Here is a 72089-nt window from a genome sequence, read left to right as displayed (position 1 = left end):
ATTAATGTCCTTTATAAATTTCATAATATTGAGATATATATACTTTTTTAAGAAATTTCATAAAATTATGAAAAAAATGTATTTATAGTTTGAAACTAATTTTTGAAAAGTAAATTTTTATATATTAAAAATTTATTTTATTACTATAAAATTTTTTATGTATTTCACAGGTATTTTAGCTCAATGGACTAGAACTAATTTTGTACGCACTATATTGATCCACTAAAGGGTAAAACGCATCTAATGTATATCTTTTTCATTCATAAAAATCAAACACTCAACTTTACTTAAAAAATAAAAGTGTTGAATTACTTATATCAAACACCGTTTAGGCTAAAAATTTATTAATATAACTGTGGTATATATAACAAATAAATTTTAATAGTTAATCATGATAAATTCACATAAAACCCACTATAAAAAATATTGATCCATATGTTGCATTCTAAAATTCCCTATCATTCTTTTCTTCTTTGTCCGGACAGGCCCCATCTTATCTTACCTTATCTTTAGAAATTTGGAACATTGACCAATTAATGTTACTTCCTTTTCATAAATTTAAAACGTTGTTTACTTTTATTATTTCATGAAAAGTATATATATATATTATTCGCTTTTATACTTTTATATTTTATTATTTATTTTTATATTTATAATAACATATAAAATATTTATATTTTTTTATTCACTTTAATTATCTATGTGCTTTTTATAATCACTACAATATTTTTATCACAGAGATATATATGTCAAAAATAAAAAATAGTGTTGTTTATATTTACATAAATATAAATCTTTTCATAACATGAATAAAAGAACATACGATCCTCTCTTCTGAATTTTTTTTATTCAAACTCAATTTATTTTAAATTTAAAATAATATAATTTAATTATAAATATATAAATCTACATGTTTTGTATTTTAAATTTATGGCATTGAGTAAAAATTTTCCCTCTCCTAGTGAATTGTATAATTTACCGCCAAAAATTTGTCGTTTCCGAACATCAACGTCCAAGATTTATTAGTATTGTATTCAACGGATATCATCTAGTGGAGGCAATGCCTTTGAGTTTAGGGAACTGTAAAGGGAGAAGGCACCTATATTTAAATTTAGGCATCTGCTTGCCCATTGCCTCTTGGCTACAAACACCACTGGCCGACACTTGCAAACCCCGATGGCTTTTCCTTCCGTCGATATGTGGTCACTTCTTCTTGTGCTCTTCCCATTATTCTTTATCTTGAAGAGAAAATTTCAGGATAAGAGACAGAGCAAGCACCTTCCACCAGGCCCTCCAGGGCTTCCAATCATAGGCAACTTGCATCAACTTAGGGCATTACCTCATCAGTCTCTATGCCAACTCTCCAAGAAACATGGCCCTGTGATGTTTATAAAACTTGGTTTTGTACCTTCAGTTGTCGTCTCCTCTGCAGAGGCAGCTAAGGAGGTCTTGAAAACCCATGATCTTTGCACTTGCAGTAGACCTGTCTCGGATGGTACTAGAATACTATCCTACAACTATATTGATGTAGGTTTCTCCCCGTATGGAGATTACTGGAGGAAGATGCGAAAGATTTGCGTTCTTGAGCTCTTCAGTGCCAAGAGAGTGCAGTCATTTAAATATGTTAGAGAAGAAGAGGTTACTGCACTCGTTGACTTTGTCTCCAAATCTGCTTCCTCTGCCACTCCTGTTGATCTAAGTGAGAAGTTTATGGCCTTGACTGCAAACATAATTTGCAGAGCAGCTTTTGGGAGGAGTTTTAAAGAGAGAGGATTCAGGCATGAAAGATTCCAAGAAGTGATCCATGATTGCGTAGACAGGCTTGGGACCTTCTCTGCAGCTGACTTCTTTCCTTACGTTGGCTGGATTATTGATAGACTCGCAGGTCTCCATGGAAGGCTTGAAAGAAACTTTGAAGAATTTGATGCTTTCTATGAAAAGGTTATAGATGATCATATTAAAAAGGGAAAGGAAGAGGCCGGACCTGAAGATTTTATTGATGTTTTACTGCTAGAGGTTGAGAGATCTCAAACCGAAGCTGATGATTTTCAATTCACCAAGGATCACATTAAAGCAATTCTCATGGTAAGCTTTGAAAATTTTGATAATTTTATTATGATTAGCGGAATATATATTCTGTGATTTTTATATAACCTTTCCGACAAAACATTATAAAGGAGAGATTAATAAATGTACTCTTGCACATGCATCATTTTTTACATTAATGTGAGACACACTCTTCATATTATAAGGAGGGAGAAACATATATAATTATCTAGTCACTAATATATAATCTTTAAAAAGGAAAAAAAAATAAGTAGACAATGCTTAATGCTCATTTCATGAGGATCTTTAATTTAACCCATTTAAATTAGTTTAAAATTTTTAATTTAAACTCAATTTAGCCTAAAAATCGAGAAAAATCAAAGAATTGAACTTCTTGATTTTAGGGCTAAATCAAGAAATTTAGCAAAAACGAAAGTAATGGAACTTTTTGATTTTTCATCTAAATTAAGAAATAAAGAAATTTGGTTGAAAAATTTTAACTTTTTAGCTAAATTGAATTTAAATTGAAAATTTTTAGTTAATTTGAATAAAAGAGTTGAAAATGAGTTAGATTGAATATCCCAACAAGTGCATAATGAAATTAAGTATTTAAACAATATTCATTTCATTTTTGCAAATAAATTTCTTTAACCTTGATTTAGCTGATCCTGTATATAATTTTTTTTTTTTTTTGTAATATTAGAACATATTTATAGGAGGAGTTGACACTGGAACAACAACTATGATTTGGGTCATGACAGAGCTGGCTAGACACCCTAGAGTTATGAGAAAAGTGCAAGAAGAAATCAGAACTTGTATTGGAGAGAAAGGAAAAGTCTCTGAAAGTGACATTGAGAAGCTTCAATACCTAAGAATGGTATTGAAAGAAACTTATAGACTGCATCCAACAGGACTATTAATAAGAGAAGCTATGTCCGAAATCAACATCAATGGTTATGTGATTCCTCCCAAAACCCTCATCCAAATCAACGTGTTTGCAATTGGAAGAGATCCTACGATTTGGAAAAACCCAGAAGAGTTTTATCCTGAAAGGTTTATGGACAGTCACATTGACTTCACTGGGCAGAATTTCGAGTTGTTACCATTTGGTGCTGGCAGGAGAGGTTGTCCTGGCATGGCTATGGGACTGGCTACGGTGGATCTTGCACTTGCAAACCTTTTGTTTCATTTTGATTGGAAGTTGCCTTATAACATGAAGGAGGAAGATATTAGCATGGAAGAGGCACCTGGTCTTGTAACTTGCAAGAAAACACCTTTACTGCTTTTACCAGTTAAATATCCACTCGTATAATAGAAAAATACCATGTCTGTATGCACCTTAATAAAAACTATTTACCATAATAATGAGCTTTAGCTCAGAAGTGTAAGAGACTGCGAGGTGTAGAATTTGAGTATTGTAGCCATTTGTATCAAAAGAAATAAGGCTATGTTTGGTATAACGTAATCAAATTTTTAATGTAATTGTGATTACATTACATATTTGATTATATTATTTGATTATAAAATAAATTGATGTAATGAAATGATAATTATATAATGTAATCAATTATGTTTAAAGTAATATAATAATCATTACATATAAAAATAGATATTGTTTTGATTTTTTTTCATTTATTGTTAACATTGCAACTATCACTACTATCCAGTCATCATTGTCACTACCGCTACTATCACCACCACTTGATCACTACTATCTCCGCTTTGTCATTATCACTTCTACCATCATTTAGTCACTACCACCACCAATAGCTTACTTTATCACTACCACTACCATTACCTCACATTGGTAATGCGATCGCCACCACCTAATGGTATGTACTTCCACAAGTGCACGGGTCACAGTAGTATAGTTTTAAAAATAATATCATTCCCACAGGGAATTGTGCTTAAATTGGAAATAAAAGGATAAGCTAATTAGAATGGCAAAATTTAAAGATATTAAAAATAAAATTTAAAATTAAAATTGGTATTTGAGGAATTTAAACTAAATCAAACAATTAACTAAATTAATTGTTCTAGATTACCAAAATTTAAATTGAAATTGCTAATTATGAAATTGGGAGGAATTAAATCTAAATTCAATAAAAATTAAAGTGATTCTAGAGATAGAATTTTCAATATTATTTGCATGTGGTTTATCTCCAATTTAGCCAAACATATGAGAATTTCAATTTTGAGGGAAATCAATTCTTAGTTCTTTGAAACCTCTTTCAAGCATTTCAAAATTGGTATTCATTAAATCAAACTCTGTTTTCACGGTATTTCAAACCTAACAAAAACCCAGTTAAAGCTCTAATTGATTTTGGAAAGTCCCCTTAATCCTCTTAGCTTATCTCTAACACCAAGAAAACTAAGTTTATTGCAAGATTATCTATCCCAAACATTCACTTTTCAGTCCATCTATCAAGGATTAAAACTTAACTTAATGAGGGCCCATTCATCAAGCAAGGCAACAAGCTCACAAGCAATAAATCAAAATACAACAAATCTCATTTAAATGACTAAATCAGTTCAAAACCACAATACAAAACAATATTTACAAACCCATCTCTAGAATCTCAAATATCTACTCACAAATCATGGTTTCAAGACAAACCCAAGTATAGAAATGAAGAAATAATGAAAATCTAAGCTAAGGAATAGAAAAACCCAGTAGAATGATGAAGTATCAGCTGCTGGAGAGTTGCAGAAATGTCCTCTGCTGCTGCTGCAAAATGATTCCCGTGCTCCTCTTCCTCTCCTTCTTTCTTGCCAAAAATCTCTCTCTCTTTCTCCTTATGGAAAGAAATAGATAAAGGAGCTTTTATATGGTTCAAAGATCTACCCTAGAATGGGTAAAAAGGTAGAAGATTTCAGAGAAAGTGAGGTATTAAATCAGAGGAACGAAAATGCCACGTCAGCCATTTTCAGTAAAAACGACACAAGCTGAATCGGTTGTGTCGCGGGTTGTGTCGCAGGTTGTGAAACTCACGCCTGAAAAATCTGCATATTCGACAATCGACACAACCTGTGATACAAGCTGTGTTGTAGGTTGTGTCACTTTCGGCCTCTTTAATCTCAACTTCAAAATTTTTGCAATTCAACTCTAATTTCTTCCAAATGGCTGCTCTGATCAAAATACATCAAATTTCTCCAAATTTAACCTACAAAACAAATAAATTTCAAAAATTAAACTAAGAAGTGTAAAATTATAAAATTGACTAAATATATGCTAATATCTATAGTAATAGCTATGAACAAGGGTAAATTATGTGCAAAAATTATACCTAAATGATGATATAAAATGCATGCATCACCTAACCATTGCCGTTACTACCACCACCATCACCATTTAGCCACCAGTACAACTTGACTACTAATCACTATTACTTATTATTAACACTATAAATAAATTAAATATTAAAATCAAAATTATCATTACATTATATTATTTATATTTTTATTTTGCAACCAAACATAAGAATATAATGACAATTACATTATATTACATTATAACTTTGATTGCAGTATATAATTAATTACATTGTATTACATTACGCCCCAACAAATATAACCTAAAACCTTTTAGCATTGGTTTTAATATCTTTTTTGTATTGTTTAGAGGCTTAGAAAAGAACAAGGAAAAAAAAGTATTTATGTGAAATTTTTATTTAAATTTAATTTATTATGAATTTAAAATATGAATATGTGAAATTAATATATTTAATATATGAATCTTACATCTTATTTATATTAAATTATTAAATTAGGTCAAAGTGGATTTAGACTTAATAGATTGAGTGCCAGATAAAGGTGGCAATTGGCAAATGGATTAGATTAAGTGGATTTGAGTATAATTATTTGAATTTTTTTTAATGGATTCAAATTGCATTATTTTAAATTACAGATTGATTGATTAGAGTTACTAAAATCAATTTAGAAATTGTGATATTTTGGATTCAAATTTTAAATTTAATGAAAATTCTAACTTTCATATAAAATTCACGTCGGTCAAATAATTCAAGCGATTAAATGCTCTTAATTAAATGTTTAATTTTTAAATCATTTAAATTAAAAAAAAATTATAAGTCATTTTAAAATCACCAATTTAAGTGAACTATCATTGCTGATTTAGCCACATGGCTACATAAAGAAGCCACGTTGTCCTCCAATGGGCAAGCATAAAATATAAAATATTAATTCTAGATTTAATTTTCTTTTTATAAGCAAAATCAATTTTATTAAAATTTTTTAAAAATAACAAAAATTTAGTATGAGCATATTTGACTAAATTCAAGTCGGTATACCTTCTCCATATTTGACTAAACTAAGATATGGCGTACTAAGTGATGAAAACTCCTAATAAGAAAGACAAGTGAACGGTCAAGATTCCTACACAAAATAACAAAAATAAAATTCAGAACAACAATGTCCCAGTAATCAATCAACAAAATCAGCAAATTACATGATACGAAAGAAGATGACCAATCACATATGCAGACCACAGGCAATGATCAGAGAAAAGCAACGAACTCATCTTGTCTTTGATCATTTGGATTAAGTGGATTCGAGTTCGATTGTTTGGAATTTTTATTTTATGGGTTTAAATTGAGTCATTTTAGATTATATATTGATTAACAGAAAATTATTGACATGGTTTAATTATTTGAGTTTATAATTACTTTTACCAAAATGACTAAAATCAAATTAATTTGATTCTTTCTTGTTATATATATTTTTTTATTTTTTAATGTAAAACTCCAATAATTTGAGTTATCCATTAGATTGTTATATAGATAGGGATAGGATTTCAAATGAAATTTAATTCAATTTATAAATTATGATAATTTTAAATTAAAATATTAATTTTTATGAAAAATTTAATTTCAGATACTCTATTCATTAAACTATCTCACTCTTATTAAATAATAGATTCTTGAATATGAATCAATAAATTATTATATTTTTTAGGAATTTCATTTTTTTACTTATAATATATAATGTTAATTAGAAAAGTTTTATCTAAAAATATAATTATCATTTTTTCTAAAATAAAATACAATATCTTTTTTACTTTATTTAAGTTATTTAAATACAAAAATATCATAGTTGTTAATTTATATTGAATACAATTTTATAGATATTAATTTTGTGTTTGTTATTTAATTAATTATAATAAAATAAAATATAATTTTAGACATATATTGAATATGTTGAATAAAAAACTTTTATATAAATTCGTTTCATTATAAATTAAAAATATAAATTCTATAATCCATTGCTAAAGATATTACCAATGAATTAATGACAAATAAAATTCATCAGCAAAATTATTGTCACTAATTTTTTAAAATAAAAAATGAATTTATCGCTAAATCCATCCTTAATCTACTGCTATTTCTAATCCATTAATCATTTTCATTGTTTTTCTCAAATCCCATTATTAGTTTATCACAAATCCGTCACTAATTCTGATTAATTTATTTTTAATCTGTTATTAATCAATTTTTAATAATCAGACACAAAGTCTATCCATCAATTTCTAAGAGATTGATCTGAAACCAATGATGGGACCGTAGAAGTCAATCAATATATCTTCAAATTCAAGTGTTTGAATATATATCTTCTCTTAGATTTTTTTTGAAATATTTATATTGAATAGAGTCATTCATATTAGACTGGCAATTAGATAATATATTGACTGAATTTCAATTTGACTTCAATTATATTTTAAAGCCTTAAATTTTATCTTCATTGACTTAAAATAAAGATGTGTTTGAAAATATTGGCCCATAGCATCATCCACGGTGCAATAAGAAGCAACTGCTTACTAGCCACTACGTCAACAGACACCTCCCACTGTTTTTCAAACATTAAATGCAGCTACGTGGATTGCAAGAATTTCTTGCAGACTATTGCTGCTCTTCAACAAATCTCATTCAACTAGAGTGCCTGCGCCACACCGGTAACATTGCAAGTCCAATTTTGATTTTTTTTTTTTTAAATTATTATTTAGACTCTATTTACTTCTTAAAAAATAATTTATATATGATATTTTTATAAAAATTATTTTTTAAATAAATATTTTTTATGAAAATATTTTTTACTATTTGGTTTACAATGTTAAATTATTTGTGCGCATTTATATTATGTATGCGTAAATGTTTTCACGTTTTTAATAAGACTATTAAAATTAAAAAAATAATTTTATTTTATTTTCTTAAAAAATGACTCAATTTTTTTTAATTAAAAAATATTTTTTATTTATCAATTTTCTTAAATATTTCAAATATTAAAAAATATAAAGGAAAATATTTTTCACAAAATAAAAGGAGTCTTAATTTAAAATTTAAATTTTTAATTTGATTGGATTTGATTTTATTTAAATATCAATTTTAATAAAAAATTAAATTATAATAATAAAATAAATTTAATTAAATTTAATTTCTATAGTATTTAATTTAATTCTTGAGTTCAGTTTGAAAGTCAGACACGTGCATAGCCTAGTTGTTATCATTTAAACATTGACTGCCACAAAATTCAAGTGGTTTAATGTCCTGAATATGATTGTGGACTAGTTTAATTGAACAATTTCTTTATCCACTTAAACATATAATTTTATTTTATTAGCATATATATATATATATATATATATATATATATATATATATATATATATATATATATATAAAATAATTAATGGTAAACAAAATTATTATTTAATCTCTTTAATTTAATAAAATTAATTTTTTTCTCTATTTAAAAAAATACATTATTTAGTATTTGTTGTAAAATAAGAAATAAATTACTTTTTTATGACCTTATTGATACCCTAAAAAGTATAAATTAATTACTATATGTACATTTATTGTACTAATCTCATCCTTTTTCAAAAAGGTGTTTTAAATTTTTTTTTTTAAATAATTATGGATATAATTAAAGATATATTAATAGATTTTCAATCCCAATTAAGTCTTTAGTTCTTTTGATTATTTCTCTCTTTTAAATATATTTAGTAATAGAAAACTTGAACTAAATCAAATGGAGGAACTAAAAAATAAATGAAATAAAAATATAGAAATTTGTTAATGTATTTTTCAAAATAAGTGAACTTAATAAAAAATTTCGATAAAATAGAGAATTTTCATTATATTTTAAATATATTATAAAATTTCAATATGATTAATTGCATATACATTGGTATTTATATTTAACGAAAATGATAATGTGTATATAGATAATTACAATTATAATTATAATTATGTATTCATTCCTTTAACTTTTCTTAACAATTTTAATCATAAATGTATTAAATTTTCTTATAATCCTTAAATATAAATGTATCAATGCACTAGTACTCATTATATAATCTTTGATTATATATGTACTTTCTTATTAAAAATTACATAATTAATAAAGACAAGCTAAGAGTACATTATATAATATATTTATAATTAAAGATTATATATGTGTTTTTGCAATTGATTTTATTATAGCTTAATATATGTAACAAATTATTATGGTTTTAGGAGTGTATAAACTTTAATGAATTAAATAATAAAATTATAAATAATTTTTAAAATTAATAAATTATATGTGCCATATAATTAATAAAATAAATTCAAGTTAATCAACTAAAATGAATCTAGAGATTTTTTGAGAAATTTTAAGTTATACATACATGTAACATGTCATTTACTTCATTATAATTAATTAGTCTTAGGCATGTATGGATTATAAATAGTTAAATACTATATTTATAAGTATTTTTTAAGATTAATAAATTATATGTGTTATATATTTAATAAAATAAATTAAAATGATTAATTAAAAAGAAGTCAGAGCCCTCTTGAAATTTTAATATTATCCTTAATTATTGATGCTAGAGGATTTGATTTATCTTATATTTTGGATATGGGAATATTATATCTCATTATGGATTGTTTATCTTTAGTTTAATTTTTATTGGTATTTTCAAGTTATAAATATTATAATTTTGAAAGTAAAAATTGAAATCGAAATAAAACTGGAACTATAATTAAAGTAAATCAAATTAATCATGCTCAGTCCTAATAACAACTACTTGATTACCCATTTAAATGAATGTCATTGATTTTTATTTAGAATAAATGTTAAATTCATTCTTAGCTTATAAGCAAAAATAATTTAGTTTTAAATTAAAGTTTTTGGTTCAAATCATTTGAATTCTTCTTTTATAAATGATTTAATTTATATTGAATAGAGTCATTTACATTAGACAGGTAATTAGATAATATATTGACTGAATTTCAATTTGACTTCGATTATATTTTAAACCCTTAAATTTTATCTTCATTGACTTAAAATAAAGACGTGTTTGAAAATATTGGTCTATAGCATCATTCATGGTGCAATGAGAAGAAACACCGGTTTTTCAAACATTAAATGCAGCTACGTGGACTGCAAGAATCTCTCAGACTATTGCTGCTCTTCAACAAATCTCATCCAACTAGAGTGCCTGCGCCACGCCGGCAACATTGCAGTCTACTTTTAATTTTTTTTAATTGCAAGTATAGCATTGCAAGTAAAGATTACAACCAACTATAAATAAAATAAAAAATAAAAAAAATCCTCTTAGAAATAGAAGGTGGCAAGAAAATATTTTTTAAGTAGACGATTATAGGGAAATTATTAAATACATTTGTTATATATATAATTGATTTTCTTTTCTAAGATAATTTTAATTTTCAGTGTTCTCGTAATGTATGTAATAATTAACTATGACAAGAGATGAATACAGACACTGATACTATGATGATGGGTGTGTGACCAAACTTTATTTTGAAAATCATGGATTGGATTTCAACCTGGCAAGGATGCATTTACACTGCATATCAACATTTAATTTGTTGAGTTTATATATAATCAAGTTATATATGATCATGACAATGCTGTAAAATAATTAAAGTAATATTATATCAAGCATCAATTAACAGGATTTCCATATAATCAATTCCACTCACTTGCTTCGTAATCTAAAATTTTTTAACTAGCAAAAATATATATATCTTTCTTTTTAATAAACAAGATATGCAATTTTTCCTAGACTGATCATATTTACTTGCGGATCCTAAGAATACAGTCTAATCTTAACATATTTAATTCAATTAATCTGCCTTTTATATTTAATTTGCATAATTTTTCTTCCATTTACAAAATACTTTGAAAACCAGCCTATATAAAACATCATAGAAAATTAATTGGAGTTATCAAATCCATAAATAGACTTTACCATTACATCCAAAACAACGAAAATCTTTAAGAGGGATTTTTTTAGTCTGGGCAGGTAAAAAATTTTTTAGTATTTTGCCAATTTTAAATTTATTAATATTAATAGTAAAAATTTTATAGTAACATTAATTTTGTTATTTATATAAAATTAATATGCAATAACAACACCAACAATAAATCAAAAAGTAATCTCTTTCCTCCTCTCCTCTTCTCACCTCTCTCTTTCATATCTCTTTTTTTTTTTTTTTTGGTCACAGTGAGTTTCTCACCGGTACTGTGACTACCTTTAGATTGCTTCTCTTTTTTCTTTTATTCTTTTATGTTAGTATTTTCTAATAAACTCTCGTATCTGTATCTGTTTAGAACAAATATAAGGTTTTCTCTCAAGTATTGGAGTTCTATTTCTCTTTGCCAACAATATATCCAACTTGCATTTTAATAATAATCTTTGCTTATTATATATATATGTGTGTGTGTGAGACAAGAGTAATTACTTTTTTTTTGAATTTTTCATAAATTTCTTTAAAATAATTTTTTTAATACAATTCCAAATATGAGGTAAGTTTTCGTACATTATTATTTGAAATTAAATAAATTCTTTATTTTTGTCTTTCGTTCTTCTTACGAAATAATTAAAATGAATGAATTTTTTTTATCATAATATAAACACTTCTCTTTTTAATTATTAATTAAGTTATATATATATATATATATATATATATATATATATATATATATATCCAACTTGCATATATGCCTTATTCATGCCATCGCATCCTTGATTATGAGACTTCATTGCTCGTCCATAAAAATTCTTTTCCATTGCGTCATAGAATACTTTCATGTGTGGTGGGTAAATGCAAGCCAAGAATCTCCCGCTACCTGTTTAAAATATTTTATTACTAAAACATATAATTTTACAAATTAAAAGCTCTTGCAAAGAATTATTTCCCAAATAATTTTAAGTCGTCTAAAATCAATTTCATTTTATTTTTATATATTCTCTCATAATAATTAGATAATTATTAAATTATTTTTCTCAAAATAATCATAAATCTTGAACACTTTCAAATCGTGAAAAAAAATTAAAAGCTTTTAAAAATTTTAGAAATTTAGGGTATTACATAATTTATGTAACTCAATCGTCTTAATATTTAAATAAATTATAAATTAATCTTTAAAATATGTCAAAAATAATAGGTCAATCTATTAATAAGTAGTTAAATCAGTAACGCGAAATTGATATTCAAGTGAATTTTACTTGCAAATTTAGCGTTCGAATCATGAAGTTGTTAGGAGGACTTTATCTGAATATTACTTCCAACCCAGGAGGACTTTATCTGAATATTACTTTCGACCCAAACATGAAAAATCAACGAGCTATGTGTATTAAAAGGGGTAATTGGCCCCTTACTTTTGTGAAAATAACATTTTAATACTAAAAAAAAAAATTAAAACGTAAGTTTATCCTCCTTAAAATTTGATATTTTCCTTCCCAAATTTGGACTAAATAGCAAATGAATAATATCAATATCAGCTGATTTTACAAAATGGCATAATACATAATTAGCCTCTAAATTATTTGGAAAAAGTTTAGTACACTCATGATTTTTTTTGTTGACCTATTATAATTCATTTTTTTTTATTTTGACATATTTTACCTTTATTTTTTTAATTTTATAATATATTAAGCACTTTTCCTCATCTCAATAATTAATAATTGAATAAATAATCAAATTTAGTCCATCATAAAATAAAAAAATATATGTCAAATGATATATTAATCATTTTTTTATTGATAAACTTAAAAAATTATGTTTATTGATTATAAAAATAAAAATTAAAGGGTATAATAAATCAAAATTTTTTTAAAAAAATTATGGATACAATGAATAAAAAAAAATATTCATGAGTGCACTGACATTTTCCCAAATAATTCAAGGGATAATTTGTTTGGCTCACAAAACCTTGCGGAATCACCATGGGAAATATCCTGCTTAGCGCAGGGAAGACTTGACATATCTACTCAGTCACTGAAAGAATTAGTCTATCATACTAAATGATGGATGCAGAAATGTACTTCCTCTTTAATCTATGAAAAAAATTATTATGACGTCCTTGAAATTTGACATTATTTATAAGTGAATTCTTATATTTTTTAAAAATAAATTATTTAATCTCTTGCTTTCGTCAACTATTTTAATTTTTTAAATTTAATTAAGATTTAAATAATCACAAACCTCCTCATGAGGCACATAGTAATTTAGCTTAATCACTTAATTCTATATCAAATCGCATTCTAAAATGCATTATCTTAAACAGGTGATGTGATATTTGCTAGTAGAACTAGTTAATGACATATTTGAAAAAATTATTAGTCAAAATTGGACTAATACTCCAACATACCTGTTTCTCAATATATTAAATAAAGTTTAAATTTTAGCAGGTTTGATCTCTTTTAAAAATTTCAGCAATATTTTAAAAAACATATATATGTGCCAATCATCTCACAAGTTACCATTTACTTGAACAAGATTTCTTCAAAGTTACCTTAACAAAAAAAAAAACTTCCAAAGCTGTTGTCACACATTGGTAAAGTACTTAAGCTAAATATAAAGTTTGAATAAACCTACTCTCCTTGATTTAGTTTTTGGGTGGCTTTGTTTAGAGTTAAATTCAATATATTTTCTTTACATTACATTAGAGTTTATACCGTTTCCATATTAAACCACCTATAGATATATTCACATGTGTAAATTTTACGCTCTAAATATTTATATCTGAACATGAGGAGATATGTTATTTCACGTTGATTTAGGATGAAATATTTAAGTTAAATATAAAACTTGAGTAAATTTATTACTCTGGAGCTAGTTGTTGGGTAGAGCCAAGTCCATTTTCTCTAGAAAGTAGAGCCATACACTTCAAGTTTTTGGGATCATAATTCTCTCTATACCTAGGATCAGCTGCCAAAAGAGAGGGAAAAAAAAAAAAAAATAATAAAGCAGTTTGAGGCAAATACTTATAATATACTAATAATTTTAGGCTTCATATTTATTAAAAGATAGTTGTATATCCCTTCATCATTACCCGTGCAAGGTTATAAACTAGATCTACTATGCTTACGCCAAACATCTAAAGGCTAAAGTCTATCATGCCTCCCAACATGCCTACTGTAGGTCTTGGAGTTGTCCTAATCTTCAAAATCTCAGGACGAGAAATTACAGACCGAGATGCCCCTTGGCCTCTACAAACTCTCACTTTGGACCATCTTCTAGATATCTAATTCCCACTTTGCAAGGTTTCCTCCATAGTTTTGAAATCTGACTTCAAACATAAAACGAAAGAAAGATAAATTGCTAAATGTCGGTGATTAAAACTTTAATTCCGACCATACCCAGTGACTGGATCAAGAACTTGAACATTTGAAGCATGAAATGGGGTTTCAACTGTAAAGATCCCAAATTCATGACCTTCACCTGCCTTGATTTGTTTTTTAACCTGCAACAGGAAAGGAGAAAGTGATGGAAGATATCTACTATAACATTTAGTTCAATGAATAAAATCCTGCACTTGCTGTAACAACCCAAAATTTTTAAATTATAAATAAAATGAAAAAGAAATATTATATTATTAATATTATAGGATTTATTTAAATTGATTTTTAAATAAAGAAAGATAATAATTATAATAAATTAATTAATAATAAATAATTTAATTAAAGTTAATTTATTAAATGAGAATAAAATAATTAAATTTTCCTAGATTATATTTATTTTATCATTACTAAAGTTTTATTAAACTTTAACATAATAAAATAATGTTGGACCTAATTGTAAACCTCTAAGAAGTTGAGGGACTAGCTATGTAAATAAAAGATAAAAAAAAATTAAAAAATTAAAAACACAGCAGCAGCAGCCCCCTCTATCCTCTCCCGCGTCACCCCCTCCCCCTCACTTTCTCCCTCTCCCTTTCCGGTCACCACCAAAGACCAAGCACGAGGCACGGTGGGACTCCCACCTCAGACAACGTCGAGCAAGGCAGCCACGGCAAAGAAAGCAGGAGGAAGAGAGAGAGAGAGAGAAGAAAGGGAAGGAAAAAGAAGAGAGAGAGAGAGAGAGAGAGAGAGAGAGAGAGAGAAAGTCGGGCCGTTTTCTGGTCGATTTCGGCCACCAACGCCGGTGATCCAAGCTGCCAACAACTCCCCACGAACCCAGCTCCATTTTTCAACCAGCCATGCCTGGAATGGTGGAGTTTCCGGCAAGAAATGAAGAGAGAAAAAGAGGAGAGAGAAAAATTGGGCAGTGGCTTTCCAGCCATTTTCCCGGCGATTCGATCGTCGGATCAAAAATCCGAGACCACCGATGGACTCAGGACGGAGAAATCTTCGAGATAGGACCGGTCCTGCTCCGATCGGACATCGTTTGAAAAAGGTGATAAGCAGACGGTCCAGATCGCTTGGTGAGATTTTCTCACTTTTTCGATTCCCAAAATTTAAAAATAATTTTATGATAATTATTAACACAATTTGGACTTAATTTAGGTACAATCAGATCGAGAATAGCTCACTAGCATCAGGATCGCATTTTCAGCCAGATCTGGCTGCCCAGTAGCCCGTCTCAGAACATGATCAATATTATAGTCAATCCTAGCATTTTCAGACGTTCTAGACGCGTTCCAGGTGTCAGAATTGGCATAGGTAAATTTGAACTCCAAGTTGCTTATTTCCGGCTCATACCGATTTATAATAAAATTCATAAAATATTCGTGGATGATCAGAAAATTATATTTCCTTTTGCAATGGCCTTATAATATTATTACGGGCCGCGGGGTAAAATTTTAGAATTTATAGAGCTTGTCTGTGTGAATTTTTATGAAATGTCAATTATAGGGACTAAAACGTAATTTTTCAAGTTTATGACTATTGACTGTGTTGGAGGGCCCAGGAGGGGGTATATGATGTTGATGAGATGTGATTGTGGAAATTGAGATTTACAAGTATTCTTTGAATCTTTTTATAGGTTGGGTAGGTCTTAGGTGCAGAGGAAACTCTGCCGAATTTTTAGCATAAATTAGGATATGTTTGCCTATTTAAATTTATTTTTATTTGAATTAGCACTAATAAATCTATAATAAAATTATGTAGGTGATCAGGGTCAACCATCTTCCTTCACCCAACCTCTACAGTCGTCTCTGGTGTACTGTGAGTAAAATATTAATTTTAATTATAATTTCAATATTATTATATGTTCAGGCATGCCCATGCATCACTTATAAATATGTATCTATGTAGTTAAACACTAGGCACATTTTATATTGCATTCTTAATTGATGAATTACCATTGATGTTGTTTGTGGTAATTTGGAGCAGTGTGCGTGTGTTGGCATGCGTGTGGTATGGTATTGGATATGGATAGGATGGGTAGACACGGCTTGAGAGACAATCGCTTGGACCTGATCCTTTATAGATAAGTCGGGATAGACACGGCTTGAGAGACACTCGCTGGGACCCTGCATTTGGTTTATTAAGCGAAAGTCCGGCTTGAGAGACACTTGCTGGCAGAGGTTGGATTAAGAGAGTTGTATAGGGAATCAGCTCCCATATATGTACTGTTTGAACAGTGTTGGGTGTGTGAGTGCCCCAAATTGCCTTTTTATTGTTATGCTGTGATGTGTATGAAAATTTTTATAGTGTTGCATTCCACACTTTAGGATGCATTAGTTTTAGGTAGCTATAGAAATTATACTTAAAATTAGTGTTTTACTCTCTGAGTCGAACGCTCACTCCTGTTCACCCTATTTTTTCAGGCTACAGGAGGAGACCTTTTTCAGAATAACCTGCTTCTTTTCTCGCAGGTTATCAATAATTATTTAATTGTATTATTATTCTCTAAATTTGAAATTTAAAACTCCGCATGTACTAGTAGTAGCATTAATCCTGTCAGGGACTGCATGAATTTAAGTTTTTGTATTAACAAATGATGTAACAGGGTCGAGCTGGGCTCCCCTAATTTAGATTCGGATAATTATTAGGTTAAGTTGGCCCGAAATAAAATTATAATAGTTTAATTTAAATTATTTTATATGCATATTGAGCCTAAATTATGGGCTTGGTCATGAGTTTGGGAACAGTAAGGCTTGCGATGGGCCTCGGAGGCTTTAGGCTGACTCAGGTCCTAGTGCCTGTCCGGCCCATAGGTTGGGTCGTGACAAGAGTGGTATCAGAGCTTAGGCTTTAGGTTCATGGGAAAGTTTGTACCTAGAGTTGTCACATGCGGCGTATAGGATTTTGTTTTTTCTTTTTCTGTAATTCTTTATTTCTAGATTTTGCGTTATAACTTGAGAAATATAAGAGTGCCCCAGTTAGTGTCTTGATTTTCGTGGAGTACATAGAAATGTGAAATAGAGTTAGCAGACATGTTGAGGTCTGCCATGAGGATACGTACTCCAAGAAATGTTATGTTTCTGTCAGTATGAGTTTAAGTATCATGCCTACGTGGTGCAAGACACGAGGACATAAAGGTAAGTTTTAATAGTATAATTACACTAGATAAGGGTGAGGATACCACTGCTGGCAATCGTCAGTGGATGACCCAGTCAGAGTAAGTTTATGATAATAGTAGATTCATGAGAGATAAGAGATTAGGAGACCTAGTCTGTCAGGATGTATCGTAGTAACTATACGATGTTCTCGATGTCTGCTCTGTAAGCTGCAGATTACAGTATCGACATGAGATTCTTGTGTAGAGCTGCGTGCATCCCCGTGGTGCTTCATAATGAGGGTGTTTGCAGATGGCCTCTATTTTGGTACAGTTATGCCAGAACAGAGTTCTATATTTGCAGAAAAGTTGGGAACTCCTGGTTAAGGGTCCAGAGTTAGAATATTGAAAGGTCATAGTTGGGTGATAACTAGAGTCAGTGACTCGGTTACCCTAGCATGAGCTAGAGTTACATCAAGAGTTGCCATCAGACTAGAGGTTGCGGATTAGTTGCAAAGTAAAGGTGACATCTATAGAGTGAGACTATCTAGTCTTCAGTATGGAATTTTGGATGGTTTTTGCAGTACGACAGACGTTTTGCTTAGAGCTTAGTGAGAATAGTATACCTTGTGTGTATCAACAAGGTGTAAAATACAACCTTACTACCTAGAGAAGGTCGGAACTATGAATTGATGATTTACAGAGCTATGATATGATAAGAGAGTCATTAATTTGACATAGTTTTGGCAAGGTGGTAAATGTAGTACCTTTGTTGCAGTAAGTTAGGGTATAGTCCTATCTTTTCAGAAGAGATAGAAGGTTATTACAGATAATGATGACTTATGAAATAGTGTCCCAGATGAGACTGTTGCGTGAGATAGAGAGTTGTTAGCTTATGTGTTCTGAAGAGGGTACAAGTTCTCTGTAGGAATCATAAGATGTAAGATTAAGATGTATGTAAGCCTTTAAATTGAATGATGGGTTTGGATACCTAGTATTTTAAGTTTCAGCTAATTAAATGGATATGAAAAATTAGAGTTGCTCCAGATCCCCTCCCTAAGGTAGTAGGGGGGTAGTATGTAATCCAAAGGGTAAGAACAGAGATCACGTAGGAGAAGTATGACTACTATTCCCTAAGTTCATCCTTAGCTTCTTAATACTTAAGACAAAAGTACACTCCAAATAAAGTAAAAGAAAAAGGACAAAAGTTAGCATTGATAAATCATAAAATATGTATATATATATATATGGAGTGCAGTTCAAATGCAGTAGGAGAGATAGTCTGAATGCCAGTAGAAGTTTTGCTAGGGTAGTTAGAGGATCAATTCTGAGTAACATTGAGGTATAGATGACGTGGTAGGGATAATGTAAAGGTATAAGTTTCTGACATGACAATCAGGTTCAAAAAGAAAATAGAGCTAAAGAATAGAAGAGTGAAAGTTCATATTTTGGTAAGATAAAAAGAGTTGGCTAAAGAATAAATTGGAAAAACATATTAGGATAAGATTAGGAAGAATAGAGCCAAGATACTGAGGAGGTGAATATGGTTCTAGGAAGGGTAAACAAGAAAAAAAAAGGATAAAGAGAGTAGAAAAGGATGGCATTAGGAAGAACATTATCAGGTTATGGAACCCAGAAGTACAGGACTTAGAGCATGTCATAATTGATTTAATGTTAGGAGCCTGAACCTAGAGCTTAGAGTTACAAGATCTGGATTAGACTTTATGTGTTTTCTACCCCCAAGGTAGGATAATGGGGCAATGACATAAGAACTCTTTTATTGTTGACAGTATAATGGAAATTAGGTGAGGTGTGCGACCAAAGTAGGTGATAGCTGTTGAGCGTGCTGTGGTAACTTGAATTGTATTGTCAGATAAAGAAGCAAGATCAGTAGGAGTAAGTTGGATAAAAGTCAACATAAGGGATTTAAATATGCAAGATGAGGGATAATATCCTAGAGGCTTGATGTTAAAATTTAGAATGGTGAGACCTAGAGTCTAAAATTGGAGTTAGACAGATATTTTCAGTATGATCGATAGGATAATTATGTAAAAAAAAAAAAAGAAGAATAATAATAAATAAATAAATAACAGTATGATAATATGTAGCAGAACGATAGTAAAGGTCAGAATAGGACAAGATAGGTATAAGTGTAATTATAAGATATTGAGAAGTACATGGATTAGAGAAGTGATTGTTAGTAAGATTGGAGTAGATCTGAAAGAATCTGTGAGTGCTTTTATCTTCTAGAATATAACCAAGTATAAGGAGCATTGGACAAATAATTATAAGTATGGAAGATAAATGGACAGTAAAATAGTAAATTCTAAAATGATATGTCAGGCAGGACAACAGTATAACAAATGGTAGATACAACTAATATCTTGTAATAAAGCATAACAATTACAAAGAAATGATGAAACTAAAAAGGGAGACTAAGGGGTATGAGCTAAATCTTGCTTATCAAATGATGCATACATTTTGCATAATCATTTAGGTCTAATTTCATAATCATTTTATTTGATTATTAGTCATTTTTAGCTAATTTCATTAGTTAATTAGTTAGTTTTTCATAGTTGTCAATTTTGCACTAATTTGTAATTTTTACTTTGTTTTGTAGGAAAAATGGTGTTTTTGAAGGACTAAAGAGAATTTTGCCATTGAGGAGTGTCTTCTACAGCAAAAAGATGCCAAAAACAAGTTTTCAAGCTGAAATATGCATTGACCAAACTGTGCATAACTTGCCGCATAAGCTATGCGATTCGCATAAGGAGGAAGATCACTGTTCGAACCATTAAATGTGCATAAGGAGACTGCATAGCTTATGCACATTTTCACCTCCCTTATGCAGATTCACGAAATTGTGCATAACCTATGCACCAAGTCATGCAGCTTCGCATAAGTGACCCAGAACCAGTAATCGCATAAGGGATGCATAACTTATGCACTCCACTTATCAAATCCATAAAGAGTTCATTAATGAGTCAAGATTCAAGATTCCTTAATGTATTCCTCCTAGAACATACTATTTTAGGGCTCCATGTCAGAAAAATGCTATATATAGTCCCACTTTCTCATTTTAGAAAGGAGGCAAGGAGCAAAGGAAGAAAGGAGGAGGCTAAGCAGAATTTGAGGAGTCATTTCACCTTCCACACCATTTTCAACTAAGATTTGCAGATTTCTTCCTTCCTTTACATTTTTCTACATTTCTAGTGTTTAATTTCTTACTTCTTAGCTTAGATTAAAGCTTTATTTCCATTTAAACTCATCATATCTTGTAAGCATTATGGATAGTGAGTAGTTTACTTTTGATTCTGGAGTAAGGGTTGTAATATTTGAGATATTTTGTGGATTTTGATTGGGTAATCCATATTTTGTGGTCTTAATGAGTTTTATTCATTTCTTGTATGCTTAATGACATGCTTAATGTAGGATCCCATTGAGTAATGTTCTTAATCCATGGTTGAAGCACCGAAAGGAGAAGGCCTTGTGATAGATAATCAGGAAATTGGACTTAATTAACTTAGACCTAGAAATAGGCTAAGGATTAAGAGGATTCATAGATTAATTAAAGAACTTAATGGGTCTTAATTAATTCTAACTCCACGAAAGTAGGATTAGTTTGATTAAGGCACTCTTTGTCTCACTCGAAAGGGAATTCAAAGGATTTAAGAATTAATCTCCTTAAAACCCATTAGTTTCACAAGATTGGATAACCAATTTAAAATCCCAAAATAGCTCGAATATGAAATCCCGAACTCCGGAATCGCCTTTTTACCATTGTTAATTTCTAATCGAATTTAATCATTTGCCAATTTAAATATTGCCATATTTGAACTTGCTTATTTCTATTTGATGCAATTTTAGTTTAATTAATACATTGTTGAATAGAATATTAATTTTGCACAATTAGATTTCACACTCCATTACCCATTAATTCATCATTTTAATCTCATAAATACTTCAATTTAGTCAACTTTTATATCGAAAATTCAATCATTAACACAACTCCTCGTGGGATCGATATTTTTCTATACTACTTGTACGACCCGTGCACTTGCGGTTGGGACGCATCAAGTTTTTGGCGCCGTTGCCGGGGAGTTGTTTGTTTAAGATTGAATTCTTGATTATTTTAGTTGTTTTTAGTTTTATCTTTGTTATCTTTTCATTTTGTGTTTGTTTGTTCTTTTTCAGGTACTTTAATCTTTTATGAGAAGAGCTAGAAGCTCAAGTGACACAACCTTACTGTTTAATCCTGAAATTGAGAAATTTTGTAAGGCCAACAAGAAAGAAACCAGAAGAAGGAAGGAAGCTTCGAGAGAAACTGAACTAGAAGCAAACATGGCTGATGAAAGAATTAGAATTGGTGTTGGTAATGCTGAAAATGGTCAAAACAATGAAAATGAAGCCCAAGGGGAAGAAGTTGTTAATGCAAACGTGCCTAGGGGAAGTATGATGGATCATGCTTTTCCTCGTTTTGATGACTTGAGAGAGAGCATAGCAAGACCAAGGATTGATGCGAACAGCTACAAGATGGATTTTGGAGTTCTTCAAATGATCCAAAACTCTCAATTTGGAGGACATCCTTCTGAAAATCCACACACACACTTGAAGAAATTTGCTATGATTTGCGACATGCAAAAACAACCTGGAGTGTCTGATGATGCAGCAAGATTGAAGCTATTTCCATTCTCTTTGAAAGATAGAGCATTGGATTGGCTTGATTCTTTACCTCACAACTCCATTACAAATTGGGAGCAATTAACTGATGCATTTCTTGCACAATATTTTCCACCTGGAAAAACTCAAGAGCTGAGGAATCAAATGACATCTTTCAGACCAAGAGAAGATGAAACTCTCTATGAATCATGGATGAGATGGAAGGAATTGGAAAGATTATGCCCACATCATGCCATTCCAAAATGGATGATAAATCAGAATTTCTACACAAATGTCACTCCTGCAATCAGAGGAATTATTGATGCTCAAACAGGAGGAGAATTTATTATAAAGCATGAAGATGAAGCTTATGAGTTATTAGAGAAAATTGCAAAGAATACTCATCTTTGGAGTAGTCCAAGAGGACCAGCTCCAACTCAGAAAAAGCAAGCTGCTGGAATGTATGATCTTGATCCATTCAACATGATTAATGCAAAGTTTGATGCACTTACAAATGTCCTTGCTAAGAAGATGGAAGATTTGAGTATGTTGGTTAGTTCAACATCATCAGCTGGAAGTTCACAACAAGTGGCTTATGCAGAGGAAACTACCAGCTGTGGAGTAGATTATGGAGAACAAGCGGCATATGTTGGTAATTATGGAAACAAGCAAATGGGGAATCCTTATTCTCAAACTTACAATCCAAATTGGAGGAATCATCCCAACTTTTCATGGGGCAATCAGCAAGGTCAAGTTCAAAATCGAATTTTCAACCACAACAAGAAAGTCAAGTTCCATATCGCAAAATAGGCAACCATTGCCTAATTTTCAGTGAGAAAAATATGAACCCTCCACCAAAACAAAGAAGAACGAAATTCCACCATCAAGCTTTATTGCAATGATTCTTGCCAACCAAAATAAGCATGATGAGGAGATGAGAGAGGTGAAAGCAAGGCTGGAACAAATGCAAACACACAATGAATCTTGGAAAACCAGATTGCACAACAAGCATCTTCCTCAAGTGCCAAATCTTTTGGAAAGCTTCCAAGTCAACCAGAAAATCCGAGAGCATTGTCAAGCTATTACTTTAAGAAGTGGTAAAGTTATAAATGATGAGAAGAGGAAAACAGTGAGAAGAGAGAAAATGAGAAAGGAACCATGAGAGTGAAAAACAAGAGAGTAAGGAGAAATTTGAAGAAAAGAAGAGAAGTATATACCTCCCGAGCCCTACAAGCCACAACTTCCCTTTCCACAAAGATTTCACAAAGCCAAGCTTGATAGGCAATTTGGGAAGTTCTTAGAGGTTTTGAAGAAACTTTACATAAATGTGCCTTTGTTGATGCTCTTTCACAAATGCCCTCTTATGCAAAATTCTTGAAAGAAATTCTCTCAAATAAGAGAAAACTTGAAGATGATGAAACTGTAGCTTTGTGAGAAGAATGTAGTGCTATCCTCCGGAGGAAACTTCCTCCAAAGCTTAAGGATCCAGGAGTTTTTCAATTCCATGCCACATTGGAGAGTCTTGTTCTACAAAAGCTCTATGTGATTTAGGGGCAGCGTTAGCCTTATGCCCCTTTCTATCTATGAAAAGCTCAACATGGGAGATCTAAAGCCAACCCACATTTCTCTTGATTGACGTAACAATCAAGTATCTGAAGGGATTTTGGAGAATGTGCCCCTGAAGGTTGGAAAGTTCTATATACTGTTGACTTTGTCATTTTGGACATGGAGGAAGATTCTAATATTCCAATTATCTTGGGAGACCCTTTCTAGCTACAAAGGAGCATTGATTGATGTGAAAGGAGAAAAGCTTACTCTTAGAGTTGGTGAAGAGCGATTAATTTTCAATATCAATAACACTATGAAAAAGCATCATTCAAGTCGATACTTGCTTGAGAGTTGATATTATTGATGAGTGGTTGAAGAACACTTCAGAAAAAATATCCGTAAGATCCACTTGAAAATTGTTTGGTTCATGGAGGAGGCATAGACTATGACAACCCTCATGTAGCCGCATATACTCAACACTTAGAGGGAAGTCCACCATTCATTTACGCTCAGCTTTTTCAACTCACACAAAAGGAAAAAGCTGAATTTAAGCAATCATCATTCAAGGAAGAAGATGCACCTAAGGTAGAACTTAAGCAACTTCCTTCTCACTGTGTATGAATTTCTTGGCACTAATAACACTTATCCAGAATTGTGAATGCAAACTTGAGTACTTTAGAGGTGATAAGTGTTAAGAGTGTTGAGAAAATTTAGGAAAGTTTTGGGAGACACCATAGATGACATTAAGGAATAAGCCCACACTTTTGCATGCATAGAATCGTTTGGAAGAAAATTGTAAACCATCTATTGAACATCAAAGGAGGTTGAACCCAAATATGAAAGAAGTTGTTAAAAAGGAAATTTTGAAGTTGCTTGATGCAGGATCATATATCCCATCTCGCATAAGATTTGGGTGAGCCAGTACATGTTGTCCCAAAAAGGGTGGAATGACGGTGGTCAAAAATGAAAATAATGAATTAATTCCCTACAGAACAGTGACTAGTTGTCTTATGTGCATAGATTAGATATTATTAAATGTTGCCACTAGAAAATATCATTTTCCACTTCCCTTCATTGATCAAATGTTGGAAAGACTAGCTAGGCATTCTTACTTTTGCTATTTAGATGGATATTCAGGTTTTTTTCAAATCCCTATCCATCCAAATGATCAAGAGAAAACCACTTTTACTTGTCCATATGGAACCTTTGCTTATAGAAGGATGCCATTTGGGTTGTGTAATGCACCAGCCACTTTTCAGAGGTGCATGATGGCAATCTTCTCAGATTTCATTGAAGACATAATGGAGGTTTTTATGGACGATTTTTCTGTTTATGGATCTTCTTTTGATATATGCTTGGCTAACCTTTCTAAAATTTTGCAGCGATGTGCAGATACTGACCTTGTGTTAAACTGGGAAAAGTGTCATTTCATGGTTCAGGAAGGGATAGTGCTTGGACATTTGGTGTCTAACAGAGGAATAGAGGTTGATAAAGCCAAAGTTGAAGTGATAGAGAAGATGGCTCCTCCTACCAATGTCAAGGGAATTCGAAGTTTCCTAGGACATGCCGGGTTCTACAGACGCTTTATTAAGGATTTTTCTAAAATAGCTAAACCTTTGTCTAATTTGTTAAGTAATGACACACCATTTGAATTTGACCAAGAGTGTTTGGATGCCTTTTGCAGGTTAAAGCAAGCTCTCATCACTGCACCAATCATGCAACCACCTGATTGGAGCCTACCTTTTGAAATTATGTGTGATGCTAGCAACTATGCAATTGGGGCTGTTCTTGGTCAAAGAAAGGACAAAAAGGCTTATGCTATTTATTATGCTAGTAGAACACTGGATGAGGCTCAAACAAATTATGCAACAACTGAAAAGGAATTTTTGGCAATTGTCTTTGCATTGGAAAAGTTCAGACCTTACATTATTGACTCAAAGGTGGTTATATTTTCAGATCATGCAGCCATCAGGTATTTGCTCCGAAAGAAGGAGGCCAAACCAAGGCTCATTAGGTGGATTCTGATGCTACAAGAGTTTGATTTGGAGATTAGAGATAAGAAGGAGCCAAAATGTAGTTCTTGATAATCATAGTAGGATTAAATTGGATGGTGAAAAAATGGATGAAATCAATATAGATGAGATTTTCTTGCATGAACAACTTTTCTCTCTTGTTGCTAAACTACCTTGGTATGGAGAATTTGTGAATAATCTATCATGTAGAGTATTACCTCTAGGTATGACATGGCAACAAAAGAAAAAGTTCTTGCATGAAGTGAAGTTTTATAGATGGGATGATCCTTTACTCTTTAGGAGATGTTGTGATTGTATAATTAGAAGATGTATTCCTGAAGAGTAAATCCAGAGTATTTTGCATCATTGCAATGCTTATGATTATGGATGACATTTTTGCATCTCTAAGACAGATAGTAAAATTTTGCAAGCTGGTTTCTTTTGGCCAAATCTTTTTAAGGATGTGAGGAAATTTGTGTTGGATTGTGATAAATGTCAAAGGAGTGGAAATTTGTCAAAAGAGATCAAATGCCCCTAAATAATATTCTTGAAGTGGAATTATTTGATGTTTGGGAATAGATTTTATGGGGCCATTCCTCCTTCATATGGTAATAGATACATCTTAGTTGGGGTTGACTATGTGTCAAAGTGGGTGGAAGCTATTGCAACTCCAACTAATGATGCTAGAGTGGTAGTAAAATTTTTGAAAAATTTGTCTTGAGCAGATTTGGAGCTCCTAGGGCTATAATTAGTGATGGGGTTCCCATTTTTGTAATAAGCAATTTGAGAGCTTAATGAGGAAGTATGGTGTAGTGCACAAGATAGCTACCCCATACCATCCTCAAACTTCGTGACAAGTTGAAATTTCTAACAGAGAGCTCAAGCATATTTTGGAGAAAACGCGAGAACAATTCTAGGAAAGATTGGTCTATCAAACTAGATGATGCTTTATGGGCATATAGGATCGCCTACAAAACCCCTATAGGAACTACTCCCTTTAGGTTGGTGTATGGTAAGTCTTGTCATTTACCTGTGGAGCTAGAACATAGAGCATATTGGGCCATTCAGACCTTGAATTTTGATCTTAAGCAAGCTGGTGAGAAAAGGTTGTTACAACTTAATGAGCTTGAGGAATTGAGGATGGATGCTTATGAAAGTGCCCGTATTCACAAAGAAAGAACTAAAGTTTGGCATGATAAGCATCTGAGGAAAAAGGAATTCAAAGAAGGTGATTCAGTTTTGTTGTTCAACTCAAGATTGAAATTGTTCCCTGGAAAACTCAAGTCAAGGTGGACTGGTCCATATAGAGTTTCTAAGGTTTTCCCTTATGGAGCAATAGACATTTGGAGTGAAAAACTGGGAATTTTAAGGTCAATGGGCATAGATTGAAGCATTACATAACCGAGACCCAATACTAGGAGCAAGCTGTTACAAGCTCTCCAATCCCTCACCTCTTTTCGATGAAATTCATGAAAAGTCCACTAAGGACTATAAATTACCCCTCTTGGGAGGCATCCCAAGTCCTTTTATTTTGCTTTTGTTGATTTACTTTCATTTTCATTAATTTTGTTTTTATCTTAAATCTCCCCAAATTCAATTTTTGACATTGTTAAATTTTGTCTCTTGTAGATGTAATTCAATGAAGAAGGGCTGGTGAACTATTGGGGAAGTAATTCTTAACTTGACAAATTTAGTCCTTCAAAAGAATCGATAAGCTTTTTGTCGCATAATGCGTGAGCCGCAATCTAGTTCATGCAGAGAAAAATAAAATCTGCAGCAAAAAGGGTGTCTGCAGCAAATGGCTTGTATTTTTGATGAGGTTGGATGTATATCAATGGAGAAAGGTTGGTGAACTGCTGAAATTGCCATCTGGTTTATGCAGAGCAGAAAAATAGAATCTGCAGCAGATTACTTGTGTTTTTGGTGAGGTTGGGTCGGTAATTTTCTAATATTTGTGCTTATAATGATATTATGGTAGTAAGTGAGTCATTTTTGCAGTTTTGAGCTTCTTTGGGTTGTAGGATTCAAAGTAGAAATGTTGCATTTTCTTGGCAAATCTTGGAGATTTCATTTCTCATTTGTGGTTTGATGCAACTTTATGCAGATTTTTATGGAGTTTTATGTGCTAAATAATTGACTTGCAGAATTTGAATCAAAATGGCATAGTTCTCAAAGGTCTTTTATGTAGGATCCATTTTTACATGCTTATGTGATGCACTTTTGATGAACTTTGAATATATTGATGTGTTTTTGGTGAAAATTTCTCATGGTTTGTGCTTCATAGAATTATATTTCATCATTCCAGGGTATCTTTCACACTTGCAATCCATGTTCTATTGCATTCTTGATCTTGTTGAATTTGTGCATAAGCAACTGCATAACTTATGCAATCCTGCATAACCACAATTCTTGCCATTTTTCACCTTTATTGCAAGTGCATAAGGAGAGTGCATAGCTTATGCAACCCTGCATAACCTCATTTTGTCAAAATTCATATCTGTCAAAACTTGCATAAGGTGAGTGCATGACCTATGCACAATTGCATAACTTCAAAACCTTCATTTTCTCTCTCTGCCGAAGTTTGCATAAGGAAGGTGCATAAGTTATGCACCTCTGCATAACCAAGATCTCCAAAAATCAATTCTGCCGAAGGTTGCATAAGCAGAGTGCATAACCTATGCACTTCTGCATGACCAAAAACCCAGAAAAATCATTCTTGCCGAGGGGTGCATAAGGAAGGTGCATAAGTTATGCACCTCTGCATAACCAAGATCTCCAAAAATCAATTCAGCCGAAGAGTGCATAAGCAGAGTGCATAACCTATGCACTCCTGCATAACCAGAAAACAGAAAATCCCAAAAGTTGCCGAGACCTGCATAAGCAATGTGCATAGCCTATGCACTTCTGCATAACCAAAATTCTGAATTTCAAAACCTACCGCAGAGTGCATAAGCAGAGTGCATAGCTTATGCACTTCTGCATGACCACCAACCAAAATTCAAAAAAAATTGCCGCAGAGTGCATAAGCAGAGTGCATAGCTTATGCACATCTGCATGACCCAAGTTTCTGAAAAACACTTTTGCCGAGAGATGCATAAGGGGAGTGCATAACCTATGCACTCCCGCATGACTTTGCTCCTCACCATTTCAGGGTCACCGAAACATGCATAAGGACAGTGCATAACCTATGCACTTGTGCATAAGCACTTCTCTGAAAATTAAATCCTTTTGAAACATGTACAAAAGAGTGCACAGGTTATGCATAAATCATTTTCCCCTTATGCAGTCTCCTCAAACCCGATTCACATTCATTTGCGGAAAAAAATTCCCACCACCTCCACTTCCCGACTCTTCACCCCCACGACCGCCCTTCATCCTCCATTTCTTCGGGCTTTCTCGCCGTCTCGCTCCCATCTTCTCCACCAGCGCTCTAATCACAAAAACCCTAAATCCCCCTACATTTCCATTTCCCCCTATCTCTTCTCCAATCGACCATGGATTCCCCTCCACATTCCCGCCCCGCCTCTCCTCTTGAAGTCTCTCCATTGTCTTCGATACATCCCCCTTCCAATCCTCCACCACAAACGACACCACCACCACCTCCATCAACCACATACAAACGCAAAATCCGATCCAAACTGCGCGACCCATGCCCTCTGCTCCTCCTCCGTCCAAACGCAAAGACCCACCCACCCCATTTTCTAACCACCTCCTAAAAGCCAAAAGCTCCAGCCTCTACACCTTCTTCCAACAAAAGGACAGCCAAAGAACCCCATTTGTATCAAAGCTACCCAGCCTCTCCTCGATACAATTCAAAAGTCGCTTTCAAAAGACTCAAAGATAGAAGGGTACAACCTACTAGGTATATATCTGTGATGCTCTACAATCTCTGGGTTTATTTGATAATGTAGTTGCATTTCTTGTGGTATGGGTTGGATGAATTTGTGCATAAGCAAGAGGTAGTTTATCCAATTCTAGTTTTGGAGTTTATTTCTTCATTCTCTGCTACCCTCAACTTGCATGATGTAGACCATAAGCCAATTATGACATTTAGATGCTTGGGGCAAAATAGAGAGATGTCATTGGATCAATTTCATAGCATTTTTGGTTTTGCAATTGATGGGTTCTTTAGAGTACCACATCTTGGAGTAGAGGTAGCCAATAAGGGCATCCGAATCTGCCCAATTTTGGAGAATCATAACAAACCAACCCCAAACCTTCTCTGTGGTAGGTCCAAAACATCCCAAATCCTTGACCTCGCACTTAGGTTTATTCATAGGTTGATGGCTAGCACCATATTGGGCGAGGGACTAGTTCTTTGTCAGGCAAATCTGAACTTTTATGTTATGGTGTGCATTTCACAAAGTTAAGGTGTCTCTGTGTTACTTCTTTGCGAACATGTGTGCATATTGCCACCAAATCCATTGGTGACATTGTTTTGGGTGGACTCATCACCGCATAGCCAAACATTTTGGCTTTAATCCTGCAGAGCACTCAATCCCAGCACTTGAGGACACTTCCTATTTTGATACTGCACACTTAACCAAAACAGGGTTCCATTTATCATATTTTGATGACACTGGCCACCCTGCAGCCGAAACTGAGCCTATTGCACAACCAGAAACCCAACCTTTCACACGGTCCCACGGACCCTACTACCCCTACCCCACCCTCACCCTACTCAGACACTCCAGCTACCTCTTTCGGCCCATTCCTCCTACAAATTTGAACCTACCTCATCCACAGACCTCCTCCATTCAACACTAAAGCCTTATTCACCTACCTCGACAGGCTTAGTGATGATATCTACTTTGTGGATAGGAAGCTTGACAGTGGTCTTGATACACTAAAGGATCGTCATGAGCAACTGTTTGACCTTGTCATGGAAACCAGGGACAAACAGAAAGAACTGAAGGAAATGGTGAAGCAACTCATGATTTTCCTGGGCATGCCACCCCCACCTCCATCACCTCCTCCTGCACCATCATTTCGACAATGCAGCTACCACTTCTTAGCAACATCCTTTGAAAAAGGAAAAACAATAGACATAGATTAATGTTTAGTTTACTTTTGTTCAATCTTGTAGGACCTTTTCTTTGTACATATGTTCAAACATTTATAGTTTGTTTTGGATTTTGTTGATTTGCTCTGAATTAGTTTCTTTTAAATTCTGTTTCCTTTGAAGTTCTATTGAATAGCTATTACATTCGTCTTCTTTGATTTTTATTGCACTTATTGCCTTTTTGTACATATTTGCCCATACTCTGTCTATATTTCCATACTTTTACTGCTGGTTGTACATTTCCCCTTGCCAATTCCCATGCAGCAGTTTTTGTATCCACTGCACAGCTATGAATTTCCTCATGCATAACCTTTGCATAGCCTGTGCAACTCTTTCTGCTACTTCTGCAGAACTGCACAGGTTGTATTTCCCTTATGCAACTGTCCTGCATAGCCTATGCAACATCTATTGCCTCTTATGCAGCATCGCATGGCTTATGCACCTTACCTATGCACATGTTCTGGACAGCACTTAACTCTGCATAACCTGTGCAGCTTCTTATGCATCCCTTTAACTTGAATTCTCATACCAGGTAACCCTTTCTTTTTGTTCTTAATTTTTACAATTCCTGGTCAATATTACTTGCTTTGAGCTTTGGATATCTACCGTTTGAGACATTGAGGACAATGTCTAATTTTGAGTTTGGGGGTGCACATTTTGATTTTTAACTTTATTTTTCACATTTTGAGTATAAGAGCATCTCATCCCATTTCATTTACATATATTGTAAATATTTTACATATACATCCATACATACATATACATAACACATTTACACACACATTATACATCACTTAGAAATTGTACAAATTGCATACAAATAGGCTTCCTCCATTTAGTTCATGCATTACTCATTTTAGGAATCATACACCATGCATTAAACTCTTTTGCCAAATCCCTTGAGTATTGAAAATGTGCCTATGAGAGTGATTTGACTCACCTTTTAGTTGGGTTTGTGGATTGAAAGTTTCCTAAAAGGTGCAAGGTTTTGAAGTGTCTATCCCTTGCCTATATCTTCTTAGCCAAAAAGCCACCCAACTAGTCATTTGGAGATGGAAGTGTTTAGAGGGAATTATTGGATATAAGGTAGTCAAATGATGTCTCACTAATCCTAGAACAAATTTTCTAAACCTTTCAAGGCGAAATACCAGCTTGTACTTGAAAAGAGAGATGATTAGGCATTCTTTGATTTAAACCTTCTCATTTTAAACCTTTGGCCCTTTTCCTAATTAAAATTGACCCTTGCAAACCCCTTTGAGCCTTTTTGTCCCTAATTTTTCTTGAAACCCTCATTACTACCTAGCCAATGAACCAAACACCCCAACCCTTTTCATGAGAATAATTATTCATAATATTAGGTACATAAAAAAAAAAAAAAAAATACAATAAAAGGGAGAAGAAATACTTGTCACCTTGTAAAAGTGCTAGTATATGTGCTTTTCACTATTGCCATTCAAAATGAAAGAAATCCACCCAAAGTATTAAAAGAAATGAGTTTGGGGGTGGCATTTTTAGGGACAATCATCAAAAGAAAATGCAAAATACAAGTCTAAAGTATCAAAATGTCCCTCCATTTTTATGTGTTTTGTAAACTATGCTAGCACTTGACAATTCTCATTGTGTACTTCTCTCCTCCATATATATAAAAAAAAAAAAAAAAAAAAGAAGAAAAAGAAAAAATTATAATAAAATAAGAAGTGTACCTTATGTTTAAAAATTGAAAATATTCTCATGCTTTGAATACTTTTTACCCATCTTTCTTCTTAGCCTCATTTTAAACCCCATGGCCTCATTACATCCCTAAAAAGACCTTTGATCTCTTGATAGTACTAGCTACATTAGTGGAGATAGGAGTAGGGAATTTGCCTATGGGATTGGAAAATTATTCATTCATTCATTCAATTCCATCATTCCATATGGAGACACTTTGACTATTGATTGTTCTAGAATTCCTTTTGAGCATGACTCTCTCTTTTGATTAGTTGGTTTGGGGATTTGAATGATAATTGACTTGATGGCTAAGCGGTGAAAGCTTGGATAAGCATTAAATTCTTTGCATTTTGAAGGATGGGTATATGGATTGTTGGTATGGCTAAAGGTGTGTTAAGTTACCTTAATGAGTGATTTTCATAACTCTTTGGATAAGGCACCCTTAAAAACTTTGCACCACATTTTAAAGTTTGCTTGAGGACAAGCAAAAGCTTGAGTTTGGGGGTATTTGATGCATACATTTTGCATAATCATTTAGGTCTAATTTCACAATCATTTTATTTGATTATTAGTCATTTTTAGCTAATTTCATTAGTTAATTAGTTAGTTTTTCATAGTTGTCAATTTTGCACTAATTTGTAATTTTTACTTTGTTTTGTAGGAAAAATGGTGTTTTTGAAGGACTAAAGAGAATTTTGCCATTGAGGAGTGTCTTCTACAGAAAAGATGCCAAAAACAAGTTTTCAAACTGAAATATGCATTGACCAAACAGTGCATAACTTGCCGCATAAGCTATGCGCTGCATAAGGAGGAAGATCACTGCTTCGAACCAGAAATGTGCATAAGGAGATCGCATAGCTTATGCACATTCTCACCTCCCTTATGCAGATTCACGAAATTGTGCATAACCTATGCACCAAGTCATGCGACGCATAAGTGACCCGTAACCAGCTGCGCATAAGGGACTGCATAACTTATGCGATCCACTTATGCAGTCCATAAAGAGTTCATTAATGAGCTGGCAGAAGATTCCCTTAATGTATTCCTCCTAGAACATACTATTTTAGGGCTCCATGTCAGAAAAATGCTATATATAGTCCCACTTTCTCATTTTAGAAAGGAGGCAAGGAGCAAAGGAAGAAAGGAGGAGGCTAAGCAGAATTTGAGGAGTCATTTCACCTTCCACACCATTTTCAACTAAGATTTGCAGATTTCTCCCTTCCTTTACATTTTTCTACATTTCTAGTGTTTAATTTCTTACTTCTTAGCTTAGATTAAAGCTTTATTTCCATTTAAACTCATCATATCTTGTAAGCATTATGGATAGTGAGTAGTTTACTTTTGATTCTGGAGTAAGGGTTGTAATATTTGAGATATTTTGTGGATTTTGATTGGGTAATCCATATTTTGTGGTCTTAATGAGTTTTATTCATTTCTTGTATGCTTAATGACATGCTTAATGTAGGATCCCATTGAGTAATGTTCTTAATCCATGGTTGAAGCACCGAAAGGAGAAGGCCTTGTGATAGATAATCAGGAAATTGGACTTAATTAACTTAGACCTAGAAATAGGCTAAGGATTAAGAGGATTCATAGATTAATTAAAGAACTTAACGGGTCTTAATTAATTCTAACTCCACGAAAGTAGGATTAGTTTGATTAAGGCACTCTTTGTCTCACTCGAAAGGGAATTCAAAGGATTTAAGAATTAATCTCCTTAAAACCCATTAGTTTCACAAGATTGGATAACCAATTTAAAATCCCAAAATAGCTCGAATATGAAATCCCGAACTCCGGAATCGCCTTTTTACCATTGTTAATTTCTAATCGAATTTAAACATTTGCCAATTTAAATATTGCCATATTTGAACTTGCTTATTTCTATTTGATGCAATTTTAGTTTAATTAATACATTGTTGAATAGAATATTAATTTTGCACAATTAGATTTCACACTCCATTACCCATTAATTCATCATTTTAATCTCATAAATACTTCAATTTAGTCAACTTTTATATCGAAAATTCAATCATTAACACAACTCCTCGTGGGATCGATATTTTTCTATACTACTTGTACGACCCGTGCACTTGCGGTTGGGACGCATCATCAAACAATGGTATACCATAAATGGTGGGAGAACATTTCTCCTTCTTTCCAAATTAGCTCGTGTTTCGATTCTAGTAGATTATGTTAAGAAGAAAGGTCGTGTCAAAGTGACCCAATTAATTGAAAATTTGATGGGCGTTAGTACATATCCAATCTTTTAAGGCGAAAATGATGATAATGGTGTACCTAATGTTAAGTATGGAAGAATGATTAGAGAGGTGACAAGAGTTAAATCGAGCTAGTTACCAGGGCTTACAACCCTTTTAAACTATAAGCTGGAGGAAGTGCTATTTGCTAATGAGTTATAGTGAATGAAATGGTTGCTAATAGGAAAAGTTGAGGCTGAAGTTTGAAAAGCTATGGGCAGTATATGTGATTATATTAAGGAGAATGAATACGTGAAGTATCTTGTTTGGAATTAAGGCATGGCACATATTTCCTACAATCGTGTTAGTTCATATGGAACTTATAATTTATGGGGCTCCTATCCATCCAGGATGAGCAATTTCCTACTAAGGCTGATAGGGAATGATAATGTTCTGATAGTTAAGTTGGAAAAGGGGATACAAAAAGAATTTTCTATGGTTAATTATAAGTGTTACATAAGGTGAAGAATGTGCTGGTAGGAGTAAATAAAATGTGCTCAAAGTAATAGAACTAGTAATCAAGATAAGACTAAGAAATAAAATGAAAGTTAAAGTTGATGATGGGATGGACATCCTTGAAGGAAAAATGTGTAAGAGTGAGATAGGACTAAGATTAAGGAATAAGTATAGCAAGTTGAAAAGATATCAACAATAGCAAAAATAGGAAAAGGAAGTGGATAAGATCCAAAGGACATGAAGAAAGCTCGGTAGAGCTAGTTATAATGATGAGGATAAGAAGGAATAGGTATGCTAGGAACACACTAAGAGATGTTTAAAATAAGTTATTATGAGATGATAGATTAAAGGAGTAGTGGAGCCTCGATCTAAGTGCCAATGTGTCAGAAGTAGGCCACATACTAAGAAGCTTTAGGAAGAAGTCTAGATATTTCCATTCCAGAGAAGGAGTGGGAAACGATAAGTCGCATGGACTGAGTTGTCAGGGAATATAAACACTTTTGTCATATAAGAGAAGAGACCCAGTTTGCTTTCCAATGTTGATAAATGGTACACTTAGCCCTTGGAGGGAACTCTACCTAACTAGTTATATAAGATGGATAGAGGTTGGTCTAAGTACCGTAGTAATGACACAAATAGATTGGAAATTTAAAGTATTATGAAAGTCAGAAGATGCACAGATGCCAACCATTGAGGTCAAAGGACAAGTAAAGATTTAGAATAAGATGCCTATGATAGGTGCTACAGAAAACATCTTATAGAACATTATAGGATAAAGAACATAAGTCATGTCCTTGGAAAGCAGAAGGTTGAGGGGTAAGCGCCAAGGTTGATTGAAGTTATGAGACATCAAGTCAAGTACAGAGAGGTATAGTGAATACTTGAGATGTCAGAAAAATGGTCAATGAATAGCTAAGAGATAAGAGCATCTCTAGGAAGAGATGATGACAGTTAGGACACTATAGTAGAATCAGAGAGCAGTAGAATGTCATCTATAATATATGAAGAGTTTGAAGAATAAATGTTTTACCAATCTCTGCATAGTTGGAGGAGTAATGATTGCACTTGTTCTAATAATCTTCTTTTCCTTATCTCTTGTTTATTTGAAAATTCGAGAACGAATTTTTCTTAAGGGGGGAAGAATTAACAACCCAAAATTTTTAAATTATAAATAAAATGAAAAGGAAATATTATATTATTAATATTATAGGATTTATTTGAATTGATTTTTAAATAAAGGAAGATAATAATAATAAAAAATAAATTAATAATAAATAATTTAATTAAAGTTAATTTTTTAAATGAGAATAAAATAATTAAATTTTCCTAGATTATATTTATTTTATCATTACTAGAGTTTTATTAAACTTTAACATAATAAAATAATGTTGGACCTAATTGTAAACCTCTAGGAAGTTGAGGGACTAGCTATGTAATTAAAAGATTAAAAAAAAATCAAAAAATTAAAAACACAGCAGCAGTCCCTTCTCCCCTCTCCCGCGTCACCCCCTCCCCCTCACTTTAATTAAAAAGAAAATTAAATCAAACAATTATCATGAGCATAGTACTTTACATTTGATACATAACAAAGGAAAAATTCAAGCATAAATAATTTTTCATATCCATACCATAACCCGTGAACTCGATCTGTATTCAAATAGGAAAAAGTAAACATTACAACCAACTATAAATAAAAAAAAAATCCTCTCAGAAATAGAAGGTGGCAAGAAAATATTTTTTAAGTAGACGATTATAGGGAAAATAATTGAATTTTTTTTTTTACTTCAGGTAACCTTATTTTTTAGTGTTCTCGTGATGTATGCAATAATTAACTATGACGAGATGAATATAGACGGTGATACCATGATGACGGGTGAGTGACCAAACTTTATTTTGAAAATCATTGATTGGATTTCAACCTAGCAAGGATGCGTTTACACTGCATATCAACATTTAATTTGTTGAGTATATAATCAAGTTATATATGATCATGACAATGCTGTAAAATAATTAAAGAAATATTATATCAAGCATCAATTAACAGGATTTCCATATAATCAATTCCACTCACTTGCTTCGTAATCTAAAATTTTTTAACTAGAAAACATATATATCTTTCTTTTTAATAAACAAGATATGCAATTTTTCCTAGACTGATCATATTTACTTGCGGATCCTAAGAATACAGTCTAATCTTAACATATTTAAATCAATTAATGTGCCTTTTATGTTTAAAAATAATAGAAAATTAATATATATTAAACATAAAATCAGAATTTGGAGTTATCAAATCCATAAATAGACTTTACCATTACATCCAAAACACCTAAAATCTTTAAGAGGGATTTTTTTAGTCTGGGCAGGTAAAAGATTTTTTAGTCTGGGCAGGTATTTGACCAATTTTAAATTTATCAATATTAGTAGTAAAAATTTTATTGTAACATTAATTTTTTTACCTATATAAAATTAATATACAATAACAACAAAGTAATCTCTCTCCTCCTCTCCTCCTCTCTCCTCTCTCTTACTTCTTTTTTTTTTTTTTTCTAATAAACTCTTAGATCTGTGTCCATTTGAAACATACATGAGATTTTCTCCTTAATATTGAGATTCTGTTTCTCTTTGCCAACAATATACCCAACTTGCATTTTAATAATAATAATAATCTTTGCTCTTATATATATATATATATATATATATATATATATATATATCCAACTTGCATATGCCTTATTCATGCCATTGCATCCTTGATTATGATACTTCATGGCTCGTCCATTGCAATTCTTTTCCATTGGGTCATAGAATACTTTCATGTGTGGTGGGTAAATGCAAGCCAAGAATCTCCCGCTGCCTGTTTAAAATATTTTATGACTAAAATATATAATTTTACAAATTAAAAGCTCTTGCAAAGAATTATTTCTCAAATAATTTTAAGTCGTCTAAATCAATTTCATTTTATTTTTATACTTTCTCTCATAATAATTAGATAATTATTAAATTATTTTTCTCAAAATAATCATAAATCTTGAACACTTTCAAATCATGAAAAAAAAATTAAAAGCTTTCAAAAATTTTAGAAATTTAGGGTATTACATAATTTATGTAACTCAATCGTCTTAATATTTAAATAAATTATAAATTAATCTTTAAAATATGTCAAAAATAATAGGTCAATTTATTAATAAGTAGTTAAATCAGTAACGCGAAATTGATATTCAAGTGAATTTTATCTGTAAATTGAGCATTAAAATCATGAAGTTATTAGGGGAACTTTATCTGAAAATAACTTCCAACCCAGGAGGACTTTATCTGAATATTACTTTCGACCCAAACATGAAAAATCAACGAGCTATGTGTATTAAAAGGGGTAATTAGCCCTTTACTTTTGTGAAAATAACATTTTAATACTAAAAAAAAATTAAAACGTAAGTATATCCTCCTTAAAATTTGATATTTTCCTTCCCAAATTTGGACTAAATAGCAAATGAATAATATTAATATCAGCTGATTTTACAAAATGGCATAATACATAATTAGCCTCTAAATTATTTGGAAAAAGTTTAGTACACTCATGAATTTTTTTGTTGACCTATCATAATTCAATTTTTTTTTTTATTTTGACCTATTTTACCTTTATTTTTTTAATTTTATAATATACTAAGCACTTTTCCTCATCTCAATAATTAATAATTGAATAAATAATCAAATTGAGTCCATCATAGAATAAAAAAATATATGTCAAATGATATATTAATCATTTTTTTTATTGATAAACTTAAAAAATTATGTTTATTGATTATAAAAATAAAAATTAAAGGGTATAATAAATCAAATTTTTTTTTTTAAATTATGGATACAATGAATAAAAAAAAAAATTCATGAGTGCACTGACATTTTCCCAAATAATCCAAGGGATAATTTGTTTGGCTCTCAAAACCTTGCGCAATCACCATGGGAAATATCCTGCTTAGCGCAGGGAAGACTTCACATATCTACTCAGTCACTGAAAGAATTAGTCTATCATACTAAATGATGGATGCAGAAATGTACTTCCTCTTTAATCTATGAAAAAAATTATTATGACGTCCTTGAAATTTGACATTATTTATAAGTGAATTCTTATATTTTTTAAAAATAAATTATTTAATCTCTTGCTTTCGTCAACTATTTTAATTTTTTAAATTTAATTAAGATTTAAATAATCACAAACCTCCTCATGAGGCACATAGTAATTTAGCTTAATCACTTAATTCTATATCAAATCGCATTCTAAAATGCATTATCTTAAACAGGTGATGTGATATTTGCTAGTAGAACTAGTTAATGACATATTTGAAAAAATTATTAGTCAAAATTGGACTAATACTCCAACATACCTGTTTCTCAATATATTAAATAAAGTTTAAATTTTAGCAGGTTTTATGTCTTTTAAAAATTTCAGCAATATTTTAAAAAACATATATATGTGCCAATCATCTCACAAGGTACCATTTACTTGAACAAGATTTCTTCAAAGTTATCTTAAAAAAAAAAAAAAAATCTTCCAAAGTTGCTGTCACACATTGGTAAGGTATTTAAGCTAAACATAAAGTTTGAATAAACCTACTCTCCTTGAATTAGTTTTTGGGTGAATTTCGCTTAGAGTTAAATCTAATATATTTTCTTTACATGATATTAGATATTAGAGCTTATACTATTTCAATATTAGACCACCCGTATCTGCACGTGTAAATTTTATGTTCTAAATATTCATATCTGAGCATGAGGAGATATGTTATTCCACATTGATTTAGATGAAATATTTGAGCTAAATATAAAACTTGAGTAAACTTATTCCTCTGGAGCTAGTTGTTGGGTAGAGCCTAGTCCATTTTCTCTACAAAGTAGAGCCATGCACTTCAAGTTTTTGGGGTCATAATTCTCTCTATGCCTAGGACCAGCTGCCAAAAGAGGGGGAAAAAAAATCAAGTAGTTTGAGGCAAATTCTTATAAAATAGTAATAATTTTAGGCTTTATATTTATTAATAGATAGTTGTATATCCCTTCATCATTACCCGTGCAAGGTTATAAACTAGATCTACTATGCTTACGCCAAATATCTAAAGGCTAAGGTCTATCATGCCTCCCAACATGCCTACTGTAGGTCTTGGAGTTGTCCTAATCTTCAAAATCTGAGGACGACAAATTACAGACCGAGATGCCCCTTAGCCTCTACAAACTCTCACTTTGGACCATCTTCTAGATATCTAATTCCCACTTCGCAAGGTTTCCTCCATAGTTTTGAAATCTGACTTCAAACATAAAACGAAAGAAAGATAAATTGCTAAATGTCAGTGATTAAAACTTTAATCCCGACCATACCCAGTGAGTGGATCAAGAACTTGAACATTTGAGGCATGAAATGGTGTTTCAACTGTAAAGATCCCAAATTCATGACCTTCACCTGCCTTGATGTGTTTTTTAACCTGCAACAGGAAAGGAGAAAGTGATGGAAGATATCTACCGTAACATTTAGTTCCATGAATAAAATCCTGCACTTGCCTTGATTTTTGTCTTCATCAAATAAGTTAACGTGGTGTAAACATGCTAAAAGTAGGAAAGGAACATTATATACAAGAAAAAATAATAAAGCAAAGAGAAATTCTTCAGATCGGACATTTGATTTATTTAAATGAATCTTTAGATAGAATTATGATGAAGCATGCCTTTGAAGAAAATTTAAAATCTCAAACACGTCTAATTAATGGGATTTCATTCGAATATTATATAGTGATCTTAAGTATAAGCAATCAGATTTACTAGCGCATTTGCTGAAAAAATATGTAGGTGATGGATGAGCAACAAGTTGACAATCAAAGAAAACGACTTGATGCCAACCATTACAATCAACACAAAATTTAATCCCCCAAGTATAAACACGTATCACTTCCACTTGATACACAAACACACCTGTGCCACAATATATGATAATGAGCTCCTTTACAACATTCCTTGGCAACAAACACACCAAAATTATCACCTTATTGAAGCTCCGTGGAAAAAATTATTATAATTCACATATCCTAAGCATCCCGAAAATAAACCATTACAGCTTAAAATAATCCTAAACAGATATAACACCTACTCAAATTAGTTGCTTGAAGCACAAGATAGAAAATTAGTTCCTCACCAGATTTTTTCCCTCAACAATAACACGATTCTGAGAATGAATGATATGCTTAATAACACCAGTCTCACCCTTACCCTTGTCCCTTTTTATCATTATCCAGGAATTTAAATTATTAAAGATAAATTACAAAATGAAAAATTATTCATCAGCAAAAGTGAAAAGCAAGGAAAGGAAGCGATTTTATGATATGAGTCTTACATTATCACCTCTTAGTACTTTCCAGTGCCTAATTAGTTTTTCAGCAGTTTCCAACCCATTTTCCACTGACAACGAGATCACAGAACCTTCACAGAAGTATCTGGAAGGATAACTGATGGGCGTATCCGCAAGTATACGGGTCGTCTCAAGTAATAGAGTGATGAATCAAGTATCGTTCCCATGAGGATTTGTCGTTTGAGTACCAAACTATGAATGAAGCGATTATTTGAGCTAATGATTGATAAATAAATGATAAATATAAATGAGTAAAGTAAATTGATTAATCTAATTGGAATGGGTAAAGAGCAAACAAATAAATTCTAAATCTAATTTAAAATTAAACTAAATTAATAATGAATAATTTAAATCAAAGTCTAATTATGTTCAAAGTGATTTCAGAATTGGGGGTTTATGCATAAATTAATTGTGATTTGTCTTGAGTATTCTAATTTTTAGGAAAAAATAGAGTTTGAAGGTGATTGATTCTAAATTCCTTTGATATCTTTTTCAAGCAAATCAAAGTGTGTTCTAAAATAACCAAACCTACTTTTGTATGTTATTTGATTACTTTAAAACCCATTAAGTTTTGTAACCAATCATTAATTCCTCTTAAAATCCTAGTTTATTTCTAAATCTAGGTAATTTTAAGTTCCAATCCTTGATTATCTATCAATGACTTTCACCTTTCGGTCATTCAATCAAAGATTAACACAATACCCAATGGGTACTAACATTAGGCAAGTAAAACAAGCACACAAGGAAGAAATCAAAACTCATATTTATATAAAATATGGAAATACCCAGTCCAAATCCACAAATTAATCTAAAACATATTTTCCAATTCTGAAATCCAAAGAGTTTACTCACTCATATTGGTATTTACAAGAAAGATTGATGGAAAAGTAAAGAAAAACATGATAAGAGGACTAAAAATAGAAAAACCCAGGTAGAAGAACCCAAAACTCTGATTTCTGGAGCTCCCAAAGATGGTTGCAGCAGCTCTTCCCTCCGAAAAATGGCGTCCTCCTCCTCTCTCTATTTATAATTTTTTTTCTTTCCTTTTTATTTCTTCCCGTTTCCTCTTGTGGCAAAAGCTAGAAAATGATGCTTTTATATGGTCCCAAAGGTTACCCTAAAAATAGATAAGAGCTAAGGAGTGGATAGGAAATGAGGTATAAAATTATCCAAGTTAGCAGCATTATTCACGTTCTGGGCAGTCTGCTTAGGGTACTGCTTAACCCTAAGCAGCTTCTTCAGCAAATTTCAGCCTCTGGTTGCACTGTCTGCTTAAGGTTAAGCAGACCCTCAGCAAATCTCGGCAGGCTTGGAATAAAATGGGTTTTTCTGCTCATGCTTGACTTCCAGCTTGACCTGTGCTGCACCTTAAGCACTGCTGCTTACCCTAAGCAGGATCTTAAGCAATTCTCGGCAGGTTTTGGGATGAAAGCTTGAATGTGTAGGATTTAAGCCGTGCTTGACTTGCGGCTTGACCAGGCTTAAGGTTAAGCAATATGACATACCCTAAGCAACATCATAAGCAAAGTCTCAAGCAAATTTCGGCTAACTTGATCTTTCAAGGCTTGATTTCTTTAACTTTCCTCCATGCTCAAGGAGCTCCAAATTTCTTCAAATCACTTTCTAATGCACTCATTGACCCTCAATTTGCCACAAAAACCTATTAAAAACAATAAAATTATAAAAATCAAATATAAAGTAACTAAAGTTAACAAATAAGCTAAAATAAAGCTAAAAACATAAAATATACTAAAATATAAGGGCAAAATGGATGCAAAACTACCCTAAAATGCATATATGAAATGAGTGCAACAATAACACTGATTAGCAATTTCACTAAAACCCCTGAAATATCAGCAAAACCCACAAGACATCCAAATTTAATATCAATGTGTTACAAATAATTTGCATCACTATTATATTTTCACTTCTAAGGTTGATGTGTTTGTTAAAATATATCAAATTTTATTTTGTTTCTTTTACATGGCTATACATCATTTTTCATCAATTTCTAGAATCCATAACAAGTCTTACAATTTGATTCTTGATTTCCAATTTACTAAGGCTCTATTTGGATGGGGCAAGAGAAAGGTAATTAATGAAAAGGTAAGAAAGGATATGTAGGGGGAATGATATGTTTGGAAAGGGGTGAACTAATGAAAAGGTAAAGAGAAGTATGTATATTTTTTATATTTTCGAAGAGGTGAAGGAAGGATAAATTTGAGGGCTCTAAGAAATAAAATAGTTTATGACTCTCATCTCCCTCTCCTCACACCTACCAAATTGGGCTGTGAGACAATTGAAATTTGAAGGGTCAAGGAAGGTAACACTTACCTTTATTTACCCTTACCCTTCACTCACTCACCTCTTTCCAAATAGGGGTACACAAGTTACTTACCCATCTTTGCTTTTATTTACCCCTTTTCACCCTCATCCAAATAGAGACTAAAGGACATTTTGATTCTCAATTTGACAACTCACCAAATGAACTGATCATTAAAATCTTGTCAAGAGAAAAACATTCAAACAACAATTACATAAATAGGTTACACAATGCTATAATAGTGATATTGAAATTGATAAAATCTTATATATATGCTAATAGGCAATGAATCCATAGAACAAAAAAAATATACTTGACAGCAATGACTGACTACAAGGCACCGCAATCAATGTTTTAGAACAGCTTTATCAAAAAGTTAATGGATGGGGATTGGGGAATGGGGAATGACTCAACAAACATCCCAAATTATGAATTTTTATTCATAATTAATAAAATTAGAAAATACAGAAATAAATGCGCATAAACAATATTAATAGGATACAGACCTCATGATCCATCTTGATAATGTTCAGTTATCCAAAATTTCTAAGAAGCTTGCTTCTCTAACTCTGTCACCACTCTAGAATTTCCAGATAAAAATCCTTAGTTTTTCTCAATATCTTCTGAACTACCAAAAGTTCTCTTACTACAAATGACAATAGGCACCACATCCAGAATATTTAGAATCTCAAAGCAAGACAAGAGAAAAGAAAGCATCTTTTCTAAGGGTGGGGTTGGGAGAGAAGATAAACTGGACTACACAAATGAAAGAATGGAAGCAAAAGCAGCAAAATCATACATAATCCAAAAACTATTAACATTATGCACGATTAAAATCCAATGTTAATTCAGAGAAAGATGAATACTACACAAACTTAGTCTTCTAAATCAAAATAAAAATATATAACAGAGCTTCAATCCAAACAAAATTGGCTTTGAAATTTCCAAACTAGTGTCTAAACCCTTAATTCCACTTCACAAATTTTATAAATCCCATTGTAACCTAACTTTCAAGTGTCAGCCCCCAACAACGATTTCATCCAATGGAGACAGATTGAAGTTCAAACTCAACACAGTAATGTTGTTAACAACTTTCCTAACCATGTACAAGTGATCTAAAAGCAGAAAGCAACAACCTAAATATGTAGCCACATAAATGTTTATATGTTGCGTGTGAAACTGACACGTGAATTATATAAGGCCTCTTAATTTCCCTCGTTATTTGATGTGTCCCAACCGCAAGTGCACGGGTCGTTCAAGTAGTATAGAAAAAGATATCGTTCCCACAGAGAGTTGTGTTTTCAATTGAATTTTTGATGTAAAATAAAATATGTTAAAATTGTATTTTAATCAAATTAATAAAAGAAATTTAGGAATTTGAAGCATAAGGTATGAAAATGCAAAACTAAATTCAAACAATGACTAATTTAATAATTTGCAAAATAAAGAAATTGATAATATTAATAATGAAAATTAATAAAATGAGATTAAACTAAACACTCAAAAGTAAAATTCCAAGTAATAATTGATAAAAGACGATTCTGGAGTTAAGGGTTCATATTTAAGTCATTTTGGGATTTTCCCTAGCTAGCCCAATCCATGAAATTTATGGGTTTAAAGGAGATTAATTCTAAAATCCTTTGAAAACTCTTTTGAGTGAGACAAAGAGTGCCTTAATTAACTTAATCCTACTTTCGTGGAGTTAAAATTAACCAAGACCCATTAGGTTTTTTAATCAATCTATTAAAACCCTCTTAACCCTTAGTCTATTTCTAGATCTAAGTTAATTAAGTCCAATTTCTTGATTAACTATCACTTAGTTTTCTCCTTTCGGTGCTTCAACCAAGGATTAAGAACATAACTTAATGGGGCCCTTCATTAAGCATGTGAATAAGCACACAAGAAATGGATTAAACCTCATAAATTTCATTAAATTGGGATTAACCCAGTTCAAATCTACAAAAATAACTAAAATATTATATCCCTTACTCCAGAATCAAAGAAAACTACTCACAATCCATGTTTAGTAAAAGAGAAAATAAATCATGAAAATAAACTAAAACTAAAGAAACCCGATAGGAGAAATGCAAAAAATGGTGAAGAAGAGAAGAAGAAGCTAGATTCTGCTCGCCAAGAATGGAAGTCGACTGCTCCTCTATTTTTTGCCCCTTTTTTTGTCTTCCTCTCTTTCTTCTTATTGCCAAAAATGAGGTAAGGGCACTATTTATACTTTCTGACAAATAACCCTAAAAATGGTGTGTTTGAGGAAGGGATTCATGTGTAAAAATTCTTTTGCTAGCTTATTATGAATACTTGCGCAAGTTATGCAAGCTTCCTATGCAGATTCTGAACAAATTTGGTAATGCCAGGTGCTTCCTGTGATGTTGCATAAGTGAGGCGTGAGACTGTATAAGTTATGCAGCTGGTTGTGCAGATTTCGGCAAGTTTGGGTGCTCTTCCGTGAAGCTGCATAAGCAGGGTGTGAGACTGCATAAGTTATGCAGTTTTCCGTGAAGTTGCATAAGCAGGGCATAAATCTGCATAAGTTATGCAGTAACTTATGCAGATTTCAGCAGGTTTGGAAAATTACTTCTTCTCCCTGTGCAGAACTGCACAACTTATGCAGTAGGTTATGCACATTTTGGCCACTTTGCATTCTTCAACTTTTAAGCTTTATTTTGATAATTTTGGCTCTGAGAATCACTGTTCACTGACGCAATTACTTTTTAGTCCCTCAAAAACACCATTTCCACCTACAAAACAAAACAAATTACAAATTAATCCAAAAATTGACAATTATGGGAAATTATCTAAATAACTAATAAAATTAGCTAAAAGTGACTAACAAATAAATGAAATGGCCATGAAATCTAACCTAAATGGCTATGCAAAATGCATGTATCAAATACTCCCAAACTCAAATATTTACTTGTCCTCAAGCAAACTTTAAAATATAATGCAATTTTAAGGGTGCCTTGTCCAAAGAGCTATAAAATCACCTATTAAAGTAACTTAAAATACTTTTAGCCACCCAATAATCCATATACCCATCCTTCAAGATGCAAAAAATCTAATGCTTATCCAAGCTTTCATCGCTTAACCATCAAGTCAATTATCATCCAAAATTCCCAAACCAACCAATCAAAAGAGAAAGTCATGCTCAAAAAGAATTCTAGATCAATCAATAGCCAAAGTGTCTCTATATAGAATGATGGAATTTAATGAATGAATTTCCAATCCCATAGGCAAACTCCCTACTCCTATCTCCACTAATGTAGCAAGTATTATCAAGAGATCAAAGGTCTTTTTAGGGATGTAATGGGGCTATGGGGTTCAAAATGAGGCTAAGAAGAAAAAGGGTAAAAAGGATTCAAAGCATGAGAATATTTTCAATATTGAAAACATAAGGTACACCTCTTATTACTTTTTTTTTCTTTTTTTTCTCTTTTTTTATAATTTTTCTTTTTCTTTCTTTTTTTTTTCTCTTTCCCTTTTTTTATATATAAAGAGGAGAGAAATACACAATGAGAATTTTCAATTGCTAGCATATTTTACAAAATACATAAAATGGAGGGACACTTTGATACTTTAAGCTTGTATCTTGTATCTTCTCTTGATGATTGTCCCTAAAAATACCACCCCCAAACTCATTTCCTTTAATTACTTTGGGTGTATTTCTTTTAATTTGAATGACAATAATGAAAAGTACATACATACTAGCATTTTTACATCATGATAAGCATTTCTTCTCCCTTTTATTATTATTATTTTTTTCTTTCTCCTTTTTTTTTGTTTTTTTTTCTTTTTTTTTTATAGTGTACCTAATATTATAAATAATTATTCTCATGTAAAGGGTTGGAGTGTCTGGTTTTAGGAATATAAAGGCTCAAAGGGATTTGCAAGGGTTAATTTTAATTAGGAAAAAGGCCAAAGGTTTAAAATGAGAAGGTTTAAATCAAAAAATGCCTAATCATCTCTCTTTTCAAGTACAAGTTGGTATTTTGCCTCAAAAGGTTTAGAAAATTTGTTCTAGGATTGGCGAGACATCACTTGACTACCTTTTATCCTATAGCTCTCTTTAAACACTTTCATCTCCAAATGACCAGTTGAGTCACTTTTTGGCTAAGAAGATATAGGCAAAGGATAAACACTTCAAAACTTTGCACCTCTTAGGAAACTTTCAATCCACAAACCCAACCAAAGGTGAGCTAAATCGCTCTTAAAAGCAACATCCCATAACTCAAAGGACTTGGCAAAAATTTTATTTTATAAATGCATGATTCCTAAAAAAAAATTGAGCAATGCATTAACTAAATAAAACAAATCTATTTGTAATATCTATATGGTATGATTCCTAGATAATGTGCAATGTATGTATATATGTACAATATAATGTATGCAATCTATTTACAATGTATATGTATGCTAATGAAATGGAATGAAATGTTTTTTTTTTTTTTTTTGTACTATTTCCTATATTAAAATGTGAAAACTTTTCGCAAAAATCAAAATTAAAATATTAATGCATACGCCCAAACTCAAAATTGGACATTGTCCTCAATGTCTAAGGTAGTGCATAGTGAAATTCAAGTTAAAAATGAATAACCATATATTAGTGAAATGAAAAGCAAAGGTGAAAGGTTACCGGCACAGGACAGTGATTTAGTAGCTTAAAGTGCATAATGCATGTTGCATAAGCAGATTGCATAAATTATGCAGTAAGAGTGTTCAGTAAAATAAGTCCATAAGCAGGCTGCACAAGTTATGCAGCATATAAAACCTTGAAATGAGTTGCATAAACAACTGCACAAGTTGTGCAGTGGACTAAAAACTGCAGCAAAATTATATAATAGAAAAAATGAAAAGAATTGTGGGTCAAGAAGGAATATACACTAGTATGCACAATTGGAGCTCATAATCGTAAAGCAACAGTGAAAAGCCAAAGTTACCATCCATTCAATTTGTTCAGCAAACTAAATCAAAGCAAGTTAAATTTGTTCCAACAACTATAAAAATGTAAACACTGTATATAAAGGGAAACTACTAGAAGCTAAACAAGAATAGATCAAGAATCAATCTATTTTTATGGCTTTGCCCTCGTCTAAAAAGTCTGCTGTTGAACTGGATGGGGGTGCTGTTGTTGAGGTGGCGGCGGGGATGGAGGTGATGGTGCACAAGTTATGCAAGTCCTTATGCAGGTTTCGACAAAAATGAAATAACAGGAAGTTGAGTGATATGAAACTGCATAAGTTATGCACTAAGTTGTGCAGGTTTCGACAGAAATGAGAAACAGGATAAAAACAAAGTATAAAAACTACACAAGTTGTACAGTTTGCCTATGCACAATTCGACAAAAACAAAAGTTGATAAAATCGCTTTGCAAATTTGAAAATTGCAAGGGAAAATGACTTTTAATGTTTAAACTTCATTAAAAATGAGAATTTTTAGGCAAAAAATTGCATGAATCATTAAAAGTTAACATAAAAATTCATCAACATATGCAAATCCAAATTAGTTGCACATTCAAGTTCATGATAGCAAAAATTTCTGCATAAAAACTTGTGAGCAATATCATTTCAACTCAAAACCTGCAGCTTGACATTAATCACATTTTAAGCTTAGCAAGAACCAATACCACTGCACTACAATCAGAAAGTTGCATTTATCCACAAAAGCAAATCATGCATGCTCAGTTTTTCCAATCAAATGCAGCACCATAAAATTGAATAACATAACCCAATTGAGCTCACAACCACAAAAATGAACCACTCACCATAATACCAACATTAAAGACATAGATATATGAAGATAATACACCCAACCTCAGCCAATAAGAAATAGCTAACAGCATATGCTGTAGAATCAGCACACAAAAACTTCTTTGCACAAGCCAAAAGAATCTGCAACAAAGGCAACTAAAACAAATCAGTTTTGGGGAAGTAGACAATCAAAATATCAAGTAAGAATAACTTCCCAATAGTGCAACAGCCTCTAGTCCTTTAAAATGCATCTACAAAAGGAAAAATTCAACAATGTCAAAATTGAATTTGAGGGATATTTAAAACAAAACAAAAATAATGCAAATAGAATAAACTTAATAAAAACAGAATAAAGAAACTTGGGGTGCCTCCCAAGAGCGCTAATTTATGGTCCTTAGCTTGACCCTTGTCATGTTTCATGGTGGCTGGAATTGGAATTTATTGCCTCTATTTCCAATAGGTGCTTCAATGAATCTATACTTCATTTTCTTTCCATCACATGAGAAGATCCTTGTTGCTTTGTCTAAAAATCCGACCATTTCTTTCTTGATAACCTTTGGTGCATCTTTTTCTTCGAGAGATGGTTGCTTTACTTCACTTTTCTCCACTTGCTCAATTTGAAAGATTGGTGCCATAGGACAAGGTGGATTACTACTCAAATATTGTGCAAATGCAGCCTCTTTTGAATTTTCATCATTGATACTCCCTTCATGGATAAGACAACTTTCAAGAGAAGCCTTCGGATAGCTTTTTCTAAAGTGCTCTTTTGCTAACTCATTAACTATATCAATTCTCAAATAAGAGTCTATATCTTCATGTTGCTTCTTCTTGTCATTGCCAATGTTGAAGACTAATGAATCCTTTTCGACTCTAAGAGTAAGCTTTTCACCTTTCACGTCAATCAAAGCACCAGCTGTAGCTAGAAAAGGCCTCCCCAAAATGATTGGCATATGAGAATCCTCTTCCATGTCCAAAATGACAAAGTCAACTGGGATATAGAATTTTCCAACCTTCAGTGGTACATTCTCCAAGATCCCTTCTGGATACTTAATTGATCTGTCTGCCAATTGAAGAGAAATGTGGGTTGGCTTAAGATCTCCCATGTTGAGCTTCTCATAGATGGAGAGGGGCATAAGGCTTACACTAGCCCGTAAATCACATAAATCTTTTATAAAACATGATTCCCCAATGTGGCATGGAATTGAAAAACTCCCTGGATCCTTGAGCTTTGGAGGAAGTTTCCTTTGGAGGATAGCACTGCATTCCTCAGTTAAGGCTACAGTCTCATAATCTTCAAGTCTCCTCTTATTTGAGAGAATTTCTTTCAGAAACTTAGCATAAGAAGGCATTTGGGAAAGAGCATCAATAAAAGGCACATTTATATATAGCTTCTTCAAAACCTCTAAGAACTTCCCAAATTGCTTATCAAGCTTGGCTTTTTGAAATCTCTGTGGAAAGGAAGCTGTGGCTTGTAAGGCTCTAGAGGTATGTATTTCTCTTCTTTCTCTTCAACCTCCTCTTTACCTTTTTTTGCAGTCTCTTTTTCACTCTCTTGTTTTTCATCTCCCTCAACATCTTTCTCATTTTCTCTCTTCTTAACTTTTTCACTCTTCTTATTATGCATTATTTTACCACTCCTCAGTGTGATGGCATGACACTACTCCCTTGGATTTTCTATCTGACTAGGAAGTCTTCCCATTGATTTGGTACCTGAAGAGCTTGCTTGTTGTGCAATCTGATTTTCCAGCATCCTATTGTGTGTTTGCATTTGTTCCAGCCTTGCTTTCATCTCTCTCATCTCTTCATCATGCTTAGTTTGATTAGCAAGAATTTGTTGTAATAAAGCCTCTGTGGTAGACTTTGTTCTTGCTGTCTTGGTAAAGGTGCATGATTTGCATTCCTTTGTTGAAAACTAGGTGGTGGTTGCCTAAGTTGTTGGTATTGATGCCCTTGTTGTTGTGGTGGAAAGTTCTGAGTTGAAGCTTGATTTTGCTGATTCCCCCATGAAAAATTGGGATGATTCCTCCAAGCATATGAAGGATAATCTACTCCACAGCTCATTGTTCCTTCTGCATAAGCAACTTATTGAGAACTTCCAGAGCTTGATGATGAACTGACTAGCATACTTAAATCTTCCATTTTCTTAGCAAGGACATTAGTGAGTGCATTAAATTTGGCATTGATCATGTTAAATGGATCAAGCTCATACATTCCAGCAACTTGCCTTTTTTGAGTTGGAGTTAACCTTCTTGGACTACTCCATAAATGACTGTTCTTTGCTATTTTTTCTAACAACTCATAAGCTTCATCTTCATGCTTAATGATGAATTTCCCTCCAGTTTGAGCATCAATGATTCCTCTGATAGTAGGAGTGACATTGGTGTAAAAATTCTGGTTTATCATCCATTTAGGAATGGCATGATGTGGACATTGTCTCTCCAACTCCTTCCATCTCATCCATGACTCATAAAGAGTCTCATCTTCTCTTGGTCTAAAAGCAATCATTTGATTCCTCAACTCTTGAGTTTTTCCAGGTGGAAATTATTGGGCAAGAAATGCATCAGTGAGTTGCTCCCAATTTATAATAGAGTTATGAGGTAAAGAATCAAGCCAGTCCAATGCTCTATCCTTCAAAGAGAATGGGAATAGCTTAAATCTTGCTGCATCATCAGATACTCCAGGTTGTTTTTGCATGTCACAAATCATAACAAACTTCTTTAGATGTGTGTGTGAATTTTCAGAAGGATGTCCCCCGAATTGGGAATTTTGAATCATTTAAAGAACCCCAAAATCCATCTTGTAGCTATTTGCATCAATTCTTGATCTTGCTATACTCTCTCTCAAGTCATCAAAACGAGGAAATGTATGATCCATCATACTTCTCCTAAGCACATTAGCATTTACAACCTCTTCACCTTGGGCTACATTTTCATTGTTTCGATCATTTCCAGCATTACCACCACCAATTTTAATTCTTTCATCAGCCATTTCTGTTGCTCTCAAGGCTTCTTTCCTTTTTCTGGTTTCTTTCTTGTTGGCTCTACAAAATTTCTCAATTTCAGAATTAAACAATAAGGATGTGTCACTTGTGCTTTTAGCTCTTCTCATAAAAGATTAAGAGTACCTAAAAAAAGAACAAACAAACACAAAATGAAAAGATAACAAAGATAAAACGATAAACAAAAGATAACAAAGATAAAACTATAAACAACTAAAATAATCAAGAATTCAATCTTAAACAAACAACTCCTTGGCAACGGCGCCAAAAACTTGATGTGTCCCAACCGTAAGTGCACGGGTCGTTCAAGTAGTATAGAAAAAGATATATTTCCCACGAAAAGTTGTGTTTTCAATTGAATTTTTAATGTAAAATAAAATATGTTAAAATTATATTTTAATCAAATTAATAAAAGCAATTTAGGAATTTGAAGCATAAGGTATGAAAATACAAAACTAAATTCAAACAATGACTAATTTAATAATTCGCAAAATAAAGAAATTGATAATATTAATAATGAAAATTAATAAAATGAGATTAAACTAAACACTCAAAAGTAAAATTCCAAGTAATAATTGATAAAAGACGATTCTGGAGTTAAGGGTTCATATTTAAGTCATTTTGGGATTTTCCCTAGCTAGCCCAATCCATGAAATTTATGGGTTTAAAGGAGATTAATTCTAAAATCCTTTGAAAACTCTTTCGAGTGAGACAAAGAGTGCCTTAATTAACTTAATCCTACTTTTGTAGAGTTAAAATTAACTAAGACCCATTAGGTTCTTTAATCAATCTATTAAAACCCTCTTAACCCTTAGTCTATTTCTAGATCTAAGTTAATTAAGTCCAATTTCTTGATTAACTATCACTTAGTTTTCTCCTTTCGGAGCTTCAACCAAGGATTAAGAACGTAACTTAATGGGGCCCTTCATTAAGCATGTGAATAAGCACACAAGAAATGGATTAAACCTCATAAATTTCATTAAATTGGGACTAACCCAGTTCAAATATACAAAAATAACTAAAATATTACATCCCTTACTCCAGAATCAAAGAAAACTACTCACAATCCATGTTTAACACAAGAAATTCTAAGTAAAAGAGGAAATTAATCATGAAAATAAACTAAAACTAAAGAAACCCAATAGGAGAAATGCAGAAAATGGTGAAGAAGAGAAGAAGAAGCTAGATTCTGCTCCCCAAGAATGGAAGTCAACTGCTCCTCTGTTTTTCTGCCCCTTTTTCTGTCTTCCTCTCTTTCTTCTTATTGCCAAAAATGAGGTAAGGGCACTATTTATACTTTCTGACAAATAACCCTAAAAATGGGGTATTTGAGGAAGGGATTCATGTGTAAAAATTCTTCTGCCAGCTCATTATGAAGACTTGCACAAGTTGTGCAAGCTTCCTATACAGATTCTGAGCAAATTTGGTAATGCCAAGTGCTTCCTGTGATGTTGCATAAGTGAGGCGTGAGACTGCATAAGTTATGCAACTAGTTGTGTAGATTTCGGCAAGTTTGGGTGCTCTTCTGTGAAGCTGCATAAGCAGCGCATGAATCTGCATAAGTTATGCGGTAACTTATGCAGATTTCGGCAGGTTTAGAAAATTGCTTCTTCTCTCTGTGTAGAACTGCACAACTTATGCAGTAGGTTATGCACGTTTTGGCCACTTTGTATTCTTCAACTTTTAAGCTTTATTTTGATAATTTTGGCTCTGAGAATCACTCACATCGCGCAATTACTTTTAGTCCTCAAAACACCATTTTCGCCTACAAAACAAAACAAATTACAAATTAACCCAAAAATTGACAATTATAGAAAATTATCTAAATAATTAATAAAATTAGCTAAAAGCGACTAACAAATAAATGAAATGGCCATGAAATCTAATCTAAATGGCTATGCAAAATGCATGTATCATAATTGAATGCATATCTCCCTGATATAAGACGGTCAGAATCCAACAAGTGTATTGATGATAAAAATTCCACGCACAATTTTGACACAAATGATATCTTGAGCATTTGAGCTAACAATTTCAATAAAGGGAAAATCCAGCATGCAACACCACAAATTTCATATTCACAGACATACATCCAATTGCGAATTATGTCTTAAAGTCCTTATAAAATAACTTCATCAATATTGACCGGAGAAAGCCCAAAAACCTCCACAGTTCAAAAAATGTACAAAGTCTAACACATGCAAATCATCATCAAAACAACTGGCTTTCTGGTAAAATCCAGATACATTTCCAAACATTCAACGGAAAAGCAAATTCCTTTCAATTAATTACAAAATCAAAACAAAATGGCACCAAATTGGAATCAGAACAAACATGCTCAACCCCAGGAACAAACACCACAACAACAAAAACCACCAAACTCAAGTTTTTTAACTTCCAACGCAAAACCCATCAGAATTCAGCACAAGTAATAATGGGTATTCAATAATTTGAAAATGTAATCAAAATTGGAAGCAATTGGCCATCAGAATTCGTGACAGCAGTCTTTCACCTTTGCCTTTGAACAGGAAGAGAGGGTTTACCTGAAACTCAAAGCAACTAGGATTAGCGGGGTTGTGTCGATAGGTAGAGTGTAGCTTAGAATTGCCCGCGAAAGAGAATTTACAGAGCTGATGGCGAAAAGGCCGTCTTGTAATCTCCCTCAGCCTAACACCATGCAAGGGAAAAGGAGGTTTTGTGAGGTTTTTAAATTTTCTTTTTTAACTTCCTATTTTACCCCTGTCATAATTTGAAAACTGTTTAACCTGAGATTAGTGAAGGCAACGAGTAGGTATTCTTAAACGAGGCGATCAATCAAATCTAATAATTAATTAATTAATTATAAAATATATTTTTTATAATAATATTTATAAATTTTTATATATTAATTTTTAATAAATAAAAATTAAATATTTTATAAAATTATAAAATTTTTAAAATATAAATTATTAATAAAAAATATTTTTTTGTATAAATTATTAATTAAAATACACAAAATTAAAAAGTTTAAATATTTTTAAATAATCATAATTAAAATCAAAATATAGAGTGAGCATTCGGTTCAAATCAAATCGAACCAAATCAAATCGATAAAATCGAATTAATCAAATTATTATATTTTAAAAATTGAATTGAACCAATATAAAAAATCGAACTGAACCGTCCTAATTCTGTTCGGTTCAGTTCGAATCGATCGTGTGAAAACCCATATACATTTATTATTTATTATTATTTTATTTTAATTAGCTAACAATAATTTAATATATTTATAAAAAAAAATATTTTTTTATTAGATGGTCTACTTATTTATTTTTAGATATATATATTATTTTTGAAATTAAATATATATCTGCAATCTGAACAACCCAGTTCAATAATAACTCTTATCCCATTCTACACCTAATAGAACTCTTGAAATATATATATACCCTAATCATCTCTTCTGCTAAACTTTGCTCTCAAAACCTGTTTGTCACCTTTTTTTTTTTTTCTACCAAATACTCTCAAAAGAGAATCCCTAAATTTTTACTTCTCTATTCATCACATTCGATTCTGTTTTCAAGGTAAAAATTCTCATTCCTTATTCAATAATGGGTGAATCTAATTTTATTTTATTTTCTTGATCTGTTACGACTACTCTAGAAAATTATTTTTGATCATTGGTATTAAATTGTGTTCATCATAATTATTATTGGATAATAATTGATATATATATAGATATATATAGAGATATATATATACATATATATACATATATATGTATATAAAACTATAACTATTCGTCGTCCCATCCATCGTCCGCCCCGTCCCATTCATCATGTGTATATATATATAAATACAAATCCGCAAAACCATTCATCCCACGTGCACACCGCAATCCGCAAAACCATTCCTCCCACGTTATATATATATATATATATATATATATATATATATATATATATATATATATAAACAAGAATTATTATATTTTATTATTATTTAATATTTTTCTTTTATATTTTGGGTATATAAGAGATTCAAATATTCAATCAGTCAGTTGAAATTGTCTCTCTTTTATTGAAAATAACTATTGTCTTGGAGGTTCCAGGTGAGTGGTAATTATAGTACATGGCACCGTTTTTGTCCCTTTTAAAATTTCTTAGCATTAAGTTTGTTATTAAAGGGAATTTTAAGTCAATATTTTAACAATGATTTTATATGTGATTTTCTATAGTTTTATTTCATTATTAAATTTTATTTCAATTTTGATTAAATAATTGATTTTGCTAACTATCTCTGCATTAGACCCATTAGGATTTCGGGAACAGGCCTTTAATGTATTTATATTGATTGATATTTGACTATAAAATTTACCGATGTGTTACTGAATTGATTTGAGATTGATTTAATTTTATTGAATTGATTTGAGATTGATTTGATTTTATTGACTCTCTGAAACTATTGAAATACACTATTAGAATTGCACTATCAGTTATTATTTGCTATCTGAAATTTTTTATTGATTTTGATTGATTTGTACAAATTGATTTTCTGTTTTGAATTGGTACCTGTGCCCAGTATCTGTTTCTGTTATCTGGCCCCGCCGTGTGGACTATCACGGTATTAGGTTGCATTGTCGAGTCATGCATCATTGCAGTTTATGGTTTGTATTAGTATCATATGCATTGATATCTGTGAAGGAGGAGGAAAGTATCTGATATCTGGTAGCGCGCTTACCATCTGGCCTTTGGTGATGTGGGGTATCATCACCCTGGTGCACTGTACCATAAAATTTTTATTGAATGAATTTCTTTTATATATATGTTTTATGAAGTTATTTTATTAATGATTTTTGACAGCATGAGCATGATTTTATTGAATAGAAAAATTTATTGTGAAATTAATCAAGCGTCTGCCTGTTCCTATTCCGTTGTGTGCTATAATTATCATTCACTGAGCATCTAGCTCAAACCACGTTTTCTCTGTCATGCTATCCTGCTTTGGATCAAGAGAATTCTGGTGATCCAAACATTCAGTCCATTTTCTAGAGAGGGACAACTTTGATTTTGTTCTCATGGTATGCCCGAATTCATGCTTTCTCGGGCTAATAATTAGTTTAGTTTATTGAACAGTTTAAGTTTTTATTTGAAATCTGTAGAGACTCCGCAATTTACTTATGGGATTTTTATTATGTTTATTCAGTATTTTGTTTATTTGGATCTTGCCTATTTTTGGGATCAGTAAGTGACAATATATTCATTGAAGATACTCTGATAAGGCTTGCATGATTTAAAAATACTTAAATTATGCGCCGGTCACGGTTCAAAATTCTGGGTCGTGACAGATCGGTTTTTAAACTTTGATTAGTTTTTTATTTAGACTTAATTTTTAAGTTATTTGATTTGATTTTAATCTTGATTTGAACCTAATAACCATTAATCAATGAAATTAAATGATTTATATATATAATAATATATATAATACATAAATTTTCTATAAAAATAAAGTAATTTAAAAATTAATAAAATAATTTAGTTCGGTTTGGTTTAACTAATTTTTTTCTTTTTAAAATCAAATCAAATCGAATCGAAATAACTGAAATTTTTAAAATTTAAAATCAAATCGAATCAAATTATTTTAAAAATCGAATCAAATTATTGAATTAAAACAGTTCAATTTAATTTATTCGGTTTAAATTAAATAGTGCTTACCCTGTTAGAAGAGTTCACATAATAAAGAATAAATTTCAATTAGGTCAAAGGAGTTCAATATTATTATTATTATTATTATTATTATTATTATTATTATTATTATTATTATTATTATTATTATTATTATTATTATTATTATATATTTTTTTAGAGTTCAATATTAACCCTACCGTTTTGAAACCTAAAATCTTTCTTTATTACTTCCTATCTATCTTACGCTCTGCTGTCTTTATTTTCCCTCAGTCTCACTAATGAGCTTCCGCCATGAGAGAGAACTTCCGCCAAGTATAAAATCTCTCTCTCTTTTACTCTCTATTTTTTTTTTCATTTTCTCCATTTTATTATTTTGCTTTTCCTTTTTTCATCTTCTTTCATAAAGTTATCGATTCTATGGCTTTGTTGAATTTAATTTCAAGATTGAATATTCCATGCATAAAAAAAATTAAAATCTATCATATTAATTAAAAACACTTTACAGCAAACATCCTTTCAGGTCTTCTGTTAGCCATTAGAATCTAAACACTAATGCCTTTGCCTGCCTTTGGGTTTGGATCATTCTATTCCTTATAACGTCAAAAATTCAACTCAGCCCCAACTTCAATGTGTTCCAAGAATTAATCTTTTTTTCTTAGTCTGGCCAGTGGCGAAATTTAGTAAAAAATTTTTCGGACTAACATATAGACGAATGATATGATATATATTTATATAAAAGCAGTTAAATCTTAAATTTAGGAAGATGAGATTCATATTTTTTTAGATAAAGGTACACATACACTACAAATATACAATAATTAGTTTAATACATAGGGGTTAATTAATTTTTTATTACTAAAATAGGTTTTCCATTGAAAAAAATAGGTTCAATACTTAAATTTATGAGAAGTCAATTTAAATCAATATATAAATATATAAGTGTGAATTAAAAAAGATAAAAAAAGAGGGGTCAATTGACTCCTCTTTTATAAGAATAAATCCGCCTTTGAGTTTAACTTAGTTTAGTGGATAAAAGCATGCAACTCACTAACAGATTGAAGTTCTAGTCCCACTCTCCAATCTCTACTTAAAAAAAATATATATCCCTTTATTTAACACTATCTAAGTCTATACTTATTATTATTAGTATAAGAAATTAGTTTATATATAATCATTAAGATGGTACTAAAATTAATTTAATTGCGGAATTAGATGTGCAGCTACAACTTCTTGGAAGAAAACTGAAGTGCTGGCAAAATCAATGTTATTGTCAGTCCAATTAGCCCAAGTAGTTAATGCAATCTTCAAAGTTTCCAAATGATCATCTACCCTATCAAACAATTTTATAAAACTACAAAGCAAACAAATTGCTTAATGATTATTAGTTTTTTTTTTCTTTTTTTAACATTTTTGTTTATGTAGTTCCATATTGAAATTTTAATTTTCTTGTTTATTTTAAGGTTAAATTCGATGCTGCTAAATGGATGAATAAGTCTATTTGAAATTATGAGAAATTGTATAGTCAAGATAGGGTTACTGGATAACATGCTGAAACTGTATCAGAAATAAGGAGAAGAAAAACAAACAAAAGGAGAGAACAATCTAATGCATTTCAATCGACGAATACCATAGATAGCATTGATTTAATGGTATCTCAACAATAGGTAAATTTAGAAAATCTTGAAAATTGAAATAATGATGTTGGAATTTTGACATCTTCGGGAGCAATTGTGAGATCTCGAGCTTATTTTGAGTCTGCAACTTCCCATCTGCATAAGAAGACCAAGAAAAAACATGTTGATGAGGCAGCATTGTTAATCAAGGAAGGACTTGATAAAATGTCTGAAGCAATTATGAATTCAGCTTCCGAGTTAGTAAAATCTAACCAACTTCCAATCCCAGAAAGTGATGTGTGGAGTCTTTTAATAGAATTAGGGGTTGAACAAAATTGCATGTTCACTACTTATATTTTTCTTATTCAAAAACCTGAAATGTTGAGAGCATTGCTTGGATGTCCTTGGGAATATCGCAAAGACTTGTTGATCCACATGATTGGTGGTAATGTACCAGGAAATTAGTAAAGTTGAGAGTTGAATAAATGCAATGATATGTTTTTAGCTAATATTTTTATTTTTTGAGACATTTGTATATTTACATTATAATAATATTTTTAATTATGAATGTCATTTGGTTTAGTTAATCAATTTTACATAATATCGTAAAAAAAGAGGTTATACAAATTTGTCATGATAAATGATTTACTAATAAATAGATTCATTGTTTTATTTTGAGGTGATTAAAATTGCATTAATTTTTCTTGAATGGATGTGCTATGATCTACCGCGTGCAACCATAGAGCCAAGTGAACTTTCTAGTCCAAAAAAGGTGACTCCGAAATATTTCACACTTGTGAGTTTTGGAGACAATTGATGTATGCATCTTTATCCTGCACTGTAAAAAGGCTGTTTTCGTAACTCAAATTCGTGACTTTCATGTAACAAATAAGAGTAATTTCACCTTTATACCAAAGCTACCTTCTAACATTCTGGTGTAAGCCATACCGAAGAGGCACCAACATTAAGGACCTCACGCAGGCACCGAGGCTGTGACCTGACCTGTTAGCTAGCTGTGTGCAACATTGTGAAGATGTGGTTGATGGGTTTGTTGTTATGTACTCTAGGCATGGAGACAAGCCTATGAGCACATTGGTGCACTTGATTGCGCCATAGCCTCTGCCCACCAAGTCCTTATTACAGCGAAGGAAAGCATAATCTCCATTCTAATAGCTTCCATTGCCTTCTATAGCACTTTCTGGCTAATGAGGAGTATCGTTGATGTGTAACATTTTCTGCTGCTTCTAGGGAGATGAGAGGGGCTTTATTGTTCACCAACTTTTCCTACTTTATAACAGATTCGTAGTTAACCAACTCAACATTGAGATTACACACACACACACACACACACACACACACACACATATATATATAATTTATCATCTAACTGAATAAAGTCAGACTTCTATGACTCTCTGGTTCTGTGAGCTTTTGTTTAACTAGGCCAAAAGCCACTAAATTGCATATATAACTTCACAGCTTTAAGAAAAAAAAAATGGAATAGAAGTAGCTTCTTATGCTGGCAACAATCTTTCAAATCCATCAGAAACAATCCAATAATACTATTTGCACATGGTTACAAGTGATAATAGAGCTGCAAACAGCAGAATAAGCTCCAAATCTGCGAGGAAAGCTTAGAATCTAATGCCATTTGAAATACATGAAGCAATGAAAATGATAAATATGGTGAGGTGAAGTTGCATTCTTGTGAGGCTTGCAGCTGAAGTGCCACCTGCTGTTGGGACTGTCTTAGAACCGCTTCCTGGATGGAATAAATGATCATCAGAATGTTAAAATGGAGAAACAAATTTATGTATACAGTAATGCATTGATATTAATTTTTTCCTTTATCACACAGCTAATTTCTATTTTTTTTTTTAATGTCAAAACTCAAAATAAGTATCCTGTCAACTTAAATTAGTGTTCTGTGAGGGGAAAATGCCATACAGAGCACTCGGAGTTTTGGAAATATTCAAATTCGATTTGCAAACTTGAAATTTGGCTTGTGCCTGAAGGGCTATTTCAAACCTGCAGGAATGCTTGGCAGTGACGGTGTATTTGGAGTTTTTGGAGAATCATCCGAAGAATCTGATGGCACTGGAGAACCTATCGGTGGAATTGCTGGACTATTATTGGCCGCTGATTGAAAAATAACCAAGTCAAATCAATATTGCTATATCAAATATTGTTATAAATTTTAAACTATGAAATGTCCAAGTTGACATACCATTGCACTGGCTAACCGGTGGTGTTTGCACATTACAAGCTCCAGGAAGTGATAGAGCTTGGGTTTGGTTAATGGTAATGCCCAGTGATGAGCCACCGCCATTAAGCATTGCGCAGAGACACTGCGGCTGAGATTGAACAACAGAAGCAAGCTGGGAGCAGCAGGAAGATGATGGGGTTGAGGAATTTCCTGTGACATAATTTAGGCATGGGGCTAAGCCCACTAACGCACTGGTGCAGCCTGATTGAGCAGTGGCTCCATGACAAAGCATCATCAAAAGGATCAGAAGTACACACATGTCAAGCCCTTTTGAAGCCATTTGGATTTGCTAGATTTTATGGCAGAAAAGAAGGCTAGAAATATTGTTGGGAGAATGGGATCGCTATATGTCTGATTGTTGGCAGTTCACTCTTACTGGAGAGTTCTGTGTTCAGGAATTGAGTTGAGAGTGAAGCTCAAGAGCAGGATTTATAGTGGGAGCTAGTGAGGAAGAGAATCTAATTAGTTACGTTTGGATGGCCAACTTTTACTAATTTAGGAGGTTATATGGTAGAAATTAATATTCTGAAATAAGAAGCTCAACCATTCTTGCTACTTGGAAAGTCGAATTTCTTATTGTAGGCATAAATAAATATAAAGTTCAACATTGTCCAGCTCGTTTGTTTTAACAACCCATAATTTTATGATATAAGGGGTGATGAAGTGTTAATTTGACAATCCAACACCAGGTTTATGAGTTTGAACTTGTTGGTGAAGAAAGAAAAAAAAAATATTGAAAGATGAGCAAAAGACTTTTAGTGCTGATTTTTTTTTATTTCTCAATTGTAAAAAAGAAACACAGTACAGGACTTTAAATAATCTCAAGAGAGCAACAGAAAAAACTAAAAAATAGGAACATAAACCCATGACCTGATTTAGTGCCAACTATATCTGACCACTAACTTGTTGACTAACAGATAAAAAATCATTCTAAGACCCCCTAACAAAAAACAAAAAAAAAAAACATCAAAAAACACATGCTCCGAAAAATCAGCCATCAACATTTTGAATCATTCTTTCAACACTCCCCCTTGATTCGAAATCACATACTCCCAACTGTGATATGAAGAACTGATGCTTGGCCTGGGAAAGTGATTTTGTAAAAACATCAGCTGTTTGCTCATTAGTACTGTGAAATTTCAGCACTATTTTACTATTAGTTACCAGCTTTCGAATGAAGTGATGATGTACATCAATATGCTTAGTTCTGCCATGAAAAGCAGGATTCTTTGCCATTGCAATAGTGGACTGATTATCACAGAATATTTCAGTAGCTTCCTTTTGCTCAAGACTGAAATCTTCAAGAAGTTTTCTGAGCCATAAAGCTTGTCGTGCTGCTGAAGTTGCTGCTGCATACTCTGCTTCAGATGATGACAGAGCTACTGTTTCTTGCTTCTTTGAACTCCATGTTACTGCTCCAGAACCAAAGCTGAAAATGTTGCCGGAAGTGCTTTTCCGATCATCTAAACATCCCGCTTGATCATTTCAGTGAAACCAATTAATCTGAAATTTGGCACTTTACAATACCAAATACCATAATTCAGAGTTCCTGCAACATAACGAAGAATTCTTTTTGCTACTCTAAAGTGTTGTTTCGTAGGGCTATGCATAAATCACACAACACTCACAGAGAAAGCAATGTCAGGTCTAGTGTGTGTCAAGTAGTTTAAACCACCAACTAAGCTTCTGAACAGCGTTTGATTGGCTTTCTCGGTCCCATCTTCACGTTGTAGTTTTTCATTGATGTTCATTGGTGTGGCTGCCACTTCACAATTTGCCATATTAAATTTCTTCAAAAGATCTGCAGCATATTTCTTTTGGCATACAAAAAATCCATCATCACTTTGCATGACCTCTAGTCCCAAAAAATACTGCAACATGCCCAAATCTGTCATCTCAAAATTTCTCCACATACAACACTTAAAATCATCAATTAAGGACTTTGAGGAACCCATATAAATCATATCATCCACATAAAGGCAAACCACCAAAAAATCTCCATTACCTTGCTTCTTCAAGTAAAGAGTGGGTTCATTTTCACTTCTAATGAATCCCTTATCATGGAAAAATGAATTAATCTTGCTATACCAGGCCCGAGGAGCTTGTTTTAGTCCGTAGAGAGCTTTTCTTAACCTGTAGACTTTGTTTTCATTACCACTGATAACAAAGCCTGGAGGTTGTGAAACATACACTTCCTCTTCTAACTCACCATTCAAAAAAGCGGACTTCACATCAAATTGATACACTGGTAATTGCAATTGAGCAGCCAATGCCAAAATAATTCTCACAGTTTCAAAACGAGCAACAGGAGAAAAAATTTCTTCAAAATCTATACCTTGTTTTTGTGAGTATCCTTTCGCCACAAGTCGAGCTTTGTGCTTTTGGATGCTTCCATCAGCATTATACTTTGTTCGGAACACCCACTTCAGCCCTACAACATTCTTTCCTTCTGGAATATCAACCAGCTCCCATGTTGAATTTTTTTTCAATGGCTTGCATCTCCTCTGTCATAGCAATCTGCCAAATAGGTTGTTCTGCAGCTTCTTCAAAAGAAGTTGGGTTAGTGACTAAAAAGGCAAAATCACATGACTCATAAATTTCTCTAAGTGATCTGAATTTTCTTGGTGATGTTTCACTGCTGTTGGTGGAGGGACTGGATGCTAGAGAATCTAAACTAGTAGAATTTGTAGCGTTGTTATCACCGGGTGAGGAAGGAGCTGAACTTGTGGGTGATGAAGGGGCTGAATTTGCTGGTTGTTCTACTTCAAAATCTCCTAGCACGTGATTTTTTATGCCTTCTTTGTCAGAATTCCACTTCAAAACTGCTTCTTCATTGAACACTACATCCCTGCTAATTATCACTTTGCCACTTATAGGATTATATAGACGATATGCTTTGGAATGAGGACTATAGCCAATGAAAATGCATTTCTCAGATTTTTCATCAAGTTTAGAATGAAAATTAACCAAAGCATATACTACACAACCGAAGACTTTTAAGTGGCTTACCCGAGGCTTCTTACCCATCCAAGCTTCAAAAGGTGTTTGATTCATAACTGCCTTTGTTGGTGAGATGTTCAGGAGATATACTGCTGTTGCAACTGCTTCTCCCCAAAATTGGTCTGGAAGTTCTTTTACTTTCAACAAGCTTCTGGCCATTTTTACCACCGTTCGATTTTTTCGCTCCGCGACACCATTCTGTTCTGGTGTGTATGGTGCTGTTAGTTCCCTGCGAATGCCATTTTCATCACAAAAAATAGTGAAATCATTAGATAAGAATTCACCGCCACGATCAGTTCGAAGTGCTTTTATGCTTCTCCCACTTTGCTTTTCCACCAATGCCTTAAATTTCTTGAAATTCTCAAAAGTTTCAGATTTGAATTTCAAGAAATAAACCCAGCTCATATGACTGTAATCATCTGTAAACAACAGAAAATAGCGACTTCCACCAAGTGACTCTGTTTTCATAGGCCCATACAAATCAGCATGCACAAGTTCAAGACAATCAGATGCCCTCCATGATTTTCCAATAGGAAATGACCTCCTATTCTGCTTTCCATAAACACATCCTTCATAGAAAATTAGTTCACCAATTTTCGGTAAGCCAACAACCATTTCTTTCTGACTCAGAAGTTTCAAACCATTCAAATGCAAATGCCCATAACGTAAATGCCACAAATTAGCCTCATTATCTCTCTTAACAACAAAGGCATTACCCATTACATTTGAAACATCAAGAGGAAACATCCTATTTTGTGTCATATGGACAGTTGCTATGGTCTGACCAGATTTTTTATCATGAATAATACATGAATCACCATCAAATACAATAGAATATTCACTAGTCATCAACTGTCCAACACTCAATAAGTTATGAGCTAAACTAGGCACAAATTGTACATCATAGAGGAGTTTAACATCACCTTGCACAGATTTAATGGCAATTGTACCTTTCCCTTCAACTTTCATCTGCTTGTCATCTCCAAGTCGAACCTCACCCTTTTGTGACTCATCAAGCTCTTTGAACAATGATTTGGTTCCAGACATGTGGTTGGAGCATCCACTGTCTAAAAACCATACATCTTTACTGTTGGCATCATTATGAGTTGGTGAATGAGCCATGAACAACCTGCTCTCCTCTTCAATCTTCTCTATAAAATTTGCTTGCTTTTGTTCTTCTCTCTGTTTGGTCCAACAATTAGCTTCTTTGTGGCCCGGTTTGTTGCAATACCTGCATTGAATTGAGCTTTTGTATTGGAATGTTTCTCCAAATTGGCCTCTACCTTTGCTGCTACCACGACCTCGTCCACGAAATCCATTTCTGCCTCTGCCACGAACTGCTGAGTTTTCTATTTTTCCCTTAGAAGACTCCCCCTTCACCTGAAAGGCCTTTTCCTCAGACTTTTCATGGGACCTGCCAAGTCTAGCTTCATGTGCTAACAAAGAACTCATCATTTCATCAAAAGTATAAGTGGACAGGTCCTTAGTCTCTTCAATTGCAGCAACAATATAATCAAATTTTGAGCTCAGACTCCTTAACACCTTACTCACAACAATTTCATTACTTAAATTTTCACCATAAGACTTCATTTGATTGACAATCCCAGACACCCTAGATAAGAATTCTTGCACAGATTCTTTTTCTTTCATAATTAGAGTCTCAAAATCACAACGAAGAGTTTGTAATTTTACAGTAATTACCTTCTTGTCCCCCAAATATTCTTGCTTCAAAATCTCCCATGCCTGTTTGGAGGTAGAAGCTACTGAAATTCGAGGAAATATTTCATCCTCCAATGCTGATTGGATGAGCAGTAAGGCCTTTGCATCCTTCCTGCGATTTTCTCTCAATCGCTGGTCAGGTTCGATAGGTGCTGGATTCGATTCTTCATACCCATTCTCCACCAAGTCCCATAGCTCTTGAGACTTGAACAATGTCTTCATTTTGAGACTCCAAAGATGATATTTTTCACCTTTGAAGATTGGAATTAGGGGCTGTGCTACTGAGCTGGTTCCGTTGCTTGCCATGGCTTCCTCTCAATTTTGGGTTTTCTTCACCTCTCTGCTGGTTCGTGTCTCTCACCACTCAAATCCCCCTTTTTTTTTTTTTACTTTTCTCTTTCCCGTGCTTGAGAAAAAGAGAGGACCGAAACCTGGTCACTTTTGGGGCTTTCTTTCTTTGTTTAGCTCTGATACCACAATTGTTGGTGAAGAAAGAAAAAAAAATATTGAAAGATGAGCAAAAGACTTTTAGTGCTGATTTTTTTTATTTCTCAATTGTAAAAAAGAAACACAGTACAGGACTTTAAATAATCTCAAGAGAGCAACAGAAAAAACTAAAAAATAAGAACATAAACCCATGACCTGATTTAGTGCTAACTATATCTGACCACTAACTTGTTGACTAACAGATAAAAAATCATTCTAAGACCCCCTAACAAAAAACAAAAAAAACATCAAAAAACACATGCTCCGAAAAATCAGCCATCAACATTTTGAATCATTCTTTCAACAGAACTTACGATTGTTTGATTCTGACTTGAAGCCTGCAATAATTCTTATTTCTGGGTGTAACTAGTGCTTTTCTTACATTATCTATTATCTATGATCAATTCAGAGTAGTAAAATTTTCAATTGATCATGGTGTGCTGATCATTGATCACTGAGCATGTACACATAAAGCAACGTCTGTAAAATGTCAAAGAGCAATGCAATATTGTATCCATCTCCCTTCTTAAAATAATAGTAATAATAATAATAATAATAATAATAATAATAATAATAATAATAATAATAATAATAATAATCCATCTCACTTTCTTGGCATCTATATTGTAACCAAACTTTTGAGGTACCTTCACAAATAAAACACTGAGATTTATCATGAAAAATTGAATTTAATTTTCTGGGGTTAATGGAATAATTAATTCTTAAAGTAAACACAGTACAAAGGCCTTGAAATCCATTTAGCAAAATCTGAGTAACGGCCGTAGCATGGCATATCAGTCTATTACTCAACAATTCCATAAGGTAACATCTGGGTGTAGCGCATTACCACTGAAACGTATGCATTAGCTTCATTTCAATCTATGAGCTCAGCAGGTAGACTGGTTACCAAAAATTCATTATCAACTTCCCAAAGCATGTGATGTAATTGCAATAAAGTAAGTAAAATATTAGATTAAGAAAGTGACAAACTAGTAAGCCAAAAGATGATCTCAATTTATGATTTTACTCTGCTTCTGAGATGACTTCCAACTCTTGGAGAACTCGTTTCCCTGGTATTCTTGCCTTTGTTTTTGTTGGAACTGAAGAGCTAAAAGGATTGGGAGGTATTGGTAGATGCTCTCCTTCCCCCTCCAACATATGAACAGCAACTTTCGTGGAGGGGTGATATGTTGGGTTCCACTGAATGCACCAGAGTAACACAATTGCAAGTTTCTTTGCAATTTCAGTGTCTCCCTCTTCCTCGATCTCGAACCTGAGGTCATCTCCTTCTTCTAAAAGATTTTAAATCCATTCTGGGAAGTATATTTGCTCTTCATTTTCTTCTGTTACATCAACAATTTTCCTTCCTCCAACCATTTCTAACACTAACATCCCAAAGCTATAAACATCTGACTTGTAGGAAACATTCCCAAAGTTCCTTCGTAACACTTCAAAGGATATAGCCAATGGTCCCTCTCGGCGTTGTCATGGACACCGCACTGATCCTTAGCAGAACTTAGCCAATCCAAAATCGAGATTTTGGGATTGAAGTCTTGATCAAGCAGATGTTATGCGGTTTAATGTCAAGTGGAGGATTCTCGATCACACCCTTGATGAAGATATTCAATTCTTTTAGCGACGCCAAGAGCAATATCTTACAGCCTTTTCCAGCCAAGGAAATGGTTCTTGGTGTCTGAAGAAATGGATTTGAGAGAATCATTTGGCAAGTACTCATAAACCGTAGCTCTTCTAAACCCGTCAAAGACAAAATCCAATCAAGCGAACCACGTTGACATGGTGGATTTTGCCTATTGTTCCAACTTCATTGAGGAACTCCTCTCCATTCCCTTTGAAGTTATTGAGGACTTTAACAACTACCAAAATTTTATCGATAGCTTTCCTCGAACACAGCCCATTGTGCTCCTTCGCCCAATTCGTCTTTGAATTGGTTAGTCATCCTCTTAATATCATCATAGGAATATCTAGTAGGCTTGAAAGATTTGTAGTCATCCAAAAAATTTTTCAATCTTTGGATTGATATTGTCTTTCTATTTTGTTGAACCTATACTCATGTGGAGTAGAATGGCTGCTATTACAAGAAGGATAGAACCTAGGATTACACTTGTGTATATATAAAACATTCCTAGTCAGGAAAACCCATCTTCTAGATAACTAATGAATTATGTATAGAAGTGGAGATAGAGTAGACAGCTAACCTGCTTTCAGAATTTGGTCGCTATCCTCGCAAAAATAAATAATAAAAAATATGGCATCATTAGATTTTTCTAGTTCAGAATTCATTTATAAAATAAATTCCGTGAAATTTTTTATAATTTAATCTATATGAAGCAAAAACAAAGTAATACGTAATTACCTTTACGTGGCTTGAAAACGAGCATGCCGTAGCATTGAGTTTCAGATGCAGTGTTGTTCCTCTTCAATCTGCAGTACTTGCCTTTAACTTCATAATCTTTGCACTTGGGATTGTACCAACTCAAGCAAAGAATTCTTTGCTAGTAACGGAGATAATCATATGGAACCGGTGAAATATCACGTATCTTAGTGCAAGACAATAAGTCAAAGGCACCGATAGAACTCGCTGAATAAACGGCATAGACTTGATATTGTGGACTACTAAGGCAGAGGATTGGGTCAGAATCTCCCTTTGAAGAGCAATTGAATAAGGTGAGTTCTATTGGAAAGGCAGCTGTTAGCTACCACTTATTTTGCATTTATTTAGGGCATTTGTTTAGGAATTTTTGTGTACATATCTGTTCTTACCTTTTGTTGTATGATTCTGTAGTTTAACTTGATTAGGAACCTATTTATTAGCTGTAATTTTTTATATATATCTTTGATTTCTGGGGCAATAAAGATCAGATTTCTTATTCCAAAATTTCTTAGTTCTTTTTTATGGTATCAGAGCCATGGCTGATGAAAAGAAAAATGAGAGTTCTGGATTAGGGAAGAAAACTTCTAGTTCTTACACACTGAATTCGAATGACAACCCAGGTAACTTGATTACCCAAGTTTAATTGAAGGGCGAGAATTATGAAGAATGGGCACGAGCTATGCGGACTGCATTGCGGGCCAAAAAGAAATATGGTTTTATTGATGGATTTGTCAAGCAACCAGCAGATGACTCACTGGAACTCAAAGATTGGTGGACGGTTAACTCTATGCTGGTTTCTTGGGTGTTTAACACCATTGAACGGACGCTTCGCTCGACCATCTCTTACATGGAGAATGTAAAGGATCTGTGGGAGGATATTAAACAGAGGTTCTCGATTGGGAATGGTCCACGAATGCAAGAATCGAGATCGGATCCGCGAATTGTAGGCAGGAAGGTCAACTGATCGTGTCCTATTTCGAAAGACTCAAAATGTTATGGGATGAAATAAACAACTATGATCAGATACCAGTGTGTATCTGTGCAGGCTGCAAATGCAATCTTACCATTGAATTGGAAAGAAAGCGTGAAGAAGAGAGAGTTTATCAGTTTTTGATGGGCTTGGATGAAGAAGGATACAGAATAGTGCGCTCTAATATTTTGAGCACTGAACTCTTGCCTAATTTGAATCGTGCCTATGCTATGGTTGTTCAGCAAGAGCGGGTGTGAACTATGACACGAACCAAGAAAGAAAGAGGCAATCCTATGAGTTTTGCAATTCGAGCAGGTAGTCGAAATTCAGGGGGGGATAAAGACAAATCCTCAATTTGTTCTAATTGCAATCGAGAGGGACATGATGCTGAAAGTTGTTTCCAGCTGATAGGTTATCCAGAATGGTGGGGTAATAGACCACATGGAACTTCTGCTGGACGAGGAGGTGGTCAAAAGCGTGGCAATGGAGCAGGACGTAGCAAGGGAGGAGTTGCTCGTGCCAACGCCACACAAGCAACTGGAGTTGATGGTGGGCGTGGAATTGTGACAGATTCAGATCGAAAGGGTCTTAGTGGATTAAATGAAGAGCAGTGGGCTGCTTTGCTAGGCATGTTGAATTCTTATCAGAATGGTGGCAATGAGAGGCTAAAAGGTACACAGAGGATATTTCCTTGGATTATTGACACAGGAGCTTCCCATCGTATGATAGGAACGTTGGCATTTTTGAGTGAATTGCATGACATTGTGCCATGCTCAGTCGGGTTACCTAATAGAGAAAAAACCTTGACGGTGAAAGAAGGAACTGTGTTGCTTGGAGGAGACTTGAAATTGCAACGAGTCCTTTATATGCCAAATTTGAATTTCAATATGATCTCTGTATCACAACTACTTAATGATTCAAATTTGGTTATTCAACTCACTAATAAAATTTGTGCTGTACAGGACCTAAATTCGAGGAACCTGATTAGAGCGGGTGAGCAACGCGAGGGGCTGTA

The 72089-nt window shown here is 32.7% G+C and overlaps 2 protein-coding genes, 1 long non-coding RNA gene, 2 other non-coding genes and 1 pseudogene across 5 annotated transcripts; 2 read left to right on the top strand and 4 right to left on the bottom strand.

The window, feature by feature from the left end:
- Positions 1-1016: 1016 nt before the first annotated feature.
- On the top strand, positions 1017-3537 carry LOC110655072 (cytochrome P450 71B36). The gene is made up of 2 exons (XM_021811248.2): positions 1017-2085; positions 2750-3537. The coding sequence occupies exons 1-2, from the start codon at positions 1177-1179 to the stop codon at positions 3356-3358; spliced, it is 1518 nt and encodes a 505-aa protein (XP_021666940.2). The 5' UTR covers positions 1017-1176; the 3' UTR covers positions 3359-3537.
- Positions 3538-22604: 19067 nt separating this feature from the next.
- LOC131169711 (small nucleolar RNA R71) lies at positions 22605-22711 on the bottom strand. Its single transcript, XR_009140611.1, has one exon. It is a non-coding gene; the product is annotated as a small nucleolar RNA R71 (small nucleolar RNA).
- Positions 22712-40514: 17803 nt separating this feature from the next.
- On the bottom strand, positions 40515-55705 carry LOC131179150 (uncharacterized). Its single transcript, XR_009148135.1, has 3 exons — positions 55506-55705; positions 41868-41967; positions 40515-40965 (listed from the first exon to the last, which is right to left on the bottom strand). It is a non-coding gene; the product is annotated as an uncharacterized LOC131179150 (long non-coding RNA).
- Positions 52378-52485, top strand: LOC131169799 (small nucleolar RNA R71). The gene has a single exon (XR_009140710.1). It is a non-coding gene; the product is annotated as a small nucleolar RNA R71 (small nucleolar RNA).
- A 5474-nt stretch (positions 55706-61179) lies between the features above and the next one.
- On the bottom strand, positions 61180-62895 carry LOC131178153 (non-specific lipid transfer protein GPI-anchored 5-like). The gene is made up of 3 exons (XM_058143214.1): positions 62469-62895; positions 62270-62380; positions 61180-62003 (listed from the first exon to the last, which is right to left on the bottom strand). The coding sequence occupies exons 1-3, from the start codon at positions 62785-62787 to the stop codon at positions 61876-61878; spliced, it is 558 nt and encodes a 185-aa protein (XP_057999197.1). The 5' UTR covers positions 62788-62895; the 3' UTR covers positions 61180-61875.
- A 5840-nt stretch (positions 62896-68735) lies between these two features.
- Positions 68736-70179, bottom strand: LOC131183115 (rust resistance kinase Lr10-like; annotated as a pseudogene).
- Positions 70180-72089: the final 1910 nt, after the last annotated feature.

This window comes from Hevea brasiliensis, chromosome 1 (assembly GCF_030052815.1).
Source record: "Hevea brasiliensis isolate MT/VB/25A 57/8 chromosome 1, ASM3005281v1, whole genome shotgun sequence".
Lineage (NCBI taxonomy): Eukaryota > Viridiplantae > Streptophyta > Magnoliopsida > Malpighiales > Euphorbiaceae > Hevea > Hevea brasiliensis.
Note: the sequence above shows the minus strand (reverse complement) of the source record. Positions and strands in the feature narration are given on the sequence as shown.

Excerpts from the sequence above, each read along its gene's own strand:
- LOC110655072 (XM_021811248.2), top strand. The coding sequence starts at position 1,177 with ATGGCTTTTCCTTCCGTCGATATGTGGTCACTTCTTCTTGTGCTCTTC. Across the intron at positions 2,086-2,749 it reads ACATTAAAGCAATTCTCATG|AACATATTTATAGGAGGAGT; the intron begins GTAAGCTTTGAA and ends TTGTAATATTAG.
- LOC131178153 (XM_058143214.1), bottom strand. The coding sequence starts at position 62,787 with ATGGCTTCAAAAGGGCTTGACATGTGTGTACTTCTGATCCTTTTGATG. Across the intron at positions 62,381-62,468 it reads ACCGGTTAGCCAGTGCAATG|CGGCCAATAATAGTCCAGCA; the intron begins GTATGTCAACTT and ends TTTTTCAATCAG. Across the intron at positions 62,004-62,269 it reads ACTGCCAAGCATTCCTGCAG|GAAGCGGTTCTAAGACAGTC; the intron begins GTTTGAAATAGC and ends TATTCCATCCAG.